Source organism: Lactuca sativa, chromosome 1, assembly GCF_002870075.4.
Source record: "Lactuca sativa cultivar Salinas chromosome 1, Lsat_Salinas_v11, whole genome shotgun sequence".
In the NCBI taxonomy this organism is placed as follows: Eukaryota; Viridiplantae; Streptophyta; class Magnoliopsida; order Asterales; family Asteraceae; genus Lactuca; species Lactuca sativa.
The window spans coordinates 158,280,199-158,352,287 of NC_056623.2; the positions used below are offsets into that span (position 1 = coordinate 158,280,199).

The 72,089-nt window shown below is 35.0% G+C and overlaps 7 protein-coding genes and 1 long non-coding RNA gene across 9 annotated transcripts; 3 read left to right on the forward strand and 5 right to left on the reverse strand.

Moving 5' to 3' along the window:
* The first annotated feature begins 6,545 nt into the window (after window positions 1–6,545).
* Window positions 6,546–12,523, forward strand: LOC111887045 (glutamine--fructose-6-phosphate aminotransferase [isomerizing] 1). The gene is made up of 11 exons (XM_023883269.3): window positions 6,546–6,961; window positions 7,378–7,550; window positions 7,721–7,829; window positions 8,085–8,230; window positions 8,339–8,503; window positions 8,896–9,256; window positions 9,525–9,775; window positions 10,544–10,658; window positions 10,750–11,005; window positions 11,082–11,247; window positions 12,219–12,523. The coding sequence occupies exons 1-11, from the start codon at window positions 6,733–6,735 to the stop codon at window positions 12,300–12,302; spliced, it is 2,055 nt and encodes a 684-aa protein (XP_023739037.1). The 5' UTR covers window positions 6,546–6,732; the 3' UTR covers window positions 12,303–12,523.
* Window positions 12,524–13,474: 951 nt separating this feature from the next.
* Window positions 13,475–15,280, forward strand: LOC111887122 (SUN domain-containing protein 1-like). The gene is made up of 3 exons (XM_023883293.2): window positions 13,475–14,413; window positions 14,502–14,765; window positions 14,945–15,280. The coding sequence occupies exons 1-2, from the start codon at window positions 13,643–13,645 to the stop codon at window positions 14,763–14,765; spliced, it is 1,035 nt and encodes a 344-aa protein (XP_023739061.1). The 5' UTR covers window positions 13,475–13,642; the 3' UTR covers window positions 14,945–15,280.
* Window positions 15,281–24,258: 8,978 nt separating this feature from the next.
* Window positions 24,259–27,238, reverse strand: LOC111920433 (superoxide dismutase [Mn], mitochondrial). Its single transcript, XM_052768037.1, is given in 6 exon segments — window positions 24,259–24,399; window positions 24,467–24,531; window positions 24,620–24,676; window positions 24,764–24,889; window positions 24,986–25,032; window positions 26,953–27,238. Coding segments are annotated over 6 exon segments (687 nt in total). The 3' UTR covers window positions 24,259–24,293.
* On the reverse strand, window positions 25,983–26,744 carry LOC128130181 (bZIP transcription factor 11-like). The gene has a single exon (XM_052768038.1). It carries the CDS (start codon window positions 26,651–26,653, stop codon window positions 26,156–26,158), a length of 498 nt encoding a protein of 165 aa, XP_052623998.1. The 5' UTR covers window positions 26,654–26,744; the 3' UTR covers window positions 25,983–26,155.
* Window positions 27,239–33,099: 5,861 nt separating the features above from the next.
* Window positions 33,100–39,304, reverse strand: LOC111887028 (probable receptor-like protein kinase At5g59700). The gene is made up of 6 exons (XM_023883256.3): window positions 38,305–39,304; window positions 34,934–35,021; window positions 33,826–33,896; window positions 33,653–33,734; window positions 33,452–33,567; window positions 33,100–33,365 (listed from the first exon to the last, which is right to left on the reverse strand). The coding sequence occupies exons 1-6, from the start codon at window positions 39,229–39,231 to the stop codon at window positions 33,297–33,299; spliced, it is 1,353 nt and encodes a 450-aa protein (XP_023739024.1). The 5' UTR covers window positions 39,232–39,304; the 3' UTR covers window positions 33,100–33,296.
* Window positions 39,305–39,868: 564 nt separating this feature from the next.
* On the forward strand, window positions 39,869–41,763 carry LOC111887034 (SUN domain-containing protein 1). The gene is made up of 3 exons (XM_023883260.3): window positions 39,869–40,926; window positions 41,013–41,276; window positions 41,434–41,763. The coding sequence occupies exons 1-3, from the start codon at window positions 40,162–40,164 to the stop codon at window positions 41,443–41,445; spliced, it is 1,041 nt and encodes a 346-aa protein (XP_023739028.1). The 5' UTR covers window positions 39,869–40,161; the 3' UTR covers window positions 41,446–41,763.
* Window positions 41,764–43,943: 2,180 nt separating this feature from the next.
* On the reverse strand, window positions 43,944–49,746 carry LOC111887016 (probable pre-mRNA-splicing factor ATP-dependent RNA helicase DEAH2). Of its 2 annotated transcripts, XM_052764374.1 has the most exons (8): window positions 49,284–49,746; window positions 48,860–49,062; window positions 47,697–48,781; window positions 47,492–47,617; window positions 47,171–47,409; window positions 46,915–47,033; window positions 44,274–44,442; window positions 43,944–44,208 (listed from the first exon to the last, which is right to left on the reverse strand). In XM_052764374.1, the coding sequence occupies exons 1-7, from the start codon at window positions 49,575–49,577 to the stop codon at window positions 44,325–44,327; spliced, it is 2,184 nt and encodes a 727-aa protein (XP_052620334.1). In that variant the 5' UTR covers window positions 49,578–49,746; the 3' UTR covers window positions 43,944–44,208; window positions 44,274–44,324. The 2 variants fall into 2 exon arrangements, with proteins under 2 accessions (XP_052620334.1, XP_052620332.1); XM_052764372.1 differs by lacking the exons at window positions 43,944–44,208; window positions 44,274–44,442; window positions 46,915–47,033; window positions 47,171–47,409 and having other exon boundaries at window positions 47,496–47,597.
* A 4,052-nt stretch (window positions 49,747–53,798) lies between these two features.
* On the reverse strand, window positions 53,799–54,574 carry LOC122196539 (uncharacterized). Its single transcript, XR_006188530.2, has 3 exons — window positions 54,238–54,574; window positions 54,055–54,128; window positions 53,799–53,920 (listed from the first exon to the last, which is right to left on the reverse strand). It is a non-coding gene; the product is annotated as an uncharacterized LOC122196539 (long non-coding RNA).
* Between the last annotated feature and the right edge of the window lie 17,515 nt (window positions 54,575–72,089).

Genomic DNA, 72,089 nt, shown 5'->3' on the forward strand with positions numbered 1-72,089 from the left:
CTGCAATCAGCCTTGCGAGGTGTTTCTCCAGTAGGAACGGGCCTAAGGCACCAATGTCGGACCGTCTGTGTGTATGTTAGTGTAGACCGGATTTAGATCCGATGCCGGGGGTTAGCCCGAAGCAGTTTATATGTTCCGAATTTTGGTCCGATGTCGGGTGGTACCCGAGGCAGTAGTGATTGTTTAGTTATACTTGTTTTCTTTGTGATACTTGTATGTGCCTGGTAGAGAGATGAGTATGGGCGGGAGCCCGTATCTCATCACTAGCTGAGTGTGGACGGGGTTCCACATTTCATTAGTATCAGAGCAGGGGCGGGGCCCAAGATAGGTGGGGCCTTGAGACTAGCAATTATAGTATAGTGATTGTTTATTATATATTAGCATGGATATGTGATAATGTTTGTATGTGTATAGCAGGAGGGGCCCGGAGACAGTCGAGGCCTAGTAGATATAGATATGTATAGTGGGGGGCCTGGAGACGGGCGGGGCTCGATGTAGCGGGCTAGTCCCAATGTTTGCAGTACGTGATTATGTGTGGTATGTGGTAGATTGGGGAACTCACTAAGTTTTGTGCTTATAGTTTTTAGTTTTGGTTTCAGGTACTTCTGGTAGTGGAGGGAACAGCTCGGGATGACTGCATGACACACACCAAGAATTTTTAGCGTGGGAGGTTTACTCTGATAGAATGAACATGTTTGGAAATGATACTGATTGATATAACTATTTTTGTTATGAATGAAATGGTTGAAAATTATGGTTTTTATTAATGATTTAAAACGAAATTTTTGGACTGTATTTTCTGGGATGTTTCAGCGGAGATTGATAATCGGACGTTTGCGGAAGCTATGAGTGATTTGGAGAAGACAAATTGGGCTCAAAGTGAAGAAATCTTGAAGAAAAATGGGCTAGGAACTGATCGGGCTCGAGCTGGGCAAATGGGCTAAGTTGTGAAGTCCCAACACTTGAAGAAGGCCAAAACCCCATCCACTTACGCGAGACACATAAGGTTTCCATGTGGCCCATGTGGATTCCTGCATGGGCATTTTCGGGATTTTGTTTGGAGCTCTATATTGGGAAGGTTGGTGTGCCACTTTAGCCTTATCTTGGACATCCGATTTTGGAGCATTTTCTCTGGAGTTTGGAAGACTTTTGAAGGCCAATAACACCTCAAGAACATCATCTTTTCACCTCTTGATTCTCGTTAAATGTTTGGTACAATCTTCTCTAACTTTGTTTTCTTGTGTTTAGCCATGTTAGGCTAAGCCAAAATTGGTTGACTTTGGTGAAATCTTTTGACTAGTTGTTGAATGTTGAAGAATCCATAAACTTGTTCTTGAATCTTTATGGAATATTTTGTGTTTTAAGATATTATCACTACTTATATGTTCTTATTCATGAGTTTAAATGTGTTTGTGGTGATAAGTTGGCTGATCTCTTGATTAAGTAAAAGATCATCAAATTAGCAAGCAACATATGACTTTTGTGTTAGTTTTGCTTCACACAATCATAAAAACATTTCCTCCAACATAGCAGTGAAAGCATTTGACTCCTTTTGGATTTGGTGACTTTTTAGTTCTTAATGCTAGTTGACTTTCACTAATTACATGCTTAATGGAAATTGTGACTTTGACTACGGAAATTGTCATGAGCTTCTCTAACCATTTCAAAAACTAAGAAATGTCTAGGTAATCTCAAGCTTCTTGGATTACTATAGCTAAATTAAAGATTTAAAACAAGTATTACACCATTGGATTCTAATGATATGTTAATCAAAAAGTCAAAGTGAGGAAACCTTAAGTCAACCATCTTTCTCTTATTGATTTTATATCAATCTCTTGTTTTTGTTGAAATTGTCCATTTAAATCTTAGTTTAATTCTAGTTTATTTCAAGTATTTGAAAAGATCAAAACCCCCATTTTTACTTTTATTGTCATTTTACAAGTATTTTTACAAAGAGATTTTCCATAGAGTTATAAAATTGAACCAGTCTCCGTGGATTCGACCCCTTTACCACTATACACTATTTTAGTGTAAAAGATTTAGGGTTATTAATTTTGTTGGCCTCGACAACCACCATATTTCATGAATAGAAAACTATATTGAAGGTCATTACTTATATTATAGTCAATTTAGCTATAAACTAATGGTTGTAAATGATGATTAGTTCAAAGTAAGTTGAATAAGTGAATAATCTCAGCTAGGGTATTGTGTAAGATTCAAACGGAGTGTTGTAGTTATCATCTTTCTAGACAGTTAGGAATGGTGGGTAAGTATCAAACAAACGGTATGTATGTCTGAGTCATCTCCCAGAGTAGGATGACAACACTTGATTATTCTAGAGGGTCTTGTGAATTTCGTTGCTAGTGTGGACTTATAACCCACATACGTAGATAAAATGAGATATCATATTTATCAAATACTCTAAACATTGTTGCCTTTAAATGGCTTACATTAACTAATGAATACCCTAGCTGTGTAGTCACACAGTTCATTATTGACAAATCTCCCATCGTGATAGTGCGGATTTGATTATCAAGTTCCAGGACTTTTACGTGTTTACTCGAAATAGGTTTTATATGTTGATCTAAAATCATGGGTGGAGGTGTCCTTTTTGAGTGTCATTTGAAAAAGCAACATAAATATAATTTCACAGATTCGTAGTTTAACTATGAAGTCAACTTTCTTTCATTCATGATTGGTAGGCTTTGAAGTCGGTTCGTCATAGGTTTCGTTAATGTGATTGACAATGTCAAATTGGATGCAATGGGTGGAGAAGAGCTCCCTCCACGCATCACAATTTAGCCCTTCGAGGTCGAGAAGCAACAATATGTAAGATTTGATATTGGCAATGTTAAAATATTTATTTGGTGGTGGTGGGACAACCATGGCAGAGGTGATGAGGAAGACCAAAAAAGCGAGAGAGTGTTGGCGTTGCTGATAGAGGGGAGAAAGGAAAGAGAGAATTTAGTGAAGATAAATAAAATCTCTGAAACCATCGATGTTTTGAATCGGTTGCCTCATTGTTAATTCTATTTGAAGCCTGATTGTTAGGTGGTGTGATTTTGATTACCCTTTTCTTAATATATTTGTGAATGTTGCTTATTGAAAGACATAATCAAGCTAAATGCGGTTTAAAGGAAAATCTTTGATGCCCATTATCATGTCTCCAAGTTCTTTGAAATTTCAAAACAACACTTACTTGAAACGGTTAAGTCTACAAAAATGGAGATCTTAATAAGGGCCTTTTACTAGTATCTTTGGATTTTGTAATAAGAGAAAAAGTATTAAGTTATATTTGGATTGGTAAGTTGCACGATGAGGTGATTTTTCCAAGGAGGCTTATGATTCTTCCACTGTTCCACGTAAACAAATAAGAGATTGACACTTATACCCCTATTTCAATTAAAAAAAACTAAGAAAGCGAAATCTTACTTTTTTGTTTCAAAAAACTCACCCCCAAAATTTTTGACCGGTGGATTTCAACTTTGACTCAAAATTAAGCCCTCTATTTTCTATACGCTTGTTTTCTCAAAAAAGATGGCAATACTACTACAACCAAAAACCCTAATCCAACACTAAAAACCTTGATCAAAATTCAAAATCCCTATGTTCCAGCATTACAGAATCAGAATCAAAGTTATCTATATGGGATTGGGAACCGAGAAGAAATGGATTTTTCACTCTGTTCGACGCTGCAATAATCTTTTTTCTACTCTTCATCTTCTCGATCTTCGGTTTCAGTGCTTCATACGCCTCCTACAAATCCTTCTCCTCCACTGTCCATCGTGAGACTCATTACCCTTCATTGTTTCGTACTGCATATCTGGCGGCACTGGCGGAGACGCCGACAGGATTTTCCAGTTTTTGTTGGCGGTGTACCATACAGGAATCGGTATTTGTTGCACATTGGGACAAAGGTTTCTGTGGATGAAAGGAAGAGGTTGCTGCCTGTGCGAATTTGAGGATCCCATCTACTGTTGTAAGCATACTCGACGTCGACGACATACATTCTAATGTTGTAGTTCGAGTATTTCAAAGCAACGTGTACGACGGGATACTCTACCCAACTGGTCAAATCATTTTTGATATGTAGTAGCATGTAATACGGGAGAATCGATGGAGGAAATTGCAAGCAAACATGCTTCCGGACTAAGGGGGTGTTTGGATAGGGAAAAAATAGACTGCTTATTGCTTATTGCTTAATCCCACCGCAATAAGCAAATTTAAGTGTTTGGATAGGAGTCTTTAAAAATCAGCTAATTGCGGTAGGAATAAGCTAAATAAGCTAATTTTAATAAGCAAGGGGGGAATGCTTATTGCTTATTGATCATTTTACTCATATAATCTGTTTTATTATTGCCAAACACTTCAAATGTTTATTGTTTATTGCTTATTGTTTATTCCCGCCGCAATAAGCTAATCCAAACACATTTTAAAAAAATGTTTATTCCCACCACAATAAGTAAATAAGCAATAAGCTAACAAGCTAAAAACTATTTATCAAAACACCCCTAACTGTGAGACACCGTGACGAACTTGGACCGTGAGTTGGAGAGGGAGGGAGCCGGGTGGCGGATTGAAGAAACATAATAAAAGTATATGTTTTTACCATCTTTTGGTAAATAGTTTTAAAAAATAGACAAAATTGTAAAAATGGTCCATGTGGTATGCATTTTTTTGGGGTTTTAGTCCAAACCCCGACTTTTTTGGATTGATGGTCATTTTGGACTAGTTTGTACGTAAAAATGGCCCCTGTGAAAATCGAAATGACTAAATTGCCCTCTAGATATATTTTTTTTTAATATTTTTTTCTATTTAATTTAATGTTTTATTAATAATAAAATGGGTCTCTCTCTCTCTCTCTCTCTCTCTCTCTCTGGTTTTGTTTTGATAACACTTAAGAACATCATCATAGAGCACTCAAGAATATCTTCATGAACTCAAGAACATATTCCGCCACCACCACCATTCGACCACTGTCCGCCATCACCACCATCCGCAACTACCACTCACCTCCATCTCCACCTAAAAGTCATCCCTGAAACAAAAAAAACTATACACAACGTATGGGTTTGTTCTTGGGTTCTCCCCTAAAAATCATTGCTAGATCTAAAGCCTCATCAAGATCTCCAGAACACATACACTTACATTCAAGAACACATTCATGAACCCCATATCTAATGAACATAAACACACACGAAATCAGATCTGATGAACAAACACACACACACGAAATCTAATCCAATGTACACACACATGAAATCAGATACACTATCACACACTTACGAAATCAAATCTGATAAACACACACACACACACACGAAATCAGATCGGATGAACACACTCACACATACACACATGAAATCAAATCTGATGAATACAGACACATGAAAAAAAATCTGATGAACACACACATGATCAGATCTGATGAAGGGTTTTCAGATCGAGTTAAAGGGTTCTCGGGTTCATGTCTCTGATATCCTCGTCAGACGATGAGCTCCTCCTCAAATGAGTTGCCTTCAAGTCACACACGATAGAGTCAGAGTCGTCTGTTAAAGCAAGCCCTAGCGTTGCCGGAGAAATGTTTGTCTTCAAAATTGGGTCACGTCTCCAATCTCGTCCCTGAAAATGAAGAATTTTTTATGTGTTTTTGTGTGTTTGGAGGGGACAAAGAAGAAAAAAAGGAGAAATGCTTGTCTCGAATGTTGATTTTTTTTTTTTTGAGAGAGAGAGAGAGGTCCTTTATTATTTTTTAATTGTTAAAATAATTAAATAAATAGTATTAGATTTTAAAATAATGAAAGAAAATGAAAAATAAATATCTCAAGGGTATTATAGTCATTTCAATTTTCACAGAGACTATTTTCACATACAAACTAGTCAAAAAGGACCACTAATCCAAAAAGTCGAGGTTTTGACTAAAACCCCAAAAAAATACATACCAGGGACCATTTTTGCAGTTTTGTCTAAAAAATAAAATCGTTTGTAAAATACTATTTTTTCAGTTACTAATATAGTTAAAAACTCAAGTTTTGTATATTCAGTGAGAGAATACATGCAATATAGGTTAATTTGGAAACAAATGTGTAATTTGAAGAAATTAAACGAAGGACATAATAGTCAATATATTAGTATTTCAGTGGAAGAATAAAAAGTCTATGTGGAAGAATAAAAAGTCTGAAAGTCTATGTGGAAGAATAAAAAGTCTGAGGTAGTAGTCTTTTGTGCGAGATAGGTATAGGAATAAAAATTCTATGTGGAAAAATCAGCTCCCTTCTAATTTACCTATCTCCCTATTATATTTTTTATTAATTTAATTGAAAAGAAAAAGAAACCACCTGTTTTTCCTTATTATTTCCATGTGAAAAACCCAAATAAAGTAACTTTTTTCTTTCATTAGTCATTACCACCTACAAAAATTTCGACAAGACACGAATTACACAATATCAAAATATCAAGTTATTACCAAATCAAGGCAAACAATATTGAATATTATCTTATCTTCATGCTTTTTATTTTCCGCGTATAAAATAATTCCACTTCGCCAACCGCAACTGACCTGCGAAAGTTGGACCAATCTGTAAATACAAAAATCAAAGAAATTTCAAAAGCCCGATTACACCGGCGCCATCTCACTATCTCCAGCTCCATTTCGGTGTTTTTCTCCGATCTCTGAATTCACTTCAATCGGGAACAACAACTGATTGTTTATCACCAATTCAATTCACCAAAATGTGTGGGATTTTCGCCTACTTGAATTACGATGTCAGTAGAGAGAGACGCTACATCCTCGAAGTACTCTTCAATGGACTCCGCCGTTTGGAATACAGAGGTTACGATTCCGCCGGGATCTCTATCGATTCTTGCTCCGTCGCCGGTCCCGTTCAAGCACCATGCGATTCCCCTCTCGTGTTTCGTCAAGAGGGAAACATCGAATCCCTAGTCAAATCTGTCTACCAAGGTATATCTATATGTGTTGAAGGGTTTTTTATATAAATGTCATTTGAATTTACCCTAATTTTTCTCAATATCGCACTTCTATGTCATAGAAATGTTAGTTGATCGCTACTAGGGCATAATTGTAGTAACTCCACCTGTTACGATCCTAAATTTTTTGAATTTCAAGTCGGAAAAACCCTGTATAACTACAATTGTAAACTCTTTGAGAGTTTATGTTATCCTAAACCTATACTACAATTCTTCTGGAGTTTTGACTAAAGAGGTACTTCTTAAGTACAAAGTGTTTTTTAATAATCTTGTAATATCCTACCTCCTACCTAAATATGATCATGTTTTCCCTTGCAATTTGCAAAAGTATTATCGCATTATTGTGTACTAGAATCATAATCCTTATCAGCTTTCTAAATTGTGTTTCAGAGGTCTCTGTTACTGACCTAAATCTGGAAGAATCCTTTTCTATTCATGCTGGAATAGCACACACCAGATGGGCGACCCATGGAGAACCATCTCCAAGGAATAGTCATCCTCAATCATCTGGTGCTGGAAATGATTTCTTGGTTGTTCACAATGGAGTTATTACCAATTATGAGGTCTGTTTCCAATTTTGTATGAATTATTGCATATTGTTTCCACTTCTGCATGTATATATTTGTTCCTTTCTTTCATAGATACATCAATTTCTGTATCATTTCTCTATTTTATTTGTTGTAGTTACTTTTTTTTTGGGAATATGAGGTTTTATCTTCTTAACATACTGCAGGTGTTAAAGCAATCACTTCTTCGACATGGGTTTACTTTTGAATCTGAGACAGATACTGAAGTGATCCCAAAGCTTGCAAAATTTGTTTTTGACAAAGCAAATGAAGAAGGTACTTGAAGTCTTTAAAGATACACATTTTCTCACATAATTCATTATTCTTTTAGACTTTAATATTATGCCTGCCATCTTTATTTCCATAGTGGCGTAGAACAAAGATATGACACCCTTTTACAAGTTTAGAACAAGATATATGATGAGATTTCAGACAGTTTTTCTAGACTTGTTATTAGTTAAATGGAAAATACCAAAACTACCCTTATGGACCAACTTAATATAGAATTGAATGAATCTTTTACTGCTGTAGGTGAACAAACTGTCACGTTTAGTGAAGTTGTACTTGAGGTTATGCGACATCTTGAAGGAGCCTATGCACTTATTTTCAAAAGCAGACATTATCCAAATGAATTGGTTGCTTGCAAACGTGGTAGTCCACTTCTTCTTGGTGTGAAAGTAGGTTATGCTTCTTATTTGCTATTTGTCAATAATATTATAATATTACTTTATTTCATTTCTCACCTTCTTCTGAACTGGTATTGAGAAAGGAATTTCTTTTTGCAGGAATTTGCTGAACAACAAAACAAAGGAACATCATATAATGATTTGAAGTTTATTTCAACAAATGGTCACCCAAAAGAACTTTTCCTATCTAGTGATCCTCATGCCCTTGTTGAACACACAAAAAAGGTCTTGGTGATTGAGGATAGTGAAGTTGTTCATATTAAGGTGCATACCCTGCATTCATTGTTCAGTTTATAATTTCTTTTTAGTGTATTGTTTCATGTTTTCAAAAACCCTTTACACCTTTTTTCTCTTTCATGCCTGCCTACTTGAAATATTGTAATATTACACATTGATGTGCTAAAATAGTTTCCAAATCTATTTTAGTTTCCATGTTTTAGGAGGTTTAGTTTGTCTTTATATTTTAATTTCCATATTTTAAAGATAGGTTAATGTTCTTTAAGGTACATAACTATCCAAAAAGTTCACTTTAGTCCCTCACAAGTTCTATACGGGTTATTTCTGCTCTACTTATTGGCTTCAACTCTTGTTATCGACTTATTTCATTCATGTTGAGTTTTTTTTTTCTTTTCTTTTCTATTTGTTGTTTGTTACAGGATGGAGGAGTGACTATTCTCAAGTTTGAGCAAGGCAAGGGTAAAGATGGAAAAAACATTTCAAGACCAGCTTCTGTCCAAAGGGCACTGTCTATTCTTGAGATGGAGGTAGAGCAAATAAACAAGGGCAAATATGAACATTATATGCAGAAAGAGATTCATGAGCAGCCGGAATCTTTAACAACCACCATGAGGGGCCGCCTTATACGTGGTGGTTCCAGTAACAGGAAGAGTGTTCTTTTGGGTGGATTGAAGGATCATTTGAAAACTATTAGGAGGAGTAGAAGGATTGTTTTTATTGGATGTGGAACTAGCTATAATGCTGCTTTAGCTGCTAGACCTATCTTGGAAGAACTTTCTGGTAAGTCATTGTTAATAACTTAATAATATATCATCAAATAATCATATGAAGGTATTACGCATTTACCCTTTAAAAATCTTCTCAATTATAACAAAGAAAGTTGCTTTGTAATCGGATGTTATAGCTATAAAGACTTAAAAGCAAGAATCAACATAGTTTCATTGATATGTTTATTATTAAATCATCTTACTTTCATTTGTTTCATTGACATGAAATTAGGCCTAATTAGTATGTAGTTTTGTATTGAATTAGCTTCTTGTATTGATAGGTATACCTGTAACAATGGAGATTGCAAGTGATTTATTGGATAGACAGGCACCTGTGTATAGAGATGATACAATAATCTTTGTTAGTCAATCTGGTGAAACAGCTGATACCTTAAATGCCCTTGAGTATGCATTGGGGAATGGTGCTTTATGTGTTGGAATTACAAACACTGTTGGTAGTGCTATTGCCCGAAACACACATTGTGGTGTTCATATTAATGCTGGTAGTGAGATTGGTGTCGCAAGTACCAAGGTATGTAAATTTCTTTCAGAAAATATCCCCAAAATACCCTCGAAAAAATATGCTCACTAGTGCCACTCTCTGTTCTATATCCACATCTTTGCTTTTGTCCCGAAAATACCCCGATGAAACCACATCTTTGCTTTTCTCTTTCAAGTCTTAAACTGTCTGTTGGAGGTGTGTGTGTGTGGGGGGGGGGGGGGGGGGGGGGTTCCGAGGGGCATTTTCGTCATAACAACAAAGAGATGGTGTGGTAGATTTTAGAAAGCTACTTCAAAGTGAATTTGAAGAATTATGCTCAAGAAATATCTTCTCTTGAAAAAATATGCCAACTCATGACTTTCTTTGAAACATATCATTATCTTTGCTTTTGTGCCAAAAACGCCTCTTCCAAGCTTGTTTGAGGGGCATTTTTGTCAAGAAAACAAAGAGATTGTTGTGGCAAGTAGCCAAAAAAATCCTTTCAGAAGTGAAATTTAAGAAAAGTATGCATGATAACACCCTCTCACTAATGTCCCTCTCTGCAAAATATATCCCCATTTTTTGTTTTTATGCCTAAAATGCCCCTCCGAAATCCCCATACCCTTCACTTCATTTTCAACTGCCCCCAATTGAACTCTATGTGTTGGTGTTTCCGAGGGGCATATTTGGCACAAAAGCAAATAAATGGATATACTTCAGGGAGGATCATTATTCTCTTCACAAGTCTCAGGGTGTTATTGGACATGTTTTTTTTCAAAATTAATTTTTACAAGAATTGTTTTGGGTGTTGATATTTAGGCATACACAAGTCAAATAGTGGTGATGGCTATGGTGGCTCTAGCAATTGGAGCTGACACAATCTCTTCTAAACCACGAAGAGAAGCAATCATAGAAAGCCTTCTACATTTACCAAGTATGATCCATTTTCATTTCCATATTTCTAAATAAAAAACAGGGTCTCTAATTGATTAAAAAAATCAAATTTTTTTTTTTAAAAAAAAAAGGCAAAGTGAAGGAAGTGTTGAAACTTGATGAAGAGATGAAAGATCTTGCAAAATCCTTAATCTCAGAGCAATCACTTCTGATGTTTGGAAGAGGATATAACTATGCAACAGCTCTTGAGGGTGCATTGAAGGTCAAAGAGGTGGCACTCATGCACAGTGAAGGAATACTTGCTGGTGAAATGAAACATGGTCCTTTGGCTTTAGTTGATGAAAACCTTCCAATTGTTGTCATTGCTACTCGTGATCAGTGCTTCAGGTTTGTTTATTTATTTATTTATTTTTTTAAATTTGTTTTGGTTTTATTAATATTTAGAATTGTTTTTTTTTTACAGCAAACAGCAATCAGTTATTCAACAACTGAAGGCTAGAAAAGGGAGGTTGATAGTGATGTGTACAGAAGGAGATGCAGCAGCTGTTTGTGGGCCATCTTGCAGAGTAATTCAAGTTCCTCTTGTTGTTGACTGCTTACAGCCTGTTGTCAACATAGTTCCATTGCAGGTATTTAAAAAAAAAAAACAAAACTATACTTTTTATTTATTTTATTTTATTTTTTGTATAAAATCACCTATCATGTGTTACATGTTTGACTGATAAAAAGAGCAGTGTTAAATGCAAGAAAATATTATAGCTCTCTACGAAAATTTTACTATGAAAAATCTACATATAAAGACTATGTTTGGCGTACTAGCTGAAAAGCTAGCTGTTAGCGGAAAAACTAGCTGATAAAAAATGACGTTTGGTAAAATTAGCTGAAAAGCTAGCTGAAATATATAAAATTACGTAAAAGGACATTTAAGAGAATGTGTCTCTATAATTAATTACGGGGTATATTTGGAAATTTTTTAAAAAGCTCCTAAAAAACTAGTCTAAGTAGTTTTTCAAAAAGCTAGCATATAAGCTATTTTTTGGCTTGCCAAACACGACAACATAAAAAAGCTTGAAAAATAAGCTAACTTATCAGCTAGCTGTGGCGCGCCAAACACAGCCAAAGAGTTAATGTGACTATTACTCTATTAGAAATCTTTGGAGTAAATTACACGAATGATCCCTATGGTTTGGGGTAATTTGCGCGTTTGGTCCCTAACTTATTTTTTTAACTCGGAAAGTCTCTGCTGTTTGTTTTTATTACGTGTTTGCTCCCTACTGTTTGTTTTTGTTACGCACTTGGTCCCAGTCTTACCTAAAAAGACTATTATTTAAATAGGAAAAAATGGTGGAGTAGGTAAGGTAAGGTGAGGGGGTTGGGGTTGGGGTTTATTTAAATAAATTGAAAAGTCAAGGGCAAAATAGTTTTTTTAGATAAGACAAGGACCAAGCGCGTAATTTACTCAAATCTTTGTAAATGAGTGTCATTGCAAAGTAAAAGTAGATTGGTAATTTCTTCATGCTAACCAATTTTTGATTTATATATTTTTGATGTTATTATATACATGTAAATTGATGTTTTTATTTATTTATTTTAAATGCAGTTGTTGGCTTATCATTTAACGGTTCTACGAGGTTACAATGTTGATCAACCAAGGAATCTTGCAAAGAGTGTTACAACCGAATAGAAAATATATAGATTATTGGCAATTGAAGCTAACATAGGTCACTTTGCATTTAGAGTTCCAATTAATTGGTGTGTTTCAATATATACAATTCTAAGACTGGCTTAACAAAGACATACTATCTCGATATAGAAATTTACATCTTAAGATTTTTTTGATTTTTTTTTTTAAATCATGTATATCATAATCTTTTCTAATGATTGTTCTCTTTTTGTTGTTTTTCATTAACATTTAAATTCTCATTTTTGTTTGGACATAAGATTTGGATTATATACTAAACGATTACCCACCAAGGCTGAATACATGTTAGGCCCATCTTTCATTCTAGGTAGTTTAATTTTGTACCAAGATAACAAAATGGTTCAAGTTTTGTCTATCTTATAGAATTGATTTGATCAACTTATATGCTATACTACAAGTAAAACTTAGAAACTCATTATTAGTATAATTCTACAATCGGATAAAAATTTGGTTATAGAATTGATTTTTTTAATGGATTTATGAATATGGCTGAGTTAACTAAAATTTCAAGTCTATGAATATTCATGATCAATGTATTTGATTATAACTTTTTAAGTCTATAAAAAACAATTTCATTTCCTTTCATACGGTGGTATAAACTAAATAAGTACATAAATAATAAAATAAAGGGAAATTTTGTCAAATAACCAAAAATTAGGTGGGGTTGAAAAATATAACCAAGAAAACCTGATTTTCATAAAATGGCCAAGGTTTCTATAGAGACGAGCTCTACAGAAGCCTAAAAGTGATGTGGTAGGATTAAAATCATAAAACCATATAAATAAAATACTATTACTGCAGAGGCCGTACTATTTCTACAGAAACTGTAGAAATGTCATACGTAAAAAATGCTTATTTAGCTACCATTTACGCAGAACATTAATATTTTCTGCAGCTCTACGAAATCGTCCCGTCAGACGTCAGATTTTGTCTTTTTTGCACAAGTGTCTAGTTCCTCGGAAGCTTTTTTTGCAAAGTTTGTCTATGTGGAAATCTTGGTATTTTATGAAAATACAATTTTTTGTCATATTTTTCAACCCCATCTCATTAAAAAAAAAAAAAAAAGAAAGAAATTTTTCCTAAAATAAATTACAATTAAAAAAATGAAAATCCGCCAAGATTTTATACAACTTATAATTCCCGTTAAGGGTAGTTCGTTCCCGCCCTAATGCCACAAAATGTTCAATTAGGAATTCCGATTTTCAACGTAGTTGCAATTCTCAAACAAATTTGGTTTCAATCTCTACACTTTCATCTGCAATCGAAGATCGGTGGTGACTGTTAGAGATACAATCGTTTCTGCTTCTCCTGTTGACGACGCGATGGTGAAGGAATCAACACCGCCTAATTCAAGAGCTAATCTGAAGAAGCCTCCATGGCAGACTGTTCTCACTTTTTTCACCAAAAACTACGCCCTTTTATTGGTAGTACTGCTTTTGTCTGAGACGATTCTGCGGTTGCTATTTGGGAACAATGACGTTTATCCTTTAGGGCTCGATAGACGGACTGCTGAGGAAACCAAGTCCCTGTTACATACGACTACCAAGATGATGCAGGTTCAGATTGAAGCTGTGGACAGAAAAATCGAGAAAGAGATCGAAGATTTAAGAAACGAATTGAGTGAGAGAATAGACGAGAATGATTTCTTCTATGGGGCCAGATTGCGTGATTTTGGCGAAAGGGTTGATAGTATTGGGCGATCATTGATTAGCGAGGAAAGGTTATGGAAAGATGAATTCAACAAAAGTATAGAGAAATTAAAGTTCAAAAAGGGGAAGGATGAAGGGGATTTTAGGTTGGATGAAATGAAGGGTTATGTGAAGGAGATGATTGAGAAGGCAATCGACAATCATGCTGCTGATGGACTTGGTACTATTGACTATGCGGTTGCTTCTGGTGGAGGAATGGTGGTGAAACTCTCTGAACCCTACAATTTGCAAAATGCGATTCATCTGTCTGCTCTGAAGATTCTGCAACCTAGTTTTGGTGAACCTGGTCAATGTTTGCCTCTCAAAGGGGACAGTGGTTATGTTGAGATCAAATTGAGGCAAACCATCATCCCAGAGGCTATAACTCTTGAACATGTTGCAAAGGTTTGTTCTCTTATCTTGTTTTCTCTGAAGATTCTTGTTGATTTGTTCACTTAATTTGTGCATTTTATGGTGTTATGAACATGAACAGAGTGTGGCATACGACAGATCTATGGCTCCTAAAGAGTGTAGAGTGTTTGGATGGTTGCATCCTGATTCCAAGAAGATGGTTTTGCTAAGAGAGTTCACATATGATCTTGAAAAAAGAAATGTACAAACATTCAATGTTTGGGAGAATGGATATGCTGTGAACATGATGAGATTTGAGTTCAAATCAAACCATGGAGATCCCACTCACACTTGCATATATCGCTTCAGGGTTCATGGTTATGAGCCTGATTCTCTCTCATCATAGGTAACACACTCAAGAAATTATATGCTATCTCTTTATCTTATTAGTTTACATAGATTTCATGCTTAGGTTAAAATTGAAAAATAGTAATTGGTCCATATAATCAAGTTTGTATGTAATTTGATTATGATCCTTGAAGCCTGGTGCTAATGTGGATTATATGCTTATGTTTTTGGTTGCAGATTCTTCAGACTAGTAAAAATGAGTCAGCTTTTTCAAGTGAAGTGATGATGAATCTATTGGAATAACAATGAGAGGTAACTGTAGCAACTTTTGTTGTCATATATTTTGAAAATATACCATAACTTGTAGTAACAGTCTTTTTTTTTTCTTGTGAAAAGTTAAACCATGCTTTTCCATTTCTTTCATAAAATCTTCTTATAAAATTCATCTTTACATGTCAACTCAGTCATTCCATTCCAAATATGACACAGTTATTATTAAAGTTTGTGAAATGGCAAAATGGGGAGAACTTGTAAGCAACACCAAGAGAAATTCAGATTGTCAAATTCTAATCAGATTATGTTGAGCAAGTTATAGAAATGGTTAAAAATGGAAATTTATATTTTTTTGAATGAGAAATATGCATGGAATATCATATGATATGATTGATATCATTCTAGTTGTTTATTAAGCGGGACAAAATGATAAATATGAGAGAATTATTTTAAAAACAAAATTAGCATTTAAAAATCTGTAAAAGATCCTTATTAAGGTTATTGTTAAACATTAGAAAATCAGGCACAAAGTGAAATATCACTTGAAAATGGTTTGGATCACCATATAATATATATTAATTTTATTTTATTTTTTATATTAATGTTATTAATTTAATGTAATTAGTATGTGAAATTTAAAATTTAAAATTTGAAATGAAAAATCAATTATTAGTTTAATGTAATTAGAATGAGAAATTTAACATTTAAAATTTGAAATGAATAATTAATAGGTTGACATGTGGCATTATAGGTGACATAATATTAATGAGAATTTCTAATATTATGACACTTGTCAATCTATTCTAATAAATGAAGGTTTTTTTGCCACATGTCATCTTCTTATTTATTTGGACACATGACATTTTATAGAATTTTTAAATTTTATATTTTTCACTTGTCATTTTATTGTATTTTTCATTTTATTAAATTAAAATTTCACATTTAATATGTAAGGTATTTATTAAAAATGATGTATATATGTAATGTATTCAATACATTAAAGCCTCATTAATTTTAATAATTCAAAAAATTTCTTATTTTTCTTACAAATTCAAAATTTTCAAATTGTTAAAACTTCATATTTATTTTTTTTAAATAAACTCATGTAATACATGGGTCTCACACCTGGTATGAGAATAAACTTATTTATTTATTAGAACAGAGAGAAAAGAGATATGGGTTATATAATACATATAATCTACTAGGTGTGAGACCCGTGTATTACATGAGTTTATTAAAAATAAAAATTTAATATAAAAATTTAAACATTAAATATTTTATAAAATAATACTTTTATATAACATAATGTAATTTTTTTTGGAACATTTATAAAAGAAATCAAATATTCTTTAGAACATTTATGAGACTTTATTATCAAATTAATAGAATGATTCTTTTTCATTATATGAAATTTTATTTTAAAAAAATAGAAATTCTCAAAAAATGACAAACGGAAAATAATAATTCTAAAACTCCCACAAAATTACATGTGGCAAAACTCTTGAGAATTTGACAAGTGACAAAAAAAACCTTCATTTATTAAAAAAGATGAATCGACTTTTAATTAAGATTTGCAAATTGAGAAACAAAACGACAAAATTGCAAGTTTGGTCCCTGTGGTATGTCAAAAATTGGATGTTTGGTCCAAAAAGTTTTGGGATTACACCGGTGGTCCAAAAGGTTTGATTTGTTGTGGAATTAATCCAAAGACTTAACAGCCGTTTGTGCCCTCCGTTTGTGTAAGGGTATTTCTGTCCAAAAGGATTGATCTTGTAAATTATTTGTCAAATAAGGGTAACTTTTGAATAAATTAAATTAAAGTTTGATTCCATTTTGACTTTTGACTGGTCAAAATAGGAACCCGATTAGAAAGTGGTCAAGGGATTTTTTTTGTTCGTCATTTGATCGTGTCAAGGGGAACGCAAAGGAAACGAATACAGAACACGAAGGGAAGAACGAAGGCATAATCGATTGGAAGGAAGAGGAGATTGGAACGGGAATGAACCGAAGGCAGTCAAGAAGAAGGTACACAAAGTTAGCGAAGGTTCGATCGTTCTTCTGGCTGAAGGAAGGGGGTCCGATGGCTTCTGATTTTTCGTCGATTGATTCGCAATCGGTGATGGCCTCCAGGGTTCAACTTAGGCCTAAGAAGAGGAAGGGAAATGAGGAGGCATCGAGGGGTGTTAGGAGGCGGTAGTCGACGACTCATTCTTCTTCTACTCCTGTCGTGTAGTGTGATGGGTAAAAACGAAAGGCATGATAGTGGCGACTGGCTGATCCGTTGAGCTACCTCCGATCTACCTTCCTTCTATTCGAGTTTCACCGTCGGACAGAAGAGAGAAAACCGAGCCTATAAGATCAGCCCCCGCAGGAAAAGAAATCGGTCAAGGAGGCCGCCAGAGCAACCCCCTCGCCATCACTTTTGTTGACAATAGTCACCACCGAACCACTCTTCTACTTTCGTTATCCTTTTCCTTGTACAAACAAGCACAGGTGGTGTCCTCCATAGGATCGACAACTGCTGCTGCTTTCATTCCCTTTTCTTCTCCGATCAGACACGAAGGTGAAGAACCACTCTTCCATTGTTTGTGTTACAGGACCAAAACAATCATTCCCTTTAAGATGATGACCGTGTTGGTCCCTTTACCCAGATTTTATATCAGATTGGCAAAATCAGTCCCTCTAGTTGTAGCTTTAAATTAAAATTAGCCACTTGGCATAAATTTTTTCAAAGCATGTCCGAATTTAATAAGATATTAAAAGAAGATGTGTGAATTGATAGAAATACCCTCACACATACAGAGGGCACAAACTCTTGTTAAGCCTTTGGACCAATTCCACAACAAATCAAACATTTTGGACCACCGGTGCAACCCAATAACTTTTTGGACCAAACATCAAATTTTTGACATACCACAGGGACCAAACTTGCAATTTTGTCGAAACAAAACATAATATCTATCGGTCGACTTTTAATTAAGATGTCCAAATTGAGAAGCAAAAAAAAATGAAGTTAAAGTATTTGAAATCTAGAAGCACAAGAATGTTCATGTAGATAGAAGTGTACCACATCTCCTTCATTATGATAAATTAGAAGTTAATTTGGAATTAATTGCCAATTAGTGAATTTGGCCTTAAATTTAGGAGTTTTGAAATTAAAAGAAAGATATGCATTTTTAAAAAAGATTTGTCATTTATTATCACATTTATTATATTCCCATCTATGATGTATAAAAAGAATGACGATACGTGACAATAAAAAAACATCACCAGCTTCGCAATGATTTGGCAGAGCATGTATATCAAGTTAATGAAATTGATTTAAATGAGCCAACAATGATATCAACGAATATTTGGACCGGAAGATTTTATGTTATTTTGATTAGCATTTCTATGTTATTAAGCTAGTTAATTTAAATTTCGTTTCATGTTTGTTAAATCAAACGTAATGTTTTTAAATTTTAACGAAATATGATGTTATTTTAATTAGTATTTATTTTTTGTTTTATGTGATTTTTATACTTTTGAATTAAAAAAAAAGGAAAAAGTTGATAGGTAAAAACATCACCACACCCTACTTATAGATAAATTGTTGTAAAAATGGTAACAACTTACATGGCGCCCATCGACACACCTTTTTCATAGGTAAAAACTTTACAACACCCTTTAGCCTAAGAAATAATGGATTAACTATTTCCGATATGTAAATCTTTCGTTAATTTCAAGTTTGTAAAACAAATGAACAATAGTTGATACTCAACAAACTTGGAATTTTCTAATTATATTACACCATTGAATACATTCCGAATTACCAAATCAATGCAAAGAGAAGAATTTAACTTGATTCCTTAAATAATATATTATCAAAGTTGAAATGCAACTGTAAGCATATTAAGCAAACACAAATCGTAAAATCATATTCAACTTACCTACTTGAAATTGAGATGTGTAATCTTCCGTACAGAAATAAAAGTAAAAAAATCTCCTTTTCATGTGATCACTTTAAAGAAATAAGAATCAACGGATTAACTATTTCCAATTTGTAAATCTTTAGTTTCATGTTTTTAAACAAATGAACAATAGTTGATAATCAACAAACTTCGAATCAGTAAAAGTATGATGCTAGTAATTAATTTGTATATAAAAGAACAATATAGCAGTGCACTTTCATCTAATCTTTATTATAGTATCCTACTTACACACACGTATACAATAACATACATAGTAACATATAAAGTCAAACATACACAATCACATACACACATAGACTCAATGGAATACAATCACATACCAGGTGATTGTTACCTAGCTATGTAATAAAATTATAAGTCCTCCTTTTCCCATGGCCTCGACTCTCCCCTTCTCTTAGACCATCTTTATTTCTCTTGTCTGCATAATAGGACACACAAACACAAAAAGGGGAAAAGGTTAACCCGAGCTTGGTTCCCTTGGCCTACTCAATCCATCGATTAATATGTCTTCTTAACCATTGAGCTTGGTTTCCGGTTCTATAAAATCCCGTTAACCGGTTTCAGGTTTTCCGGGTCCGGGTCCATCCGGTCCGGCTTTGGACCCACTTTCATCCCTAGTCAGCCTGGTCCACTCTCCGAGCCTCGGCACGTCTGGTCCGCCCTCTTGGGTCCTATAGCCTATCCAGACCGCTCGCTGGGCCTTCGGGATAACCGGTCCGCCCTGGGTATGTTGGCCTACAGCACAAAGCAGGACCCGCCTCAACCCAACCCCAGTCCAACAACCATGTGCACATAAACATTCAAACATATAACAATTCGCATTCAATCAAACCGATCTAGCGGATCACATAGCATACCCTCATCCTATCCAAGATACCGACCTAACCGGTCACTAACATAGCATCATCCTATATACCAGGATACCGACCTTAACTAGGTCTATAACATATACCATCCTGACTACCAGATGCAACACAACAAAGCAATAACATAACAACGATACCCGGATCTCAATCCGATAAAGGGTCGGCCTTGGTACCGTAGACCCTGTCGATATAGTGAGGATAACTCACCTCGCAACTGCCGACTGAACAGATAAACCCAAACTGCTCTGACCACTGATACGATCTCTACCACTGGCCAACACCAAAACACTAAACTCAAAATAAATGCCAACAATTACCAAAATGCCCCTGGAAAATCAACTAGTCAACCCTTGGTCAAAGTCAAAGTCAAAGTCATTCTCCTGACTGACTCTACTCGTCGAGTCAACCCGACGACTCGCCGAGTTCCCATGCTCAGAACTTTCCCAATCCGCGACTCAACTCTCCGAGTCACCCCGAGACTCGCCGAGTCCAACAACTCTGAGTCCTTTCCCACTCAACTCACCGAGTCATCCCTCGACTCACCGATTCACGGCTCAACCAGAAGAGAGTTAGGACCTTACGACCAGACTCGACGAGTCCAAGGCTATCTTCAACAGGCTCGCCGAGTCCCTGCCTATCTTCATCCAACTCGTCGAGTTCCAGCCTATCTTCAAGCAACTCGCCGAGTACACCCTTCACTACTAGAAAAAAGGCCTTTTACGACGCTCATTGCGCGTCGTAAAACGCTCAGACGACGCGCAAATGCGTCTCAAGGAAGGCCCTGTCATAAAGAGAGACGACGCGCATTTACGACGCGCGGTTACGACACGCAATGCGTATCAAGGAAGGCCCTGTCATAAAGGAAGACGACACGCATTCGCGTGTCGTAACCTTACGACGCGCGTGTTAATGACACGCAATGCGTATCAAGAAAGCCCCTGTCAAGAAAGGTCATGTCATAAATGAAGATGACATACATTTTTGCGTATCGTAAATTTAAATGTTTAAAAAAAATAAATTTATATATTTATTAATTTTTAAATTAAATTTTCATTTAATTTCTTATAATAGAAATAAAATACCATATACAAAAAATACAATCAATTGCATAATATAAAATAAATTGCACAAATTATAATGTCATACAAAGAATCATTCAAATGTTAAACAAAAATAATACATTGCTAATATGTGTTATACATACCTATAAAACTAACAAATAATCATACAACTCTGTTTCTTACTGGAAAGGAATGCCAAACATGATTAAAAATATCACTTAATCTTTGATTAATCACCTGCTTAAGTAGAATGATGTTGTTGAGAAGGTTACCTAGCAACAGAGAAAAACAAAACACCTCTCCCACAATCACAACATCATTTACAGAAAAAGGGTTGTCAATTACTTTCATTAATACTTTCATTCAATCACAAAAATATTAAGTAAAAGGGTGAAAAAAATAACTTACTTTTGATAAGTTGATCTCCCTTAGAGCAAACACAGCTAAACCATTGAACAAGACCCTCGGGCCTTCTTCTAATGTAAACACAATGCTCGTCTGCAAAATTGAGGCGATAAAATAAAATTTGAATATTGTTTGGGTAGTTTATATATGATTTGATAATTTGATTTAAAATACAATAAAATAAATTATCTTTTTTGTTACCTTATGGGGCTTGTCAATTCCTTGGATTATAGGTTCTCTTGCTAGTATTAGAAAACGAGTTATGTTATCTAAATCATCTTGAACATTCAATATAAAAATTGTAAGACAAAAGGAGAAATGTATATTTGAAAATACTATGAGATGTGATTTTTTTTAATGTTATCAATCCATAAATTAAGCGCAACAAATAGTTACCTATCTTTTTTATAAACTTTTATGGGGGTATAATGACCAAAATGCCCTTGTATTTATATACATGTTTACAAATATAACTTTAATAACTAGGTGACACCTGGATTGTTTGTGCTAGAATATCAAGCCCAATTTCAGCAGCCCGAGAACTTGCAACTGCTCCAGTGTCTCGTATGGATTCCGAGGCTACAATCTATTAAAAAAACACTTAACAAATTTTAAACAAAGAAAAAAACACAATATTAAAAGTTTAAACGCAAGAATTAGCAACTAGTTTCATTTACCTATCCATAGTTTCAGTTTATAGTTTATTTCTTTTCATTCTCCTTTTGTTACGAATCTTCTTCTCCTTCTACTACTTTTTTTTTTAAGATTTGAGTTTCATATATCATCTTACTTTCATTATGTATACATAGTATCTGTTTTCTATGGTATCTATTTCGTGAGAAGGAGATAGCATACAACAGAAGTGTGGTATCTATTTTTTGTTTCATTTGTTTTTGTTTTTTCATAAAGTATAAAGAAAAAGGCATATTTGTCCTTTTCCCTTTAAAGAAATAATGTTAGGTATCCTTGAATTTTTTATCATAATTGATGTAATGGTGATTTTATAAATCTAAATCATACTTTTCGGTTGTAACAATTTTTTTTAAAACTTTTTGAACATAATGTTTAAATGAAAAACTTAAAGTTTCTGTTAAAACTGTATTGAATGTAATCAACATTACAACAATTATTATAAAAAATGCAAAAAAAAAAAAAAATCACTGTGATTACTTCTTTAGACTTTGATTTATACAAAGGGACCAAATTTCATTAAATTTTATTAACACATGGGCCATTATGTAATTTTTTTAAAACAAATGTACTACTTTGAAAATTTAGTTACACAGGGGCTGTTATGTCAATTGAATAACATAAGGATCAGATTTCAATTAATTTATTAAGACATGAGTTGTTTTGTAAATTGGTTAACAGAGGGAGCATTTATGTAATTTTTAGCAAAAATTATATTACTTTCAATCATAAGGATTAGATTTCAATTAATTTAATTACTTTTCTATCTTTAAATAATTATCAAAAATTATATTACTTTGAATCATAAATACTTTTACAACCTTTTTTTAACACGATAAATTATTATTATTAAATTTTAGTTTACAAAATTTATGTTTCATCGTATAATCATTTTAACACCCTCCTCCCTCCCCCTATGTGCTATTTAGTGTACAAATTCTTTGACAAAAAAATGATTAAAATGGCCGGATCGGGAAAAATGAAAAAAACAGAATTTTTTTTATCTGGGCAAAAAGTAATTTTGAAGTTTTATTCAAAACAAACACAAAATAAGGTATCTTTTAGATTAACCCTATAATTTAATTAACATTAGTTTTAAATTTTTTTGTGGTGTCCACACGTTATAACCTAGTATAATAATAAAGAAAAAAAGTTGAGAAGAACTTACAGCTTCTACCATCAAACAATGAGTCAGCACTAGCTTCAATTACTTGATATGTTCCAGCAATAATGTCCATAATAAGTGTAGCCATTTGGGACATGAGGACCATAGGGTAAACTCCCAATTCCCTCAGTTCTCTGGCTCTTTTCACAGTTTCAGCTGTGTTTGATAACATTGCTAACTCCAGAACAAAAAACAATAATTATCCTTTTAAAACTTATAAATTATAAAACATCATATAAAAGTCAAGTGTTTTTTTTATATAAATAGAAACGATATTATAAGTTATAACAATAATAATGTAAGCTTATGGATTGGTTTGTAGCCCATCTTTTATAATAATGAGTGTATCTTTCTAAAGAGTTTTTGTCCAATTCTCTTCGTTTCTCTGCGTCATCATACTGCAGACAACAAAATACACAATATTTATTATTTAATAACTTCAAATGTGTAAAAGATTTATTAAATAATATAAATAAATCTTAATTTATCACTGCTCCCTCTTTTTATGAAAAACATATTTCACAAGATTTTTATGAAAAATACATTGGAAAATACATAAATAAATAAATAAATAATAAACTTACCAGCAGAATCCAAATTTGCAAGGCGGAGTACATGTAATATGCATACAGTTGGTAAGCCATCCAAATACTGGGGTGCATGATGCAAGGCCTGGCTTATGGGTCCCAAAACCTGTGACAAATGAGGGTATGTAAGTGTAAATATGGATGTGGGATCTGATGCAAGACTATGACCCTTTTCTTTGCATATAACAAGTACCTTTAAAGATGAACGTTCACCAGAAAGTAAAGCAAGATTTGCGAGACCCATCATAAATTCTGGAAGCTGCACAAAAAATCGTGTTTTAAGTACAATTCTTCACAAAGTTATTAGAGAGAGAGAGAGAGAGAGAGAGAGAGAGAGAGAGAGAATGTATAGGTAGTATTTGAACAGCTCTTAAACAGAAATCATAAGCTTCATCTGCACAAAGGAATGTTAGTTATTGACTGAAACTCAATGATTCAATGGATTCTAATCAGAAAAAATCCAATGTGTAACAGGAAAACTGGTTTCATACACAGTATGTTCTTATCCCAAGGGTAAAATATGGTTTCTTTATTGCATCCTTTAAATCTTAACAAACCTGAAACTCTTTTAAGGGCACTCTTTCTCATATACCTCACTTGCATATTTCCAGTTGATCACCTTCCAGATGTTCTTTAAGTAATCGGGCCTAACATTTTTATACTGCAAATTGTACAAAAACACATATATAAGTTGAAATGTGTACAATTTGTATACCATACAAAAATGAAATTTGTTTAAATGCATGCTCCGAAATATCTATGCCAAGCAGAGGAACCAAACTTGGACCTTTTGTAACCAGTGGGTCCTACAACAGAGATTCATATTTCAATAATTTGAATTCTGAAGTTTAATAGGGATACTAATTTGTTTGAATAAAACTAGTGATAACTTACCTGGTTTGATGTGGTTTCAACCACAAGCCTCTTCAACTCTATGTCAACAGCAAGCCACTGCCAAAATATATCATAAGTTTAAAATAACAAAAAAAAAGTTGAAAGAAAAAACCAAAATGACAAAATAAAGATTAAGGAACATACCACCCATCCAGAACCTTGCACAGCAGCGCCTTTTGCGTTCTTTTTAGCAATCAGTTTTTCCACAGAACTAAAGCTCTGGTTGATAGTCGAGCCCAAAGAACCATGTGGTGGCTCGCCACCTCCTTCCTACAATAAGGTTTTAGGGTTTCAGTTTTGGTCAAATTATAGTGCTCGGAAGTCAGAATTATCATCTAAATCAGAAGAAGAAGTCAAGAAACTAACACTGGTGGGAGTGAGATTCTTCCAGAAAATTGAGTGATTTACATGACCTGCTCAGAGACATAAGGGTAGATTAGATATCTGTGGTTGTATGTGTTGGATTAATGTCTAAGTCCATAACTATATTTGGTAAGACTTGACCCGACCCGGCATGGTCCATTTGGGTTGCATGGCATCATGCACTTGGATAGACTATAATGAGAGAAATAAGACACTTATGGTTATTAATATATTATAAGTTCTAGTATATTAGTAATAAGAATAATAAGATTATTTAATTAGTATTGATCAAGAATTAATCTAGGATTAATTAAGTGATCAAAAGAAGACTAATTAAATATATGGGTTGATTGTGTAAATCATCCATACTTGTATAGTGGGCTAATGCTCCATGGATAATCAAGTTGGGCTAAAACCCATAGGATGGTCCATGGATGCTCCATGGTGTATTTGTACCCATGGATCCAAGGAAATGGAAAGTCATGACAATTAGGGTTTGCCCCAATTGTAACACTATATAAGCATCATATTATTCACCAAAATCGGCACTAGTGGGTATACTAGAAGGGCTAGCCGATTTCATGAAGTGTGGGTTTTCTCTCAAGTCATTCCATGTGTATTTGGTGTTGTGTGAACCATTTGAGGTGTCACACTTGGGGCACTAGGCACTCTAGCTTCATGAAGACTTTCTTCTCCAAAGAGGTATGTATTCTATCTTGCTATAGTCATTGTTTTGTATGCTAGATTAGGATAATACCTTGGAAGTTCTTATTTGCATGTATAATAGAGAAAACATAGATCCAAGGTATTTAGGGTTGCATGTACACTTAGGAGTGTTAGAATGCTCAAAACCCAACAGTATGAATATTATTATCCTCCTAGCATCAAATTTGTCCTAAATGTGTTGTTCAGTTGTTTCATTTTAACCTATTTAGGACTTGAAGAGGAAGTTTCCAATCGAATTATAGTGTTTAACCTTGCAAGAAAGACCCATTACAAGAAAGACCCATTACAATCATAGCTCTTTGTACCCATAAATCATCACATAAATCTTCATCTTCCTTTGTTCACAAATCTTTATTCCACCCACCCCACCCCACCCCACCCTAACACACCCAAGCTATCACCAAATCTGAATTTTTTTTCAATACTTTTAGGAGATTTACATCTGACTCAGTACTGAATCATGTCTGCTGAAGCCATAATAGGCTGGTTTGCATAAAGGTAACTCGGTGAGTTATTCATGAACTCGTCGACAAACTCAGTGCCACCTCCGCTGCCGTATTGCTCGTCCTCAAACCTACAACCGGTGTCGACAGGTTGGTACATAAAAGCGATCATCTCATTCAGAGACTGTAGCCGGTGGCTCAGCTCCGCCACCTGAGCTCTTAGAACAGAGTTCTCCGCCTCCACGCTTATGTAATGCTGGGTGGTGATACTGACGCTTGATATGATCTGGTTGTTCTCATTTCTGAGTTGATTCAGCTGACTCTTGAGATCATCCAGATGCTTTTGCTTCCTCTTTCTAGATCTCCTTGCAGATTCACGATTCGAAATCATTCTCTTCTTCCTCCTCTGATCCATCAATTGCTGAAGATCTTCATCAGACCCCGAGTTCTGAATTGGGTATGAACCACCTGATGATGTTGTCGTACCACTAGAGGAAACCATTAGAATACCTTCAAGTTTGAAATTGCAGATTCGAAGAGAGAAAATGAAGATTTTAAACAGAACCCAGATGGTAATAGAGCTTCAAATTGATTATTATTATTACTATTTAGATTTATCTATCTATTAAATATATATATATATATATATATATATATATATATATATATATATATATATATATATATATATATATATATATATATATAAAAGATATAGATGTAAATTCGTACATAACGCTTCTAGCAAGTATTCAACCAAAAACACTGAAATCGACAAGATAGGAAATTATAGTGTTTAACCTTCGCCATTGAACTTAATAGTGCTCTGAAATTTGACAACAGTTGAAGCATCTCCCTTGGTAATAGCATCATCGAGCTGCTCGATAGCTTTATTGTAGTTGGTTATGTAAGTCCGGTGGTGTTTCTGGTGATGGAGCTGCATAATCTCTCCGCTAATCGCCGACTCCAGTGCGCCATAATCGTAGGAAAGATCGGGAAGCGTGAACGTCTGCAATCCACACACATGTTGCTAAAACTTTGATATCGCACCTAGGGTTTTAGCAGTCGCGAGGGTTTGTAGAGCCATGTGTTCCAAAAACAGATGAAGAAGAAGGGAATAATCTTTGTACCTGATTTAGGGAATAAAAGAATATTTAGAGATTGAATGTAAGAGAAAGAAATCCAGGGCATATACATGAAGAAGAAGAGAACAATCTTCGAACCTGATGCCTCCTCCGCTTTTGCTTTCCTTCTCTTGATGTTTCCGATTGTACCTTGAACCTCTGACTTTCGATCCCAAATCTGACTTGTAACCATCGATTTCTGATCTTCAACCTCTAATTCGAGTCATATAGTTTCGAATCTCAGAAAATTTACCTTGCTACCTCTTATTTTTGATGAAAGAGGAGACTCAAATCTGAGAGAAAAATGAGGAATCGATAATTAGGGCAAGAGGGAAAAAAGAAAAAAAAGGAAGGCGGGGTTTTTAATGTTTTAGGATTTCATTTTTTCATTTCCCCCCCTGATTATTAAAGGATGGAATGCGTTCCCCCTGATTATTAAAGGATAGAACGCGCGTTCAAATTAAATTTATAAAGCGGCATCCTTAGACGACACGCATCTTATTATAGGTGCCCTCCGTGTTTTTTTGTTTTTGTTTTTTGGACACTAATTTAAGGGCACGCAATAATGCGCGACCTAAATTCTTAAATTTTTTGAAGAGATGACTCTTTTTTAATGTCGCTCTCTAATGCGTAACATAAATCAAAGAGCGTCGTGTTTTGCGCGTCGTAAAAGGCTGTTTTTCTAGTAGTGCTTGTGACTCGCCGAGTACCCCTAGATCTGAAACCATACAGAGGCTTTCCAAGCCATGCAGAAGCTCTAAACCATAGATCTACCCTTCTACAAGCCATCCATAACGTAAAGTGGCAAACTTTACGTGAATCCAAGTAGATCTAAGCATGTTACACTCTAGGGTTTGGGTTTGGGACAAAAGAACTTCACCAACAACTCTTAAGCATAGACTTTATGGCTTTCTGGATCATTAGCAACCTAGATCTGAGGTAGCAACCTCAGATCTTACACCAAACTTGAGATGGACCTCATTTATGCCCCAACCCCCCCCCCCCCACAAATGATAGATCTAGATGCACAAAAGCTCAAACAGAAGATTATTACCTCAAATAAAGGCTCCCACTGATAAATGAACCAATTCTCTGCAAAGCCCCTTGCTCCAAACTTCTTGCTCTTCAATTTCCTTCCAAGATTACCTCCTCCAAGGCTCTAATCTCTCACCAAGGAAAGCTCACACGAATTTAGGGTTTCTGGAACTCAAAGGGAAGGTAAAGAGGCCGGGGAAGAAGTGTTATGTTCTTTATATAGGGCTCAACCCCCGAAATTAGGGTTTTCTCTACTCAGCACCAAATCGTCGAGTCCACTTATGGACTCGCCGAGTTGCCCTTTCACACTTACACTTTTAGCCCTTCAACTCTACTTCTGATATTCTGGGATGTTACATCCAAGATCTAGGGTGGAAAGCAATAATGCTCGAAAGCTGTTAACTTAAAGTGTAGTATTTTCATATATAAATGAGTGTATTTGGGACAAAAATCATGTTAAAGTGATTAACAAGTATATATGTGCAATAAGTTTTGTGATACTAAAAAATGTACAAAGATACTAGAAGATATCTTAGTGATTTTAACAATGTAAACAAATGAATAATTGAATAAAGTAGAGAAATAGGTTGTTGTCGATTAAACAACAGCAAATAAGTAAAGTAAATGCCATAACACAAAGAGTTAAGAGGAAATTCCTTAATCCTTTTTTTATCTCTGACATAAAACCTTAGGAGGTGATGAAATCACCTATCTTAGAACTTATATTATATAGAAATAAAATTACACGTGCTAGATGATCTTAGTATTAGTGTGAATGTTCTCAAATGTCGAGAGAATCAGAGAAGAAGTAGTAGTGGTAGAGTCTGTGTGTATCGATCAACTAGTATTTATATTCATAACAATAATAACTATAATTTTGACATTCTTGGGATCTTCCTTGATCCTTGCTTGACCTGGCTTTTATGAGGGCCTGCAAAGTTCATTGCAAAGTTCATGAGGCATTGACCATGTGAGGTTTGACTTGGTCCATTACTTTTTTATTGAGCCTTAAGTACGTGCATATGATTTCATAAAAAAACACGATGGCAGTCCAAGATCTTAGGCTTGCCTGGGATGTTAGTATAGGTTAAAGATATAGAAATAGTAAGTGTAATGTCCCAAAATTCAAGACTAAAAATTTCTTTTAATAAAACATCACATTAAGCAAATTCATCTTTTCAAAACATAAACTGAGTAATAGTTTCCAAAATACATGATCGTTATCAGAGTAAACATTCCCAGGCTGACTAATTTATGGTGTGTGCCATGCGATCACCCCGAGCTCCATCATCCGCCAATGGAAGTACCTGAAACCAAAACTGAAAACTGTAAGCACAAAGCTTAGTGAGTTCCCCACCCTACCACATACTGCACATACGGGGCCACGCCCGCTATCCTGGGCCTCGCCTACCCCTACCTCGGACCTCGCCCGCTACAATGGCCCCGCTACTCCAGGCCCCGCCTGGCTTCGAGCCCCGCTCGGATACAGATCTGTTTCATTTAGGCCTCGCCTGTCACAGGGCATCGCCCACTAACATACAATAGCACATAAACATATCACATCACATCGCGTAAGCTTAACACATTCTAACGGATCTTGTCCTGAGGCCTCGCCTATCTATGGGCCCCGCCCTTGTCCCGCTACCGATGAGTCATGGAACCCCGTCCATACTCCTGCTGATAGTGAGGTACGGGCCCAGCCCACCCTCACTCCTTCCCTACTTGGGCCTCGCCCCTGATCTGCTGCTACTGAGATGTGGAACACCATCCACACTCTGTTATTGGTGAGATACGGGACCTCGCCCACACTCACCTCCCTACCAGGCACATACAAGTATCACACAAACAACAAGTATAAACTATCACATAAACCATTCCTTGGGCACCCGCCCTCTATCATTGGACCTCGTCCCGAATATCATACTAGCATACTGTGCCTAGGGCTAACCCCCGGGTCTTCTACTCATAACTACATGGGCCGGCATTGTGGCCGTAGACCCATTCATACAAAGGGAAACTCACCTGCACTGGCTGAACTCGCTGATGATCCCACTGGCTGCTGACCGGTAACTCTCTGAACTCCTGCTCCACTAGCTTCTCGAGCTACCAAAATCAATGCAACACTTAGCCTAGCTGACCCCCGACAGTCAACCAAGTCAACTCCGGTCAAAGACAAAGTCCTGGTCAAAGTCAACCTTCCAAGTCAACCCTACTCGCCGAGTCATCCTATTGACTCGCCGAGTTCATATGTTCAGAGTTCTTCCATTCGCATCTCGACTTGCCGAGTCAGTCCATGACTCGCCGAGTCTACCGATTTCCGAGTCCTGACCTGTCCAAATCACCGAGTCTCCACTCGACTCACTGATTCGAGTCTCAACTCGAAGGGTTTGGGGTTTCGCGACCTGACTCGCCGAGTCCAAGAACAGACTCGCCGAGTCCAAGACAACCTTCAACAGACTCGCCGAGTTGTTCATCCAACTCGCCGAGTTCCTACCCAACTTCATCTGACTCGACGAGCTGTTCATCCCACTCATCGAGTTCCTCCTCATCTTCATGCTACTAGCCGAGTCCACTCAAAGGACTCGCCGAGTCCATTCAGATCTCTATACATGCAGAGGACTTTTGAGTCATGCATGGACTCCAAACCGTAGATCTACCCTTCCCAAGCCTATTCCTCACGTAAAGTTGCAAACTTTACGTGTAGAGAAGGAGATCTAGGCAAAATACACCATAAACTAGGGTTTAAGGCAAGGAGGCTCCATAATCAACTCAAGGGCTAAAACTTTATGCTTCTCAAGACCATAGTATGCTTGGATCTGAAGTAGCAACTCCAGATCCGGCTTCTAACTCAAACGGATGACTATCCATGGCTTAAAAAGCCCCAAATCTCACAACCAAAGAAGATCTAAAGGAAAGAAACGACTTATTACCTTCAATAACTCAGAAAGGTTCCACAAACTCCAGATCTAAGGCCAATCCTTGAGACTTCAATGATTTCCCCCTTTCTTCTTCCTTCAATTCACCCAAAAATGACTTGGAAGCTTGAATGCACAACAATGGGGGCTTAGGGTTCGTTTTATGTATGAGGGAGACTCTAAGGAACCCTAATGGAGAGAATAAGGAGTTTAAATAGAGCCCAAAGTCCCGGATTTAGGGTTTTCCTCGAACAGACCTGACTCGCCGAGTCTCCTTGGCCGACTCGCCGAGTCGGTCACTTACTCCTCGACCCGGATCCCGCTTGGACTCGCCGAGTCCCCCCCTTAAAGTTAGGGTTTTCTTTCCTTTCTTGGCCTTCAAAACTTTGGGTGTTACAGTAAGTCTAAATTTCTACCCACAACACCTTGAATTGTTGTCATATGATTGCCAACTCCTTAAGATCCCAACAAGTTGCATTGAGTCAGTAATGTCATGTACCGTCCCAAGTTGTCTCGGTCACTCTTTCTTGTACTATCACGCCATAATCATCATATTACAATTTCATAAATATGTCAATGGCTCACCTTCTAGTGTCGTCAATCACATCAGAGTATTTCTTTCATCTAAGCATGAAGTTCGTGATTCCATTCCATTCTTTACTCAACCAACTTACTTGTAATTTAAAGTTCTCATCCCTATGTAGTAACATAAGCTTGTCCTAAATAGACAACTTCAACTAGTTTTTTAATCATAAATATGGAGTTCCAATTCTTGTCCTATTTTAGACATTTACCAAAAGTCAATTATGTCCCCTTTTAGCCAATGGAATCCTAATAAATTAAATAGCTTAATTTGCTTCATTCTTTGGTGTTTCTAACTCACTAATAATTGTACTTAAAGGGTACAATTCAATTTTGAACATATATCAAATGTATACCAATAATTTTAAATTCTTATACTAGTTGTTTGACTTTGACAGAAAATTCAAAGCTGTAAAAATTTTCCATTATTCATTAGCATGCTTTAAACTCCTTTATGCCTCTTCTTTGTCACAAGTTGTGTGTTCAGTAAGTTCCTAACTCACCCGAATCCCTACCACATTTATGGTTCGATCGAATTCGAGTATTTTCATGTGTTTATAATACTACAAGCCCTATATTATTATACTCATATCATACATAACCAACCTTGACTTTGCCACTTAGGAGATTTTGATCCATTGCTTTAGACTATCTATACACTAGTATTACTTTGAATACTCACTTTAGAGGCACTACATGTAGCATTCTACAAGTCCATTTAACTTATCTTGCGTTGCACAAACATCCAGCATGACAATTCCTTTGTATCACTTGTTGGACAAGAGTCTACCTAAATTAAGGCATTATAATCCTATAACTCATTCATACTTTCCATAACCAAAGTCTAAGCCTAGGAGTGGAATCATTCAATCTGAATTCTCTTAAACTATGGTTTTGATACCAAACTATAACATCCCAAATTATTCAATACTTAAAATGCAATGGTTATAAAATAGTTTTCAGAATTAACTAGCAATTACTAAAAACTCGGTCCCACAAATATATTCATAATTAAATCATTGGGTATTAGCAATAAGCATCAATATAACCATATCAAGTAAATACAAATTACATAAAAACCATTAATAATGAACTTGACAAGATCCACTCCATTCCCTATCTCTTAACTTCTAACTTTCATCTCTCACCTTTTATCCTTAAGTACAACACAGGATACATGACATTAAAAAGAGATACGTAAGACAATAATGTTTTGTGAGATACACGGGTTTGTGATCCGAAACATTTCAAAACATTTTCAAGGAAATTCATTTCATATATAACATAAGTGGTGTATTACATTAGCTATTTTCCAGTTGTGGATGGATAGCAAAGAAAGACTTGGGATCTATCAAAGTAGGTTTAATTAACCGAACAAAAACCGGTTTCAACAAAATGGAAAAAGAGAACAAAAATCCTAAAAAAATCAGGCCATGAAGAATTATGGCTTCCATCTTTCTCCCATTGGGGAAGAAAAGTCTTAAGATTCTTATGAAACATGAATGTATATAGCTCTCAATGTAAACTCCTCAACAACCTTGTTCTCTTCCTTATCGAACTGCAAAAGAAAACACATATATTTTTCAAGCTATGATCCACCATATATTGTTTCACTATAAAAAAGTTATTGTATAAATAAATCACCATGCGGTTAGTTATGTTATTTGTAGTTGCCCCATTAGGTGCTACAACGGCTTTAACTTTAAACTTAGATTTGCACATCATGCCAGGTGGTGCCTCCTTTACTGCTCTCTTTATAACTACATAAGTTGCATACAAAAATATATTATTGTTGTGCTAGATAAGTAGAGAATTAGAATTTTGATCACCTGCTGCTACATTTACCTGTGATATTACAAACTGATCTTGGTAATATAATTCCATTGTTTGGACGAACATTGCATTCCAATGGGGTCGTTGTTTGAATCTAAAACCAAAAAAATAAAAGCTTCTCAAATTTTATAAAAGAACAATAACTCAACCACCAGAAAAAAAAAATTTATATACAAATATGGTACCTTAAAGGCAATAAATTGGTCGGTCTTGTTGGTCAAATGTAAGGAACATAAACTATGCTTCTTCAGTTCCACTAAAAAAATGACTCTAAATTTATTATTACCCATAATAGCAGATACAACCATACAAAGAAGGGAAAATACCGTAAATAGTCAAAAAAAAAAAATGGGGGTATTTTCAAAAAATAGACATAAAAATGGACTTTTCTGGATATAGACATGCATTCCGCGGAGGTAGCTCCGCGGAATCTACTGTAGCTCCGCAGAATGGCAAAATCGCAAATAAATCAATGTATTAAAAAAAAACACTAAAGATCCACACCTCCGCGGAATGGATCTTTAGTTTTTTTTTTTTTTTCACATCTATTCTTCTTGGTTTATATTCATTTCCCAAACTAATTATTTTTAAGAAAAGATTATCATACTATTATAATCTTTACTTGAAAATAATTAGTTGGAGAATTAATATAAACCCCGAAGAATCGATGTGAAAAAAAAAAAAAAAAAAAAACCCTCAAGATCCATTCCGCGGAGGTCCGCGGAGCGTCCTCCGCGAAATGTATGTCTATAGCCGGAAAAATCAAATTTTATGACTAAATTTAGAAATTCACCCTATTTTTTTTGTCTATTTGTGGTATTTTCCCTACAAAGAAAATAGATAAAAGTATTTGTAAAAAAAGGATGCAAGCACCAAAACCTAAATTATTTGGTTGATTTATCTTTAAGACCACACCAAAAATGCATTATTTAAAAGAAAACTAATGCTTTTATAAAACTTCATTTAAAAGTCCATACCTTTTTCATTTTATTAATTACAATAGAAATCTATTTTTATTGCTCCATTAATGTAATCTTCCTTACGGATTCATCTCTTGATTATGAAGTATAAAAACATGTAAATTACCACTTATTGATAAAACAATCAAACAAACGATTAGTCAAACACACTAAAAGGAACCCATAATGAAATCCGATGTAAATTGATCAAACTAAAACACATAGTTCACTCTCGGATAGAACTTAAGAGTACATTAAACAATTGGTATATAAAAAAGTTCAAAGTTACAATAAAAGAACTCTAATAATTATAAAATCAATAGTAGAAACTTACATGGAAATTTGAGTTTTGAAGGATGAAGAATGAGAAAATCCCCGACACACATGTCTGTAATGGTAAGAACGTCTGATCCGGGTAACCCCTAATTTTAACAATTTTTGTGTAAAGCATGGCAAAAATGGGTGAGGAGTTCTTGATTTTAACGTATTAACTTATAAAGAGATATAATATAAATGAAAACAAAAAACTAAAAAAATCCAAAGAACTTAACGAAAATCAATATACGCCAAAATAAAAATCGTTTGTAAAATGGAACTTGCTATTGGAAGGAGAGAACACAACGCTTTGATCTCAAACATAATATATATATATATATATATATATATATATATATATATATATATATATATATATATATATATATATATATATATATATATATATATAGCTAGCATTTTTTCTTGAACCTCATGTATTTGAAACTCTCATGACTTTTCAATTTCTTTCTAATAATAATTATAAGTTGGTTAATAATGTTAAATAAATATAAAACCTAAAGTGTAATCATATATAAACTAAATTTCAATATTAAAATAATATATTTTTATAAAGTTATATTTTTTAATTTTTAACATATTATATTTAATTTATTAGTTTTTATATATTGTTGGATGTAAACCATTATCATTTTAAAGATACATTTTGGAACAATTTGTATAAAATACTTAAATTATTAATTTAAATATAACATTATAGGGTCAACTTTAATATAAATTTTAGTTGAACTTAAACAATCCAAAAAATATTTTGTAAATAGTTAAAAGTGATAAATTGTAGTATCTTTCTAATAATGATTATAAGTTGGTTAATAAGGTTATATAAATATCAAACTTAAAGTGTAATCATAACTAAACTAAATTTCAATTTTAAAATAATATTTTTACTTTTACATATAAAGTTATATCTTTAACTTTTAACATATTATACTTAATTTATTAGAATTAAAATGTTGTTGTATGTAAACCATTATCCGTTTAAAGCTACAACTTTTGAACAGTTTGGACGAAATACTTAAATTGTTAATTTAAATATAACATTACAGTGTCAACTTAAATAAAAATTTCAGTTCCACTTAAAAAAACCAAATAATATTTTGTAAATAGTTAAAATTGATAAATTGTAGTGATAAATGCAAAAACTAAACTGTAATCTTGGTTTAACTAAAATATTTCCTAAATATGTTTTTATAATCGTTAAAAATTTTCAAATAAATAACTTAAAATAACTTACAATAACAAAAATTAAAAATAAATTTATATAAATAATTATATTGTTACCTTTAAAATCAAAAAACAATGTTTGATGTTTAAAATAATTATAATGATAGAAATTAAAATATTAAGCAAATAAATTCTTAAAAAAATAATTAACAATAACAACAACTATAAATAACATTAAACCATATATTATATTTAATTTTATTCATATGTAACTCGCATGTAGAAATCATTTAAACGATTGAAATTATGTAGTTATAATAGATTATATATTATCATATAATTCAAAATAATCAATATATTATATCAATATAGTATACAGATTATTATATTAAATTTAACAACAACGTTATTGTTATATTAAAAAAAACATATATTTGTAAATACTTCAACTATATAGATATTTATACGCAACGCGCGAGCATTCACCTAGTATATATATATATATATATATATATATATATATATATATATATATATATATATATATATATATATATATTTCCTAATAAATGAAAATAATTTTTTCACTTGTCATCCTCTTATGCATTATGCCATATGTCATTTTATGGTAAATTTAGATTAAATTATATCCATGTGTCATTTTGTGGTTTTTTCCATTTTAATAAATTTCATATAATACTTAAATGTAATAAATATAATAATAAATGTATATCTAATACATTAATGCAACTTTCCTTATAATTTCTGAATTTCTAAATTGAATCAAATTATTTTATTTATTTAAATTATTAGTTTAAATTTAAAAGACAACTATGCACTTCAATTTTAATAATTAATATTTTACTTTTTTTCTTATAAATTTAAATTGTTAGATCTTCATGTTTGTTTATTTTTTTAAATAAACTCATGTAATACATGAGTTTATATATATATATATATATATATATATATATATATATATATATGTATATATGTATATATATATATATATATATATATATAGAGAGAGAGAGAGAGAGAGAGTGAGTGAGTGAGTGAGAGAGAGAGAGAGATTCATATTCATTTGAGACCATGTTAATTTTGTGAGACCGTAAGAACAAATCTAAAAATAATTTTAAAATGCAAAATAAAAAGAAAATTCCAAAAAAAAAATTAATTATTATTTTCATCACTTTAATTACCTAAAGAAATAAAAAAAAATACCGTGAAATATTCTAATATAATATAACACTGTAAATATTCTAATGTGATTTTTAGAATGTTAGAATATTCTACTAGATTTGTCAGATATGTAAAATATTCTAATATTCTACAAGAATATGTAAAAAAATGGTTTTTTTTGGAAAATATAAATGACGAAAATAATATTTGAAAAGAAGAATTTCGAAAATTTTTAATTATTTTGTATTTTAAAAATATTTTTTTATCTACAGAATGAGTAACTAGGATTGCGTCTCACGATCTCACAAAATTAGGTCGTCTCACATGAACATATATATATATATATATATATATATATATATATATATATATATATATATATATATATATATATATATATATATAGGTTTAGATTCTATGGAAAACAAAACATTAAAAATCATAAAAATGCATAAAAAAATACTTAGAGATCACTAAATTTTTTTTTTAAAAAAATCGCACCTTTTAACACAAAATCGCTAATTTTTTTTTTGAAAAACAAAACTTTTTTTTATAAAAAAAAAATTGATTTTTTTTCAGCGAATTTTTAAAAAAAGTTGTGCTTTTTTGATATGTAAAGTCAAAAAATAGTTTTGTGATGTCTAGGTATATTTTTTTTATGTATTTTTATCATTTTTAGGGTTTTTTTTGTTGGTTTTCTTGTTTTCCATATAACTCTTCCCTATATATATATATATATATATATATATATATATATATATATATATATACACACACACACACACACACACACACACACACACACACACACACACACGAATATATATGAATAATTGTATTCATATATGAATACGTATATTCATATACGAATAAGTATAGAACAAATGATTATTCTAATATTAATATGGGGACGGTGGTTGGTGGCTGGTGGGTAGGTTAATTCATTGTGGTTTATCATCCATGATGATTATGCTTGCATTTTAAACTATAGTTCTTTCAGAATAAGTAAATGTAAAGACTTACTTGAATATCCAACGCATGTTCGATCTTCCCAATGACTATGGCCATACTAGGGCGTTCCTTTAAATTTAAACTAATGCACTGATATGCAACTTCTTTAATAATAAAGAAAGAAGGACTGCTAATCTGATGTCTTATATGGGGATCAACTAACTCATGTACTTTCTTTTCATCAGATTGTCGAACCAAAGTCATTAGAAACGCTGCCTTATTTCCAAGGCTTCTTTCACTGTAAACAAGCATCCCACTCAACATTTCGAATAGTACCACACCAAATGAGTACACGTCTGATTCTTTTCGGAGGATATGGCTTTCATGGTAAGCGGGATCCAAGTAAAATTGGGTACCCGCAACCTTTGTATTAAGATGGGTAATTGGCCGATTCTTTGGACCCCATTTTGACAGGCCAAAATCACATATTTTTGCCACCAAATTTTCGTCTAACAATATGTTAGCACTCTTAAAGTCTCTATGTATCACTCTGGTGTGCTCCCCAAGACCCGAGTGAAGGTAATCGAGTCCTTTTGCTGCCCCTAAACAAATCTTGAGGCGTTGTGTCCATGCTATGTCACACATCTTATTTGCGTATTGGAGATGATGGTCGAGGCTTCCATTGGTAGCATACTCATAAACTATAATCATCTCATCGGCTTCATCACAGTAGCCAATAAAGGAGATGATGTTTTCATGCTTGAATTTTAAAATCATGTGAAGCTCATTACGGAACTCGTCCTCTCCTTGATAACTATCGGGTGCTCGGCGTTTGATAGCAGCTGTGCGGTTTTGCCAACGTTCAGAGAGTTCTCCTACGTAGACCTTGCCAAATCCACCGCCTCCAATGAATCTTTCCAGGCTGAAGTTTTTGGTTGCAAGGTTGATCTCCTCTAGTGGTATTAGATAATTTTCAAGGTTTCCCTTTGAAGAAGACATTGTCTTTTGATATTGATGATGATTTATGGTTTAGGTAGAAGCACTAAATTGGCTTTCAATAAATACAGAGAACGAAGTTTGCTAAGGTTACCCACCTCATTTGACCATGGCTTAAAAGAAATTTCAAGTCATCGATAAATTGTTAAAAAAAACTCTCATATGCAAGTTGTTGGGTAATGTATTTTAAAGGTATTCGATGACTTGACTTCAATTTATAAGATATATGGTTAATTTATAGTAGTATGATTACAAGTTTAGTGTTCATACGCTGTTGTGATAAAAGTATTGGGCTGCAAAAAAGAAACTCTTAATGGGCTGGGAATACTCTATGTTTTTTTTTTTCCATTTTATATCATTTTTTTTGTTGTAGAACTTTCTCAATGAAACTTCAAACAAAAAAAAAATCATTTTTATATCATTTAAAGTTTTTTTTATTATTATTATAAAAATGTTCTTTTGAAGACTTTTACTACAAAAAAACACCAGAACGTTTTTTACAGGTTATATTTAAGAAATTAAACTTTTACGGAGCAAATCTACAAACTTTTTTGATGTTTTTTTACATATTTGAAAGTCAAAAATACAATACAAAGTTGTTTTTTTTTTTTACTTTTTTTTTTAAATAATCTTTTAAGATTTTATCACATAAACTGATAAAAGTTTAAAAAAAATAGTTATTTTATTTTGCTTTTATCCAAATAAAAATCAATGTCAAGTTAATTGTTTACAAATTGTATTGCCGGGTAGTTCCTTCCCGCCCAATAAAGTCACAAAATGTTTCAATTAATTCATTTCGGTTGCAATTCTCCAACAAATTCGATGTCAACCCCTGCACATTCAGCTACAATCGAAGATCGCCGGTGATTGCCGACGGAGAAACCACCGGCTTAAATTCTTCTATTAGGGTACAAACGTTTCATTGACCACGCGATGGAGAAGGAATCAACAACGCCTAATCCAAGAGCTCATCTGAAGAAGCCTCCATGGCAGATCGCTCTCACCTTTTTCACCAAGAACTTGGTACTTCTACTGCTACTACTGCTTTTGTCTGAGACGATTCTGCGATTGCTATTTGGGAACAAAGGCATTTACTCTATAGGGCTCGATAGCCGGACTGCTGAGGAAACCAAGTCCTTCTTCCAGACGACTACCAAGATGATGCAGGTTCAGATTGAAGCTGCGGACAGAAAAATCGAGAAAGAGATTGTAGATTTAAGAAACGAATTGAACGAGAGAGTAGATGATTTTGATTTCGTATACAGGACCAAATTGCGTGATTTGGGAGAAAATGTTCAAAGTAAGATACGATCATTGATTGGTAAGGAGTGGATATGGAATAATAAATCTAACAATGTTTTAGATGGATTTAACTTCAAGAAGAGGAAAGATGAAGGGTTTGATGGCGATATGAAGGGTTATGTGAAGGAGATGATTGAGAAGGCAATTGAAAAGCATGCTGCTGATGGACTTGCTACTATTGACTATGCGGTTGCTTCTGGTGGAGGAATGGTGGTGAAACACTCTGAACCCTACAATTTACAAGATGAGATTCATCTGTTTGCTCTGAAGATTCTGCAACCTAGTTTTGGTGAACCTGGTCAATGTTTTCCTCTAAAAGGTAACAATGGTTATGTTGAGATCAAGTTGAGTCACACCATTATACCAGAGGCTATAACTCTTGAACATGTTGCAAAGGTTTGTTCTCTTATCTTGTTCTCTGAAGATTCTTGTTGATTTAATCACTTAATTTGTGCATTTTATGGTGTTATGAACATGAACAGAGTGTGGCATACGACAGATCTATGGCTCCTAAAGAGTGTAAAGTGTTTGGATGGCTGCATCCTGATTCCAAGAAGATGGTTTTGCTAAGAGAGTTCACATATGATCTTGAAAAAAGAAATGTACAAAGTTTCAATGTTTGGGAGAAGGGATATGCTGTGAACATGATGAGATTTGAGTTCAAATCAAACCATGGAGATCCCACTCACACTTGCATATATCGCTTCAGGGTTCATGGCTATGAGCCCCATTCTCTCTCATCCTTGGTAACACACTCATCACATTTTATGCAATCTCTTTATCTTATGATCAAGTTTTTTTTTTTTTGTTTTGAAAAGAAAGAAGAAGTTTGTATGCAATCAGATTATGATCCTTGAAGTCTTGTTGCTAATTTGTATTGTATTCTTGTGTTCTTGATTGCAGATGCCTCAATAAGTCAACTGATTCAAATGGAGCAGCGATTATATTGCTATAAGATAATATACCATTGGTTGTTGTAAGATAGTCTTTTTTTTTTCTATAAAAAGATGAACATTTGCAATAAAGTTCTCAGATTATTACCAAATATGCTTATCATCTAAGGATTTCTACTTATAAAAAATGATATATCCATGGATTTGGTCTTTTATGAAAAAACTTGAGATTAAACTTCAGGATTTTGTAAAATCTTATTGTTAGTAGAGGATATAATTATACATATTGTATGTTTTGTTTGATGGAATGGAATATAACTATTTTTGAAGGAATATGATGTCTTCCAATTTTATAAATTTTTTTTTTTGTTTCTTAAGACGATCAATATTTTTTTGGTTTCATTAAATCACGGAATGGTATGAAAAGTTACAACATAACAACTTTTAATGATGCGAATATTTTACAAAAGTCACAATTTTAATTAAATTGTAAATGTTATTTTCTAATAGTAGCTAGAAAATATATTTTTTAATCATAGTCTTGTTTGGCTTGTAATGAGTTTTTGTTATGATGAATTTTTTATTATTGTAAATAAAACATTCACTAATTATAAATTAATAATTTAATAATGTACGGAGTAAGGTTAAAAATTATACATTGACTTTGCTTATGGTAAAAAAAGTTAACATGAAAACTCATTTTAATTACCTTTGCATATTTTATATTTACTTTCCATCTTCTAAAATGAGTTTTCTATTTCTTTCATCCCACAATCAGTTTAGTTTTGTTAATTAATATAGAAATGAAGTGCTTCCCACATTTTCAATTTCACATATTTATACTCCAGAACAATTATATTTTCAAGTTTTAACATAGTAATCAATCTTTACTTTGAAACCAAAAGAATTCTAACCAATATTGAACTTAAAAATAAATGATGAGAAATTTGTAAAAAGGTTTAAGACTTAATGGGGAAAACTTCATTTATTGTAGGTATTTTTGGCTCCTTACATGCCTTTCAGGCATACGTTTTCTATGATAGGATATCATTTCATAGCCTATTTTATTATAATTAACACAAACAGTGTTTTAATATAAACGATTTGGATTTTTCACAAATTTTATGCCGTGGGTGCTCATAATTTTCTTGATCTATGATAAATAAAGGAATAGATGCAAAATATAGCATTATAATTGCATTTAACCTTAAAATAAAAGACTAAATGCAAATAATAGCATTATATTTTTCTTTGTCTTGCTGTATAAGGTGTTTGAAAAGGTGTTCATCCACTAAGGGGTTGAGAGTTCAAGTCTCATGATTGACAACAAGATTAGTTTATTTGTTGATTATAGTCTCGAACTTTTATGTATTTCTATTAGTGCTTTTAGTTATTATTATTTTGCTTATTAAAACATTGTACTTGGAAAAATGAACTCAATTATAGTAGAGAATAATGTTTTGTATTTTGATGACATTTGCTATAATCGGATAGATTTTTCAAATACAATGTTTTAATAGGGAGAAATGAGAGTGAGATGATATGATAAAACAAACAAATAAAGCTACGTTGATATTTCTTGCATAAATTAAATAACATGCTAAACATAACCTTTAAATTTTGAAAATAATTGGATATAATAAGGTCTAAATGGAAGAAATAGTAAATTAATTTCATATATTTGTGTGTGTGTGTGTTTTGAATGCAGGGTTAATAGTTAGCAGTTTCTATCACAAAAACAGTTTGTATCATGAAACCGTCAACGCCTAGAATAGAACTCGAAACCTCCAATTTAAGAGGCAAAGCCTCTACCAAGTGGGCTAGTCTCACATTGGCATATATTTGTGTATTATAGAATCATACTTTCATTTTCTTTCTAATACCACATTGTACTTTCAGTTTTTTCTTTAGCAAAGCATTGTACTTAGAAAATCTACTCAATTATAGGATTATACCTTCAATGTTGTTTCATTATAGTAGTAAAAGTTGTTTTGTATTTGGATGACATTGCTATAACTAGGTAGATTTGTGAAAGTATAATGTTATAATAGAAAATTTGAAACTAACATGCTATAATAAACAAATCAATAAAAGTACATTGTTGTTTCTTACATTTAACCCATTTGATTAAAGCATATAACATTTTGTATAGATATATGCAATTTGTAACAACATACCTTTGTTTCTTAAATTTATGTATAATAAATTTATAGCAAACTAATAATGACCTCTATACTTTGAATACAAATGAATAAAATAAAGGTTGTGGGGAGAGAGAGAGAGAGAGAGATTGTGGGGAGTGAAAAGGTTGTGCTAATATTGTACCATTTTTTTTCCTTACTATATTAGTGAAAATTGCATTGGATGACATTGTAATAAATGGATACATTTTTCAAAAAAAATATTGTTGTACTAAGATTGTACTTTTTTTTTCTTGCTATATTAGTGAAATTGTTTTGTATTTGGTAGACATTGATACAATTAGATAAATGTTTCAAAGTACATGAAAATAGAAGACGCTAAAACAAAAACAAATCAATAAAATTAGATTGTTATTGTTATTTCTTACATTTGATCCTTCAACTTAGTAAAAACCATAAACAACTCCATGTCTTGATTTTATATCTTTTCGTTTACGTTCTTTATGTTATAACTTATATACTTTCTAAATGCCATTGTTGGCTATCATTGAATCCTTTGCAAAAAGGGTGAAATATCATTAGGCTTAAAGAATGTTCTAACTTCTAAGAAGGTGTGTCTCACTAAGGCATATAATTTGATGAGTACAAACGATGAGCACTTACTACTTACAAGTGATTTAGAATTTAGATCATAATCAGTCACTCACTCACACTCCGTTAAATTTGATTTGTAGAATTAATGACAAGTAAGAGTTGCTTTCTACCTTGTCTTGTTTCTAGTCTCTTCCTTTTTCTTGTATATCTTCTTAAGAAGTTGTTTTGCTTCACATTGTGGGAAGTTGTCAAGATCATAGTAGTGAGGTGCAATCTCAACCAACCTGAATGAATGAATCAAGTTTAATAAATAACAGTGAAAACAAACTAATCGAAACAAATTAAATACAGATTTATACTTGAGATCCAATTCGGATTCCACCCAATAAAAGTGATGGATTATGAAAAGTGTAACATCTTCTACATTCTTCTCTATAACCATCAATGGAGATCTCTACTTTTATTTCAAAGGCAAGAAGGGTTTGAGATAGGGAAGTTGTCTTCGTATCTATAATTGGTGATTTTAGTGTCACATGGTCATTTTGGTGTTTTTTAGAATTTACACTTGTGACAAAAAGGATGTGATCCAAAAGACTACAAATGCCGAGGTCAAGGGGAGATTAGCATAGAGTGAAGAAACTGGCCTCCAAATTTTCAACTTCCTTAGTTTGGTTTGTTGGAAATATGTTCATGGTCACAACAAGTTAATGACTTTCCATAATTAAAAGTCATTTTGGGTTACACGCCAAACATGATTTAAGCATTAAAAAAAAGGGAATTTAAAGGGGTTAGTTTATTAACTTGTCATCTTATAGGTGAGTTAATTAGAAACTAATGAATCTTAAGGGTCTAGATGTAATTATCCTTAAAGCATCCACAATTGTGAGTTCAATGAGAGAGTTGAATGAGGTGGCAACTAGCAACTCTAGTTGTTATTCAATGGATGAAACTCTACCATAGTGAGATGTCACCTTGGCATTCAATGGATATGGAGTTCAATGACAAATTAAACTCTTCAATGGGAAAAAGGAAAGTTTTCTAATCTTAAATACATACTATAAATTAGCTTTTGTAACTTCCTATTGAACTTTGTAGAGTTGAATGCATTGTAGAAAAAAATTGATTGAGTTGTATGGAATGTAAAAACATGATGTGGCAATCCATTGAATTCTATGGAGTTCAGTGTATTGTGTATGCCCTTAGTTTGAATTGGTATGGATTTATCCCTTCCTTAATTAAAGGGATAAATCATACGAATTTAAAGAGAATAATCATATCAAATATATGTGAGATGATACTCTTTACTAGGGTATGAATTTTGAATTCCCTCCTCCCTCCCCTCTGGGCCTACAGAACTCACGGCATCCCTACCTAGTCTAGGGTTCGAGTTTATCAAGTAAAGAACATAAGAGATTGATCATTTTTGGTGCTAGATCACTTGTCTTGGGTGCGACTTCATTAGAGGAGTTCTCCTTTGGGCTCTAAATCTTCCAAAATAAAGAAAAAATCCGACTCTTCTAGTACATCAAGAAGGTATGATTCGATCTGTCTACTTAGTTATTATTATTGCTAAAAAGTCGCTAGAACAAGATCCATGGTGGGATATGATGATCAAGTTCTAATTTTTATGCTTGGTTGCTTTGTGCTCTTGAGATATTATCATAAACCAACATGGTCTACTTAAGGTTGGAAACTAACTTGGTCAGTTTTGGTTAGTTAAGTTCAAACTGATTTGTTAGTTTGACGAACAAACGTAATCCCTTCTAATATCTGAAAAACACTATTTTCATCATCCTATCCCTTCTAATAAGAATAATTACTAGATCTTGAGTGTAAGTGATTTAAAAGGTTTAAGACATGTCAACATGTAATACACTTCCATGTGTATGATGAGATAATTCCATTAGTTAATTAAAGCATTAGACTTACATAATGTATCGGGCATATTTAGTGTCTTAGGCCTACGACTATCTAATGCATTGGGCTTATCTATTATATGAGCATCTCTATCATATTGGGCCTATATAAATATAATGTATTGGGCTCATCAAAATAATGAAATTATCTAAGATGTTGGTCTTACTTTAAGGTTAGGGTCTTAAGCATAGGACCTTAGTGTTATTTAAAAATGCAAAATGGAGTTTATGGAAGCTATATTCCAAATTCTTCACTACTTAAAGAAGAAACCAGGATATGGACTATACTTCAGAGACTAATAAAAGGGGAGTTAAAGTTTACACAGATGCAAACTAGAGAGGATATGATGTGTATGAAAGATCAACCACTAGATATTGCACATTTGTGTGGTGAAGCAAGATGCAATCTGTAGTTGATAGAAGTAGTGTGTAAGCTGATCTTAGGGCGATGTGTCAAGGGATCTGTAAAGAAATTTGGCTTGGAAGGATATTGAAGGAACTTAACATTCTGAATAGCAGAAAAGCGACTCTCTTCTGTGATAATAAAGCAGACACTGAATAAGCAAGAAATCCAACACATCATGATAGAATTCAGATTGTTGACAACCTTACCAAAGCCATTCCAAATAACAAATTTGAAGGTATGAAGAGCAAGTCACATATGATTAAGAGGGAGTGAAGATTTCGATTTATGTTATTTTGATTTTATTCTTTTTCTGTCTTTAAGGGTAGAATTGTCATACTGGGGTTTGTTAGGTTGCGAGTGAAAAATAATAACCCATTCATGGACATAAGTGAAAAAAACTAGAGAAAATTTTCTCAGTAAAGATGAGTACTAACCATTGCCCACGAACATCAGTAACTGTTTGGATGAATAGCTTGCTTGTTAAGACACACTCGTTGTAAATAACCCACTCTGGCTTGTGGTCTAAACAATTTGATGGATGCAAATGAACTACCTACAAACACCAAACCAAAGTATACATCAAATGCAAGTCTAATTTTACCAACATATATATATATATATATATATATATATATATATATATATATATATACACATAACAAAACAAGTTAAAAGAAAGATGAAACAAACAAGATTATCTTTCATAGTCAAATAATGTCCTTTGCTTTCCAAATGGGCAACTTGCATAAAGTATCCTGCTAACAAAGCCTTTCTTATGTTGGTATAGTAGTCACGATTGTTAAAATCGGTGCTGCATAACTTGAGGTTGAGCCTAATCATTATACAAGCTAGCTGATGCCTGACATTATCTGCAAACTTGAGAGCCCTATAATTGACAAAGTTCTCAGAACACCATGATTCATCCTCATCTGAAAGCCACAAAAGATTGTATCCTTAACAACCTCCTAACTTTGCTAATAATGTGATAGGCAATACAGTTACAGTACTTACTATTTCGCTTGTAAGCATGATAAACATTCAAAAGTGTAAGGTGGTCCCCATCAATGTGTCTGAATCGCGCTTTTGCTTCTACAGAAGCTTTCTGAGCCTTCCTAGGCTGGACAAAGCAATTGGGAATTACAGAAAACATTGGTTTATCATAGAAAAGGCTAATTGGCATGCTTAAAAGGAAAAAAAAGATGATAGTGTAGTTTACCTGAGAGCATTGCTGATATAGAAAGAATTTCATTTGAACAGTTGAACTTAGAGCTTGCCACAAGCATTTTTCCTATATGTGGATCAAGGGGAAATTCACTCAGGATTTCACCCAATTTGGTCAGGTTTCCATTGTCATCTAATGCTCCCAAGTAATTCAAAACCTCCAATGCCCGCATCAATGCTTCTGGAGCAGGAGGATCCATAAAATCAAAATGGATCAGATCATCTATACCAAGTTTCTTAAGAGTAAGAACTGTATGTGCAATGTTTGATCGAAGGATCTCTGGGTAGGTTTTAGGTTGAAGATCATTTTTGAAACTTTTCTCTGTGTAGAGTCTGAAACATTTACCCCGTTGTGTTCTTCCAACACAACCTGATCTCAGGTGAGCACTTGCTTTGGATATTGGGGAAACAAAGGAAAAGTCAACATGCACTCGTGGATTGTAGACTTTTTGCTTTGCAAATCCAGGGTCTATGACATAGACTATGTCATCTATGGAGAACGAAGTTTCTGCAATGTTTGTTGAAACTACAATCTTTCTTCCAGCAAGACCATCCTTAGTTAATGGAGATGGAGGAGGTTCATATATCTTGTTCAGCATCAATGGAGTGAGTGTAGAAAACAGAGGTACAACCTTCACTGGCCCTAATTGATCTCCCATTTCGGAAACTAATTCTGTTATCTTGTGACATGCATCTTCTATCTCTTGCTCGCCAGCGAGGAAGACAAGTATGCCACCTGGAGGTTCACACATATGTATTTGCACCACTGTTCGGATTGCTGCTTCAAGGTAGTCCCTTTCAGGTTCTTGGGTGTAGAAAATTTCAACAGGATGAAGTCTACCAGGAACTTTGATCAAAGGTGCACCAAAGAAATAACTCTGAAACTTTTTAGCCTTGTGAGTTTCACTGATTACAACCAGCTTAAGATCGGGTCTTTTCTTCAACACTCCCTTTAGAACCCCAAGCAACACATCTGTAGCTAATGATCTTTCATTGGCCTCATCAAGAATTATCACTTTGTACCTCCATAGAAGTGGATCATTAATGGCTTCTCTCAAAAGTATACCATCAGTCAAATACCTACAAGATAGACAAGAAGATGAATGCAAGTGTAATCATTAAGAAATGTGATTTGGATTCTAACATGTATAAGCTTACTTCAAAACAGTTTTATCACTGATCGAGTCCTCAAGACGAACACTGTAACCTACTTCTTCTCCAATGGTTACATCCATCTCTTCTGCAACCCGACGAGAAACAGACATTGCAGCCAGCCTATGAGGCTGAGTGCATCCAACCATGAATCTCTTGTGTTTATAAGCACTTTCTACATCAATGGTTTCCAGAACAAATTGAGAAATCTGCCATTTTCAAAACTTAACAGTTTAAGATTTCTAGTTCAACAAGGCATCTACCTAGCAAAAAAACAGTTTAAAATACGTTTCTCATGTATAAATCAAAAAGACATATCAGATTTTATCTAGTTGGAACGAACAAGCAGTATAACTGATGATCATCGCTGCAATGTGACGAATTCGGCAACAAAGAGAGATTTGTATAAATAATAAAGGTTAGGAGTGACCTGTGTGGTTTTACCGCTGCCAGGTTCACCGGCTATGATAAGAACTTGATTATCCTCGAATGCTTTCAAAAATTCCCTTTTCTGACGCCAGACTGGTAAACTCGTCCTCTTCTCCAACATGTCGTAATAACGCTGTGAGTATGGGCGTCCATTCCACCGGTTGACCACCGACATGTTACTAATATAGACGCCGTGAGCGGTGGTTCCGCCGTCGTCTATGTTAAGCTTGGTGGTGAATGTGGCTTCATCCACCACAGCGAACAGGCTTACCTTCGACTTCCTCTTCGGATCCATCTAATACTCTCCAAATCTAATACTTTCTGCAATCACCACCAAAGTATGTCTATAGAGACTTTGAAGGAGAAACCCTAATGCCAGTTCGTTACACGGAGGCGACGTGGAACTTTTTGGGGGTGTACGGAATTGCGTATGTGATGCGTTTTGAAAAATGGGATAGCTGATAGACTGCAATCATCTTTCGCGCGTTTAACATTATTATTTACTATTTTTTTATTTTATTTGTGAATTTTAACCAAAATATATAATTTTTTATTTTTTAGTTAATGCTTCTTACTCTATTATATTTAGAGACTAGGTTATAATCCGTAGAAACCACGGAATAAACTTATAAAATTTTATCCTTATTTTTATACCAACATACATGTTTAAATTGCATAATTTTTTTTTTAAATGAAGACGATACTCACAATTAATGACGTAGCAAAACAAAAAACAAAATAAATCTAAACAATGAAGCAATTAACACTTGAATTAGAAAATATAAATGGTGCATTATAAAACAACTTGTTGGGTCTTATAATTTGTTAAACATAAAATCTACATTACAATTAGAGATATACTCACAAATACAGATAACTATAGAATTTTTAAATTTCCATATAACCAAAAACATAAGACCTTTTAATAAAGTATTTCATTTTGCAAAATTTGATTACTAAAAGGAATGAAATTTTAGTGCAAAAATACGATGTTTTATCATAAATTGTACACTTCTTTGTAAGTGTAAACATAAATTTGTAAATTATTCTTTATATAGGTTTTTCTAAGTGAAGCTTTACGGTTAATGGTGTATTTCTATAAATAAAAAATTATAGTTTGCTTTTCATTCCATTAGAGATCTACCACAATACAACATAAATACGTTTGTTTTTTTTTCCGTTTGCACACTTATGAGTTATGACCAACAAAATTCATATTAAGTATACACCAAAAACCACCTAAGCACTCAAAAAGAGCATGTTATTTTCAAATTTACCCTAAAAAAATCAAATTCGTTTTTCTATATGATGACAAAATCACAACATAAAAGAACCGCCCCAAACAAATTTGTATTTAAATGATTTGTAAAATAATATATTGCAATTGTTACGACCATAATGAAAAATAAATAGGTATAAAAGTTGTTACAAAACTTATTAAAAAATTCAAGTCGTTTGAAAGGAGGTACAATAGATGGAATAAGCAGAAATATTAGATAGTTGAGAAAACAATCATTTCCATATACATTACGCAAATCTTATGATCGAGTTATTATAGATGTTCACCCTTCATATACATTTTTGTTAAATAATTAGTATATTTATACAAATAAGAAAGATGTAATAAATATTTACAATTTATAATATTTACTCACAAGCTAAAGTACAATGTTACACGGATAACATAATGGAAGTATATTACTAATATGGGCAAAAAACAAAGTAAAAGTACATTGCTAATATTCATATATAAACATATAATACCAATGGCTAAGTAGTTTTCAAAATAAGAGAAACAATCCAAAGGTTTCAAGATGTTACTAAGATAAACAACAAAAAATATGCAGCTACAACAGTCAACATAATTATGTTCAAATTATATTGTTTAAATCGGTTCCCACGCAAATAAACTACTTAGAGACATAACAGACCAGGTAAACATAGTTATTGGACAACTAACAGCAAAAGTGTGAGCTTTTTAGGAAATAACCATGAGAGATAAGTAAAAGTTGCAGTTGTCAATTATATTGTCTAAATTGAACTTTCAGGTTATTGAATGAATCAAAGCACAATCAAATTTCACAAACCTCCGGCTCCAATCGGGAAGAAATACTTTTAGCGGATAATACAAAACAGAAAGAGTAAAGTTAACAAAACCGGAATGATTCCTGTTTTTATTGCATAAATTAGTAACTCTTACCCTTGCATCAAAAAGGAGGGGGAAAAATACAAAAAAATGAGTTCCACTTTAAGCCACATTCCACATAAATCAATGTTCAAAGCTATTATGCCCGAAAAAATTAGATCTATCAAAAAATATATATATCTTCACCTAAACTCGTGTCTTAAATCTTACAAATATAGTTAGAAATCATGGAACGTAGATCCAATTTTCACAAATATAGACCCATATAACGAATAGATTTCAAATGTTAATATTGGTTGGCAACATCAAGGAAGAAGATGATCACAAGGAAAAACACATGTTAGGTAAGGGCAATATGGGAAAGTAAAAAAAAACATACATTCTTATAAACAACTTCTTAGACAGAAAAACATATATAGGGCCCAAATGCATTAATAATAATAATAATAATAATAATAATAATAATAATAATAATAATAATAATAATAATAATTGATTATTATAAAGTAGATTGGTATTTGTTGTATTTGCCCAATACATGGCTTAAATGCATTAAATAATGTTGGAGTTTCTATTTACCCTCTTACCTAACACACACAAAAGTTAAGTTTAAAAAAAAAACAAAATTTCATACAAAATAATTTGCAATCTTATAAAGTGGGTTGTTATTTATCGCATTAAATATAATTATGTTGTTGAGCCGATATGGAAGATTTTGATTTTAGGCACATCTTACGCAAGGCTATTATAGGAAATTCATTAATTTAAAGAGCATGATTGACAATGGAAGGGTATTTTTGGCAAATTTGATCATGTGTGTAAAAGTATATTGGTATTTATCGCATTTGGCGGATTCATGCTTTAAATGCACTAAATAGCAATATACTTTATTGAATTAATCAAAATGAAAGTAATTATTAGTGAAAACGACCATAATTTATGGTCACTTTGGCCATTTTTGCTAATTACAAATTCTTAAATTTTGTCCATACATACTAAAGAACAACTTATTATATTAAGATACTTTTAACAAATTACTTGTTTTAGTTTTCCAACAGTAGTGTTTTTTGGAACAGAAGTGTTTTTTAGAAAACTAAATATTTTGTAATTAACAAATTACTTTTTATAACAATAATACTTTGTTAATATTAAATAAAAGCAATTTGGAAAACAAATTACTTGTTTTATTTATTTATTCTAAATAGAAGTTGTTAAAATTCACACAAAATCATTTTTTACATTAAATAACAGAAGGACATCATCAAGCCCACCATTAAGCACTTCACTACCCTTAAAAACATAAAACCTCCTTCTTATTTATGGTTTCCTTGCATCTAGGGGCTCAGTAAACAACAATGTCACACCTATCCGAAAAAAGTGTCAATTAAACCATTATTTATCATATTAATTTAGTTTCTTGAAAATCTATTTCTATTATCTATAAGAAATAGAGAGGGAAGAAGTGAACAAAAGACTCGCTCACCCTTGACTCGATTGGTGTCAGCTGCAAGCTTTCCAGACAACTCAAAAGAAGGTTATTGCTGCAACAAAGCTGCAATAGTTATCAAGAAATAGATAATGAGGATAAGCAGATAAATAGGGAATATGGAAGGGACAAAAAAGTCAAAAACATATATGGTGCTTCTTTTGTTCCCAAAAACTTCCCATATGTACACCTTTCTAATAAAGAAAAGGAAGAAAAAATTTGTACTCATCTGTGTAGGTCCTTATTATCTAAAGTGAAAGAAAATATGAACCACTACAAAGTGAAACTAACAACTAAAAATCAAAGGCATCTTCATCCCAAATATGTGTCCTATCACCAAGTATTATTGCATATTAATGTCACTTTATCGACAAATTTCACAAAAAGATTCAAGAGAAGAATTATAAAGTGAAACAAATTTGTTAAAACCGATTTCATCACTATAAACCAAAAACTCTAGAAACAATATATGCAATGATGGATAAGTAATAGCGTTCTAGCTGATAGAATTTGATTGCCCTTATTCAAACTTCTTTTCATTCATTTTCTGTTGATCTTCATGTAGTTATGAAAACTGTTTTTTAAACCTAAAAGAAAACATAGATGCGATTTTGAAAGAAAACTAAATTCCAAGGTTTGCTTGATTGTAAAAAGAAAGGAATTGTCCTGAATCCGGAAAATACCATGTACTTTATGAGCACCTCATCAGTAACTGCCTCGTTAGCCAATCCAAGTATGTTTGTCAAAGTAGCAAACCCCAAACTTGCATTTTTAGGGCTAATCAACATTTCTCGTTCAATCTGAAGACGCAACAGACAACATTAATGGAATCAAATTCATTCCCATTCATTTTGCAACTAAAAAAAATACAAGGGAAAACATACAGATTACAACACAACTTCTTTGTGATATTTTCTAGATCATCAGTTCCACCATCACTGAAATCCTTTCAGAGACAATCATCATGAGGCACCACCATTTGTATTGGTTCCTTCTCCATTTCTATCTGCAAAAATGGAATCCAACAAATCAAAAGTATAAAAACCGAGTATAAGGAAGAGATTTAATCAATGTCCATCTAAATGGATAAAATGAGAAGTTGATTGAGCCAACTTTTGTGTAATCAGATGAAAAAAATACCTTCTTTTTTCAGGCATCCTGAAGTTCTCCGATCTGAAATAACTCCATCCCTTAATCTTATATTACGATTTAATCTAAAACAAAGGAAACAGAAAAATCAAGAATGGGTAAATTCACCTAAATCACGAATATGCTCAAAACCTATTTCGTCTTAAGTGTGTATGTATCTATGAGAGCTCTGACCTTCACACAACCTCCGATCGATTTAACTAATTTTCGATGGATCCATCTGAATCGAGATTTTACGTAAGACTATGTAAGGTTGATAATTAAAATAATGATGGAAAGAGAATGATATACAGACGAAATAAAAAATGATATATAGATTTTACGTCTCCGATTTAAGGAGAGGTTGAAGAAAAAGTGACGATCCAACTGAAATTGGGGATGAAAATTGAGTATGAATAATTGATATCGAAGAACAGAGGAAAAAGTAACTTGCGAAATTCATTTGGAAATACAACCAGGTTCCTAAATTAAAGGCATTTGAGATGATCGGGTCAATTAGAAATCCGCGAGCTCTAAGGAGATCAACAATTGGGATTACAGAAATTCAAAACCATATTCAAAACCATATGCGTATTCAAGAGCAAGGGCATAGACGGAAATTCACTTGCATGAAATAGGCGGGATAATTCGGGAGGGCTAATTGACTGCCACGTGGCGAAAATGCTTTTATTTATTAGATTAGGGGATAGGAGACTACAATCACTACTAATAATATTTTTTAAACATTTTTTTCTAATGGAAATATAAATACTTGTATATAATTGATCGAAATATTAATATTTCTAATGTATATTAAGATTAATATTCTTATTTTGGGTGCTTTATTAGATCGACTGCTTATTACGAGCAATCTCGGTATTGACATCCCTTCAATGTTGTGACCGGTTTATGAATAGAAGGTGGAGGATATTTCCCATTTAATTTTCTTGGCGCTCTTTAGCTTTTGAGGTATGGAGACTATTTGGACGGATTTGGTGATTCTAACGTTTCATTCTATATTCGATGTGTTTTTGTGGGTTGATGACAAGCATGTTGTGATATTGGAGCGAGCGATTCTTGATGCAATTTTTATGACTACGATTTGAGTTCTTTGAACATATTAGAATATGGTGATGTTTCGTGATTCCAAGGAGTTTATTTTTTACAACATTGTTTGTTATTAGTTCAATTGCTTTTCGGTTCGAAAAGCTAAAGCCTTAAAGAATTGGAACGTGTGGTTGCAAAATCCAATTTTTCCTTAATTGTTTTTTTTTGGTAGTTTTCAGCAAGTTTTCATAGTTTCATATATATTGTTGTCGTTCAAAATAACTTTATTATCTCGGTTTTATCTAACTGTTGGTTGAGAAATGACCATAATAACTAATCTCCTAAATCACTACAAGAAAATCTACTTTAATAAATGAATGTTTTTTTGCATCAAACTCTCATTCAATTTGTCAAATGTCATTTTGTGATTATTTTGAATTAATTTCTTTTCCACATGTCATTTTATGAGTTTTTCTATTTTAATAAATTTCATATAATACTTTAATGTAATAATTACAATAAATTTGTAATAAATGAATATCAATTTCATTAATGGACTTACATTTTTATTTCACAATTCCCAAATTAAAGCTCATTAATTTATTTTGTTTATTTATTTAAAATTTAAATTTAAAAGATAAAAAAATTAATTTTAATAATTTATTATTTTTCTTATTTTCTTATAAATCCAAATCTACCCTAATAAGTAAGAATGATTTTGCCACATGTCATTCTCTCATTCAATTGACCACATGTCATTTTGTCATAATTTTGAAATATATTTATTTTCTACTTGTCATTTACTTTATTTTTTATTTCCAATTATTTCCAATATATCATTAATTTAGTTTCCATAAATTAAACCTATCATAATGACTATTAATTTCAAATTTTAAATTTGAATTTCAATTTCAAATAAATTTATAGTTTACACTTTTGTGTTTAACATTTTGTGATAATTTACCCGTTTAGTACATGGATCTAATAACTAAACACATAATTATAATTTATTTATTTTTTGCATTTTTTTCTTCCATTTTCAGTTATTTCATAATTTTAATTCAGATAAATTTCTCATTTAATCTTTTTTATTTAACATTTTGTTTTAATCAACTCATATAATATACGAGTTTCACAACTAGTCTACTCTAATAAATGAAATTTTTTTTGTCACTTGTCACACTCTCATTCAATTTGTCAAATGTCATTTTATGGTTATTTTGAATTAATTTCTTTTCCACATGTCATTTTATAGATTCTCCTATTTTAATAAATTTCATATAATACTTTAATGTAATAATTACAATAAATTTGTAATAAATGAATATCAATTTCATTAATAGACTTACATTTTTATTTCAAAATTTCCAAATTAAAGCTCATTAATTTATTTTGTTTATTTATTTAAAATTTAAATTTAAAAGATAAAAAAATGAATTTTAATAATTTATTATTTTTCTTATTTTCTTATAAATCCAAAGTTCTTAAATATTTAAACATTTATATTTAATTTTTTTAATTAACTCATGTAATACATGGGTCTTACACCTAGTTGTTGAATTACTACGAAAAATTGTTACGTAATCAAATTTCATAGTTAATTTAATACCCAAATTGCTACAAAATTAAATTTCGTAGCTAAAGTTTGAATTTGCTATAGAATCAACTTCCATAGATATTCAGCTACGGAATTGGCTACAAAATCAAATTACGTAGCTATCTAACTATGGAATTAACTACGAAATCAAATCTTATAGCTATTGTAACATCTTGTTATTAAGGTATTCCATTTATTTCCTTGGTACGTAATTTGATTGCATTTTGGTCCCTTGTAGTATTTTTAAATGAAGCGTGTTTTCATCATGTACGTTGGGCATACGTGGCCTGTACCAAAACCTTAATATTTAGGGTTTGTGCATTATTTCTTCTCCAAACTTTCATCATTCTTCCAATGTTTTAAAAACCGGTTTGAACTGGCCGGTCGAACCGGTTGGACCGGGAACCGGGAGAGGAAGCGGTTCAACTATCACCGGTTTTATATTTATTTCTGAACCAGATTGAACCGGCCGGTTTTTAGAAAAAATCCGGTTGAACCGGTCAAAATAAACCGGTTGAACCGGCTGGTTTTTAGAAAAAACCCGGTTGAACCGGTCAAAATAAACCGGTTAAACCTAATAAAACCACATGAAAAAGAACCATTTATATAATAAACTTCGGTGATTTTTTTCAAATCTATTTAGTTTTTTCTAAATAAAAACATATGGTAAATTTTATAAATTTTTTTGATGTGTTTGTATTCATCTAAAACTCTCTTTTGTTTTGGTATTATATTTTATTTTCATTTTGACGTATATGGGTTGATGTAAAACACTAAAACTTATGGTTATGTGTTATTTTAATGTATTTGAATTTATCTACAAATTATTTTTATATGTATATTTAATGTTTGAACTTTTAAAATCAAATTCATAATTTATATATGTATGTATGTGTAGGAAAATAGAAAAAAACATGAAAAATATAGAATCCGGTTCACCCGGCGGTCGAACCAGTTGAACCGGGAACCAATCACCATACCGGTTCAACTAAAAAACCGGTTTTTAAAACATTGCATTCTTCTTATCTCTATCCTTGAACTTAGAGTAGTTGTTCTGAAGATTTGAAAAGTTTGACTTCCTATAGAACTTCTTTGTAGAATTTGCAACCAAAGCAAGATCTTCATCATTAGAGTCCTCATCACTTTCATTATCCTTATCGGACATTATTCCTTTTTCAATATCAATTTTCAAGACGAGCGCCAAAGATAAAGGCCCACCTAAACCTTTCTCTTTCAAACTTTCCAAAACATCTCCCTTGTGAGATTTTGAGACACCATATAGTTTATTTAGAGAATCTGAATCAATGTTCTCATGACCCTTAATAATAATAGTAAATTATTTCCATTCTTTACATATGACTGAATGAAACTGATATTGCTTTCATGTTGACTACGAACAACTTCATCTTTCTTAAGTTTGTAACTAAGTAAACAATACCTCTAGTAGACCTCATCCAATGATTCTTTACCATTTTGTTTGTCACCGTACTCCTCTTCTTATCGGTTCCTTCATACGTCTCTTTCAGTGCATTCCACATCCCTTTAGTAGTTTTGTTCTTCCTTACATGAACCAGAATGTACAGAGGAATGCCACATAGTAATTCCCTTAAAAAACTTCTTGTTATTTTGGATCATCTTCTTGTTCACCAGAGTTGTGTTGTTTCATCTGGAGTACCTCCACCAAAACGACTTAGGAATGTTTGGATCAAACAGACCATTCTTGATTGAAGGACAAATATTCTCATCAATTCCATATAGATAATCTCCCATTCTTTCACATTAATCATCATATTAATCTGGAACGAGAAGAGAAGCTCGAGAATTTGAACCAGAAAAATTTGCATAATTCAAAATTACTTGAGTGTTTTTCGACATGATGATAAACAAAACTTGATTGACAGATTCAAATGAAATGTGAACAAACACAAAACCGATTTGATCTATGAATTGATATAGATAAAAAAAATAAATATATAAACAAATGAAAAACAACAACAACAACGAACACGATCAAATTCCAATTGATTGTTACAACACATGCTCAGGTACCAATTGCTGAGTTAAGATATGTCGAACATAAAGTGGAGTATCAAGCAAAATAGATTGAACAAAGCATCCCAGTTTTCATTGATTTAGATCATTGATTCGATTACAAGGGGTGGCACAAGCTCTAGCAGAAATCTAAGCTTTTATACTCTCAGTTATACTAACATGGATATCATCATTAAGAACGTTGTCTGATCAATGATCCGAAGATACAAAGTCCAGAACCAAAATAACAAGAACTAGGGAATATATAATCTATGGAGATAAGAATTGATCGCAACAAAATCCAAAGCCCAACAAGCTTGCTATTTAGCATTTTAGAAGGGATGTTCTTTGTTTATTGTTGTATTGAGTTCAATTACAAGTCAATAACATTTAAATTTTGTTCAAGAGGCTAACATCATATACAAGTACTAAGCAATTAACTACCAAAAATTAGAGACACTGATACTAGCTATTTCTCATTTTAGATATTGTAAATTTGTAAGCAATACAAATGTGCTAAGAGAGTTATTACGATTGGTTACTATCAAATTTTGATTGTATTATGATACAAGTAAATTTTAGAAAATCACTACCACATTAGATGAAAATTTATGTTTTACACATATTGGACGTAAACAAGGTTTTAAAATAGATAGAGTTAGCCAAAGGCCAAATGATTAGTCATTTAATACAGCATATTGATAGAGTAGTCCTTGAAACAACACAAATTTACTTCTTTTTAGGGTGCAACCAATGATAATGTCTTCGACTTATGTACTAACTATTCTTGTTTAAACTTGATTTTATTTAACCAAGTCACACAAATAAATATTTTTAAAGGATAATCACACAACTTTTTTTTTACCAACAGAGTAAAATGACTATCAACTTAGACCCAACATAATATTCCATGTCTTTCTATTATATCTACAAAACCAGACAAAACCAACTTGATATAGCCTCTGTGGCTTTCTTTCAAAACAGGGTACGTGATAAACATGGACTGATTTGCCAGTTGGAGTTTTAAAACAAAAACCATGAGCACATGGAAATGATTTAGAAATTTCGATCATAATCACTCACACTCACTAAGGTTGTGTTTGTTTTTTTTAAAAAAGCTCTTCTAACCTCTTAGTGCTGTGCGGCGCAGCACACGCGCAACACTTTTAAGCTCGCAGCAGTTTGTGGTGCCCTCGTAGCAGTTTGTTTTTCTAAAAAAAGCTCTTCTAACCTCTTAGACTCCGTCGGCTAATTCTCGACCGATCTTAAATTTAACAGTAGGAAGAGATTAGACTCTTAAATGACCGCGAAGAATTCGTAACTCCTTCATACGGACTCCGTTTTCGTCTGTCTTTCTATCGTTGAGTTCCTATTAATGAGATCTTCAACTCTCATTTAAGTTATGTCGGCCAAAAACCGCTCGAACTAAAATTCGAGTTTCGGGCCGTGCACTGCTATGCCAAATCTTAGAAAAATCATAACTTCTTTATACGAAGTCAGATTTGGGCGTTCTTTTTTTATATGTTCTCGGTTTAACGTATACTAAAACTTTTGTTTAGATCACTAAGGCTAAAAATTTCTCTATCTTAAATTCACTATTTATGTCTCCCGATGTCGTGCCAGTTTTGCCGAAAAACTTCGACGGGCCATAACTTCTTCGTTATAACTCGGATTTCGGCGTTCTTTATATGTACGGAACCCTTGAGACATATTCTACAACTTGGTTAAGATTATTTATTCTAAGTAATCTTTTGTCGAAAAGTCGTTTTCGACCCCTATTATCTCTAAATTGACTAGCTCGGATCTACGGGCGTTACACCAGGATCCGGGAGATCCTGCATGATGAGATTGCTGCTGCGTTTTGAGCACAACTACCAGAGATGTTTGGGTCGATCTAGACCGCTATGGTCGAGTACTTTGATGAGCGTTATGCAACCTTAGCAGAGACGGCTGCCTTTGCAGCCACGTTGGCTGTAACATCGGCAGGGGGTGGAGGAGGAGCCAGCCGGGCTTTCTGGTACCGGGACTTCGATAACACGAAGCACCCGAAGTTTGATGGTACACAGGATACAATCAGGGCTATGAGGTGGTTATCTGACGTGGAGAGATGTTTCTTCACGTACTCGTGTCCTACTGACCAGAAGGTCAGGTGTGCCCTGCACCTGCTGAGGCTTGGGGCCAAGGACTGGTGGAGACTGACGACTGGGTCATACACCGATGATCAGAGAGCTGCTATTATTTGGGAGTAGTTCAGGGATATGTTCGACACTCGCTACGTTCCACGCGTGGAGCGGGAGCGGCTTGTTCAGAAGTTTTTGACGTTGAGGCAGGATGGAGAGTCGGTGATGGAGATCACCTGCATGTTCATGGAGAGGGCTATGTTTTGCCCGAAGTTTGCTTCCGAGCAGTCTCAGATGCACCGTTATCTGAGTATGCTCAAGACAGATATTCGTCAGTTTGTTGCTACGCAACGTTGTGATACTCTTCTGGATCTTCAGGAAGCCGCGAGGCGGCGTGAGTTGGAGATAGAGCTACACTTGAAGGAGCAGCGTCAAGTTCCTGCACAGTCTCAACCGGCACCTAAGTGGTCTAAGACCACTGATACTAGGACCGGAGGTCAGCAGAGCCGCACTTGTGGAAAGTGTCGCAGGGGTCATTTTGGGGTTTGTCGAGCAGGAGGTGGGTGCCACAAATGTGGCAAGGATGGGCACTACGCCAGGGATTGTTGCCAGTCCGCCCCTCCAGTAGATATGAGGATATGTTATCACTGTCATCAGGTTGGTCATGTGAAGACCAACTGTCCGCAGCTCGCCGCCAAGCCATCGCAGATTCCCGTACCAGTTGCGTTGAGGATTGCATATGGGAGGCCAGTCAAGACGGAACCTCCGAAGGCTCAGGGGCGTGCCTTCCAGCTCACGACCGAGGAGGCCATGGCAACACCGGATGTGGTTGCTGGTATGTTTCTATTCTTTATTTTAGTTATCATATTTGTGTGTATGCTTATCTATTGTACCTATGTTTAGGTACGTTCTTAGTAAACTTTTTGCTTGCATTGGTTTTATTCGACTCGGGGGCGAGTCGGTCGTTTGTATCTCAGACTTTCAGTAGGGGGTTCAGTGTGCCGGTAGATGAGCTTGAGTGTCCGTTGCGAGTTTCTATCGCCAACGAACACGAGATTTCTGCTTCTTCGGTCTACCAGGGGGTGTGAGTTGGAGATTTTCGGGGTATCCTTCCTGATAGATTTGATTCCTATTCCCATGGGGGAAGTATGTGTGATTGTGGGGATGGATTGGCTCATTCGATTTGGCGTCATGATCGATTGTGAGGGACAATGAGTAGTAGTTCGACCCCCAAGTGGGGGAGAACTGGTGGTATATGGTGAGGGCACCACAGTTGGATCAGGGTTTTGTTCGTCAGCCAGGGCTCGGTAGTATATTCAGCATGGGTGTGCCGGTTATTTAGCGTACGTGGTGGATACACGGGTTGGAGACTAGACTTCAGTTTCAGAGGTTCCAGTGGTCAAGGATTTTGCTGACGTGTTTCCAGAGGAGTTGTCAGGGATACCTCCGGAGAGGCAGGTCGAGTTCAGGATTGATCTAGTGCCGGGTGCAGCCCCTATCGCTAAGGCGCCGTAGCGTTTGACACCGCCAGAGATGCAAGAGTTATCGTCTCAGTTGCAGGAGCTGCTGGGTAAGCAGTTTATTCGTCCTAGCAGTTCTCTATGGGGAGTACTGATCCTCTTCGTCAGGAAGAAGGATGGATCGCACCGGATGTGCATTGACTATAGGGAGTTGAACAAGTTGACAGTGAAAAACCGTTATCCACTCCCGAGGATAGATGATCTTTTCGATCAGTTGCAGGGTGCATCTTGGTTTTCCAAGATCAATTTGAGATACGGATATCACCAAGTCAGGGTGATAGAGGAAGACGTGGAGAAGACCGCATTTCGGAATCGTTATGGTGATTACGAGTTCGTCGACGAGTAAGGGTCAACATGGACTGTTGACCTTGACTGTTGATTGTTGACTTTGACCAGGGGTTGACTAGTTGACTTATGGGGTACCTTGAAAGGTTGAAGAACTTACGAGTATGGTTTTTATATGATAATAGGTGGTGGAGTTTGTGGCCGTGATCTGAGAGTTGGAGTTTAGTTACCGAGCCAACTTTTGCAAGGTGAGTTATCCTCACTATATCAGTAGGGTCTAAGGCACCAAGGCCAACCCTTTTAGTTGTTATCTTGGTTACAATATGCTACATGTGGTTATGATCTGTTAGATCGGTATCAGGATAGACAATATGTTGTTATGCTCTTATGATCTGTTAGGATTGGTATGTTAGTGACCTGGTTAGGTCGGTGCTCTGGTTAGGAGAGATTGCTATGATCTATGATATGTGAGATAGTTATATCTGATATCTGTATATGTTAGCATATGTTAGTCTTGTGCACATGGTTATTTTCTTGATGTTTGGGTGAGGCGGTCCTGCTTTGTGCTGAAGGCCAATATACCCTACGAGTGGTTCGGGTAGACTGTTGGCCCATATGGCGGTCCAGTCATACTGAAGGCTTGGGATAGATCCAGATAGACTGTAGGCCCAGTCGGCGGTCCAGTCCGGTCGAAGGCCCAGTATGCATGTTGTTGATTATCTGTTATTGATATGGTATTATCGGTGTAGTATTGGTATTTTGGGGGTAGCTCACTAAGCCCTCGGGCTTACAGTTTTAGTTTATTGTTTTAGGTACTTCAGGAGATCATGGCAAGGCGAAGGCATGACCGTACCGCTCCGCATCCTTATTATTTCGTTATTGGGACACTCTGATGAATAATATTTTGAAAACATTTTTGTAAAACATTATTTGGTTTTATGGTTGAAAAAGTTTAAATTTGGCTTAAATTTTTTGGGATGTTACATCTTAATTATATACGGCCTGTATGCACGAGGTGACGACAGAGGGACTAGGTATAAGTCCTACCATGAACTTCGGGAGAAGGCTACCCAAGAGTGCGAGTGGACGTTCTACCATTTGAATTAGTCTAGTCATGTAAACTGAACCCATACGTTCCCAACCGATCTAAACAGCAGACGAGATGGTGAAAATCTGCTGGAACGACAAATGAGAATCATAAATCACTTAGAGAGAGAAGCAAGAAACCGCCCTCCAAACACTAAAGTAGGCCCTATGCAGCACTCCGAGGAGAAGTCATTACTTATGCCCCAAGACGACTAAAGACGTACGGGGTCGGCTAGGTCATTCATGACCTCGAACTAGGAGCAGTAGTAATCGCCCTAGAGATCTAGATGCACTATATCTACGACACGAAACTTACAATCATCACCAATCATAAGAACCTAGAAGGAAAGATCGGCGGGACACGTTACCCTGGATCTGGATGCCGAAGTTGGTGGATTTAGAGACGTTGTCACGAACGAAAAACACAAAACTCGCTACTCCATTCATCCAGGCTCAGACGTGATATATCTGGACCTCAAAACATGATATCGGTGGCCGAAATAGGAAAGCTGACATCGCTACATATGTAGGCAAGTATCTGACTTGTGCCAAGGTCAAGGTAGAATAACAAAAGCCTTCGAGTTTCCTACAACAACCAGTGATACCTGAAAGGAAGTGGGAGAGGATAACCATGGACTTCATGAACAAGTTACCCGAGATGACGGGTAGTCTTGATACCATTTGGGTAATCGTTGATAGATCGACCAAATCCGCTCACTTCCCACCAATCAAAGGAACTGACAAGATGGAGAAATTGACAAGAACGTACATCAAAGAAATTGTACGACTGCATGGTGTGTCAATATCCATTATCTCTGACAGAAATAGTAGATTCATCTCGCGATTCTGGCAGCCCTTACAGGGACTAGGCTAGACATGAGTACGAACTACCACCTACAAACCGACAGACAGAGCGAAAGAACTGTCCAAACCTTGGAAGATATGATAAGAGCTTGAGTGATTGACTTCGGTAAAGTATGGGATACCCACTTACCGCTCATTGAATTTTCATACAACAACAACTGTCACCCTAACATCAAGGTCGCTCCATTCGAAGCTCTCTATAGCCGCAAGTGCAGATCACGGCTGCGCTGGGGTGAAATGGGAGATACGTAACTAGCAAAAGGGGAAAGTCCCTAACAACACTCTCATTGGCCTTGAAATCATAAGGGAGACTACGAAGAAGATCATACAAGACTGAGAAAGACTGAAAGAATCTCGAGATCAAGAAAAGAGTTACACAGATAAGCGACACAAACCCTCGAAATTCCGGGATTTGGTGACCGAGTTCTACTAAAGGTCTCACCATGGAAAGGAATGATACGTTGCGGTAAATGTAGGAAACTAAATCCAAGGTACATCGGGCCATTCGAAATCCTTGCCAGGATTGGCCCAGTAGCATACAAACTTCGACTACCACAAGAACCTAATAATGCATATCCGACCTTCCATGTGTCAAATTAAAGAAGTGTCTATCTGACTAGACTCTTGTGATACCACTCGACGAAATCAAAATCAACGATAGTCTCCACTTCGTAGAAGAACCGGTTGAAATCATGGATCGAGAGATCAAAAGAACGAAACAAAGTCGCATTCCCATCGTGAAGGTCCGTTGGAACGTTAAACGAGGACCTGAGTAAACCTGGGAAAGCAAAGAGCAGATAAAACAAAAAAAATAAAATACCCACATCTTGTCCGCAACGCATGAAGTCCCAGTCGAAAATGCTAATTTCGGGACAAAATTCTTTCTAACGGAGGGTTGATGTGCCAACCGTCAATTTTTGGTCAAGACAAAGTCAAATAAAGTCAATGAGTCAAATCGGATAACTCATCTAACCCTTTTATATTAGGATTTACAATATGTTTTCTATTGTACAACGCATCATCTTAATACAAAGTATCGCTTAGAGGTTTCATGTATTCAGGAAATCTAAGCCCCAATCTGAATAAGTGATGTAATGATTCGATAAAACACAACTACATACCTTACGGGAGCGCATAACACTCATAACGAGGCTTAACGGGGTTTACAAACCATACATTTCAAAGCTAAACACTCACGAAGGTCACAAACATGGTCTCTCTCAATCTCTCTCACTCTATCTAAATCTCTCCCAAATCTCTCTCAAAATCTCTTTCAACTTTTTATAATCACCCAGGGCATCCCGACTCTTAACTTAGTCAAAAATCACTTGAAACGAGAAGTTTATTTGAAAATCAGCCATATAGAACCGAAACTAGCTTTAAGGACTGAAGCCCTAATGAAACCGAACCTCCCTTAAAGAACCGAAGCCTCCTAGACCCGAAACCTCTTAGAACCAAACTCCCCTTTGAGGACCGAACTCACTTTCGGTTCGGATCAAGTCCCTTCGGATCGAAGCTCCGCTTGCTCTGGGTCCAATTTGCTTTCGGTCCATTTCGCTTCCAATCCGCCTTTGGTTCCCACTCGAGCAATTTCGCACGTGAGACTTCTCGGACCGAGCCTACCTTCGGTTCTAAGCTCCAAGGACCGAACCCTCACCTCAGACCTCGAAAGTTCGCCTCATTTTCTCGGTTTTCGACCATTGTCACGTTTTAAGCCCGTTTTTGGTAATTTCAACGCAGGGTTTTCATATAAATCAATATTTTATCATTTTCAACCCTCTAAGATCATAAAATATCCTTATCCTAGTGATTTCTAGGATATAATCCATAAAAATTGATTAGGATAAAAGTGCAAAGTACAAGAAGGTACTTTTACTTTTCCCATAAAGCTATGACAACAAGCCATCTCCCATACCCACCCTATGACAACCTCCAGTCACTATTCACATCAACCTTAGTCAACTATTTGTACCTTCACACCCTTCTCCAACAAGTTACATTAATCAAGTCTTGGAAAACCTTATCTCTCCTCCAAGACTTCACTTCTCACCAAAAACAAACCCATTTCTCTCTCACTTATCTCTCTAAACTCGAGATTTCAAGGGTTGATCTCAAGCTTTTCATCCACTTTTGGTAAGTTTCTTCATCCTACACTTGAATACTCTACACTCCTTCACTCAAATCGTGGATCTCTTATACAAATATCGTCATATTTGTTCTTAGATCTTCAAATCTTCGAGCATCACCCAAGTGTTCTTGACTTGGAAACTCCTTTTCTTCATCATCCATCTCAGAAAATCACTCAAGTTGAGTTCATACCCCTACATTTTCATGTTTTCTTCCATTTTTAGGGGGGAATACAAGTTAATACACCAAAAACTTAACTAAACTCAAACATCAACTTTCATCAGGAAAGTTTAGTTCCATTTACGGACTGTTTTGAACATCTTAAACTTTTTAGTTTTCAAAACTGTACAAGGTCCAAATAGTTCAGGTTTATACCTTTCTAATGACTACTTGCATATGTTCACACGATTTTTCTACAATTTATGGTGATTTTTACAAAACTGCCTATCATTTCAGAAACAACTTCGGATCAGTCTGTGAAGTTGAATATTTTCACACATGTTAGAGACTTCTAAAAATCATAATAAAAATCATGAACAAACTAGATACATTTTCTAAGCTTTCAGAATTTACGGATTCAGTTTTCAACTTCGTATGATTTTTCTGTAATTTTTCTAAAACAGTGCAGAATAGTTAAAAACTAGTTAAACAGATTACAATATTAACAACACTTTGTAACATATTGAGCAAAGTGTATAACAATAAGTTTCTAAATGTTGAATGTATTTCTTGTTAGTTTAACATCATAAACAGAAATTAGACATTCATGATAAGGGATTTCATTCACTTCGAACACATACAATAAACTATAATAGGTATAGTTTGTGGATTTTACATTACAAACATACTACATAAAAGGGGATTTACTTTCACCACAGAAAAGGATTTACATTCAAACCACACGTAAACTCATTAACGTAAGTTGTGAGACAATTCTTCATTGTAATCTTAGAGTACGGGTTAAAATTCATGTAATTTATAACCAGAGTCTCTTGTAGGGAGAGTGTAACACCGAAAATTTTAAAATTTATTTTTCACAATTTATAAAAACATTTCTCTTTAAATTGAATAAAACATCAAGTTTCAAATTCCAATATGTATCATACAAATCCCAAGATCACATAATTATATTGAATTCCTCTACGTGTGTACAGATCAAGCCGGCGCCTTCCCACGGTCATCGCTAGTACCTGAAACAGCAACACTAACACTGTAAGCACAAAGCTTAGTGAGTTCCCCAAAATACTACACATAAAACACATATCAGCCACTCGAGGCCATAACTCTATGGGTCCGTGCACCCAACTCTGTGAACCCTCAGGTTCTAACTCTAGGAACCTACCGGTTCCAACTCTATAAGCATGCACAACATAAATCACATAGACATCATGCAGTACAACACATATCATACACATAACATACACATACTCTATCACATAACTCTGGTTACCTACTCAAGGTAAAGTATAGTGAGAAGACTCACCTCGCGTGTCTCGGTATCTCAAAATCCCTGGAAATCCCTCGTGCTCGATCCTCCGAGCTCTAATCCTCCTATAACATCACAAGACTCTAATTAATACTTTCATCTCTAGGGTTGACTATCCCTAAGAAGTCAACACAGGTCAACGGTCAACGGTCAACGGTCAACTTTGACCGGACTCGGCGAGTGCACACGGCAACTCGGCGAGTCTAGACGTTCTCACCACTCTCTGGGATTCCCTTTCTACACGTCGAGTACTCCCCCTGACTCGACGAGTTCCACCTGGAAGAATCGCGGGGCCACCCCGACTCAACTCGCCGAGTCTCAAGAACGACTCGGCGAGTCCCAGCTCGACTCAGACCACATGACAATCCTTTCCAACTCGCCCTGACTCACTGGGTCAACTCCTGACTCGTCTGGACCACTCACTGACCGGTCCAAGGAAATCTTCAAGCTACTCGCCGAGTCTGCTCATGGACTCGGCGAGTCCATTCCATGCAATCACTCAAACTTGCTTCTAAGGTCAGATCTACTCCAACAATTCATAGATCTGGCCCTCCTAAACTGATTCATCACGTAAAGTCCCAGTCTTGATGCATGAACAACCTCTATATGACTAAATATGAAGAATCTTCTACAAATCTCACTACACAAGGTCATGACCTCCATTGTTCTCTATAAAGCTTTGAAGAATGAGGCTCTCTGGACCTCTATGGATCCAGATCCGAAGTCTCATCACTAGCATGGGACTATTTGGCCATCAAATCAACTCAACAAAGCCACAAGAAACCCTAAAATCGATTATACTTCACAAAACAGGAGATGGGTCGAAATTATACCTTTAAATTGAAGGGTCAAGCTTCCAATCCACCAAATAACAGTCCCCTTTGCCTCATCTTGTCTAGAGCCTCCTTCTTCTTTGCTAAACAACACACAAATGTCAAGAAATGCCTCCTTTCACTCTCAAATCGCTAAAACACTTTTAGGGTTTCTCTCTATGGACTGATGAATGCAAATGACGGCCATAAGGCCATTTAAATAGGTCCCAAACCCGAGAAATTAGGGTTTCATTAAACAGCGTGGACTCGCCGAGTCCATATCCTGGACTCGCCGAGTCCGAACGAATCCCGCGTCCAGAATCGCGACCCTACTCGGCGAGTCTGAGCTCCAACTCGCCGAGTCCCTTCTCAAAACTCAAAATATTAAAACAATAAAATACCTGGAGATCCGGGCTGTTACAATTCTCCCCCACTAGGATTAGACTTCGCGCTCGAAGTCTCGCTCTAAAATAACTCCGGATGTTGAGCCCGCATCTCGCGCTCCGGCTCCCAGGTCATCTCTGATCCCTTCCGGTGTTGCCACTGAACCAACACCAAAGGTACTTCCTTGTTCCTCAGAACCTTGATCTTCCGATCTCTGATGGCTACTGGTCTCTCGGCATAATTCAGGCTCGCATCCACCTGAATATCCTCTAATGGAACTACTGCCGACTCATCGGCAATACATTTCCTCAATTGCGACACATGGAAAGTGTCGTGGATTTGCCCCAACTCTGCTGGCAACTCCAAACGATAGGCTACCCGGCCTACCCTCGCAATCACACGAAATGGCCCAATATACCGGGGCCCCAACTTGCCCCTCTTCCTGAATCGTATCACTCCTTTCCAAGGAGAGACCTTCAGGAGAACAAAGTCGCCGACCTGAAACTCAAGCTCGGACCGGCGTCTGTCTGCATAACTCTTCTGTCGACTCTGGGCGGTCAATAACCTTTGTCTGACCTACTGAATCTGCTATGTCGTCTGAAGCACGATCTCGGTACTGCCCATCACTCTTTGCCCGACCTCTCCCCAGCAAATGGGGGTCCGACACCTCCTACCATACAACAGTTCAAAGGGTGGCATACCAATGCTCGAATGATGGCTGTTGTTGTAGGAAAACTCTGCCAAGGGTAGATACGCATCCCAGCTACCCCCAAAATCCAACACACATGCTCGAAGCATGTCCTCAAGCGTCTGAATCGTCCGCTCACTCTGACCGTCTGTCTGGGGATGATATGCTGTACTAAAATGCACTTTAGTACCCAACTCCTCATGAAATTTCTTCCAGAATCTGGAAGTAAAGCGCACATCACGGTCTGAAACAATCGAGATCGGCACCCCATGCCGAGATACCACTTCTCTCACATATAACTCTGCCAACTTCTCTGCTGAAGAACTCTCACTGATGGCAAGGAAGTGAGCGCTCTTCGTCAACCTATCCACAATCACCCAAATTGCATCAACTCCCCTGGCAGTTTTCGGCAATTTGGTGATGAAATCCATAGTGATCTGTTCCCATTTCCATTCGGGAACCTCCAATGGCTGCAACTTGCCATGCGGTCTCTGGTGCTCGGCCTTAACTCTACGGCAGGTCAAGCACCTCTCAACGAACCATGCGACGTCCCTCTTCATACAGGGCCACCAATACTCTCTCCTCAAATCCAAATACATCTTCGTAGCCCCCGGATGGATCGAAAATTTCGACCGATGAGCCTCCTCCATCAAGGAAGTGCGCGTACCACCCACGAACGGTACCCAAATCCGACCCTGAAAAGTCATAAGCCCTCGCCCATCCGTAACGAACTCTGAAACCAAACCAACGACCCGTTCCCTCTTCTGCATCTCCGGCTGTACAGCCTCGGCCTGTGCCCCACGAATGGCATCCAATACCGGAGCTATCATGGTCAATCTCAAACATACATCTCGCAATGGAGTGCTCTCCGCCCTGCGGCTCAACGCGTCGGCCACCACGTTGGCCTTGCCCGGGTGGTACAGGATCTCACAATCATAATCCTTGACCACATCTAACCACCTCCTCTGACGCATGTTTAGATTGGGCTGATCCATCAAGTACTTCAAGCTCTTATGGTCCGTGTATATCGTACATCGAACCCCATACAAATAGTGGCGCCAAATCTTGAGGGCGAACACTACTGCCCCCAACTCTAGATCATGCGTGGGATATCTCGTCTCATGAGGCTTCAGCTGCCTCGATGCATATGCTATCACATGACCCCTCTGCATCAACACCGCACCCAACCCCAAAATCGATGCATCACAATATACTACAAAATCCTCCATCCCTTCTGGGAGAGCTAATACCGGGGCTTCGCACAACCTCTGGCGAAGTGTCTCAAAGGAGGTCTGCTGCTCGGGACCCCATGAGAATGCAACACCCTTCCGGGTCAACCTGGTGAGCGGCACTGCGATCTTGGAGAAATCCTTGATAAATCTCCGATAATACCCTGCTAACCCAAGGAAGCTCCTGATCTCAGAAGGTGATTTTGGCACCTCCCAACCCATCACCGCCTCAACCTTGGCCGGATCGACCAGAATCCCTTCCTGGTTAATGAGATGTCCAAGGAACTGGACCTCCCGTAACCAGAAATCACACTTGGAGAACTTTGCATAAAGCTTCTCCGATCTCAGTACCCCAAGGACCTCCCTCAAATGTTCCTCATGCTGCTCCCTAGATCTCGAATACACCAGAATATCATCGATAAATACAATCACCGACCGATCCAACATCGGCCTACATACCCTGTTCATGAGATCCATGAACACCGCCGGGGCATTGGTGAGCCCAAAAGGCATCACCACAAACTCATAATGCCCATAACGCGTCCTGAAAGCTGTCTTCTGGATGTCCTCATCTCGCACCCTCACCTGATGATATCCCGACCTCAAATCGATCTTGGAAAACCAAGATGCTCCCTGCAACTGATCAAATAAATCGTCGATCCTCGGCAACGGGTAACGGTTCTTGACCGTCAGCTTGTTCAACTCCCGGTAGTCAATACACATCCGGTGTGAACCATCCTTCTTCTTGACAAACAGAATGGGTGCTCCCCA

Coding starts and splice junctions, on each gene's coding strand:
- LOC111887045 (XM_023883269.3), top strand. CDS start 6,733: ATGTGTGGGATTTTCGCCTACTTGAATTACGATGTCAGTAGAGAGAGA. Junction 6,962..7,377: donor AGTCAAATCTGTCTACCAAG/GTATATCTATAT, acceptor ATTGTGTTTCAG/AGGTCTCTGTTACTGACCTA. Junction 9,776..10,543: donor TTGGTGTCGCAAGTACCAAG/GTATGTAAATTT, acceptor GTTGATATTTAG/GCATACACAAGTCAAATAGT.
- LOC111887122 (XM_023883293.2), top strand. CDS start 13,643: ATGGTGAAGGAATCAACACCGCCTAATTCAAGAGCTAATCTGAAGAAG. Junction 14,414..14,501: donor CTCTTGAACATGTTGCAAAG/GTTTGTTCTCTT, acceptor GAACATGAACAG/AGTGTGGCATACGACAGATC.
- LOC128130181 (XM_052768038.1), bottom strand. CDS start 26,653: ATGGTTTCCTCTAGTGGTACGACAACATCATCAGGTGGTTCATACCCA.
- LOC111887028 (XM_023883256.3), bottom strand. CDS start 39,231: ATGTCTTCTTCAAAGGGAAACCTTGAAAATTATCTAATACCACTAGAG. Junction 33,897..34,933: donor TTCAAAACTCAAATTTCCAT/GTAAGTTTCTAC, acceptor TCATTTTTTTAG/TGGAACTGAAGAAGCATAGT. Junction 33,366..33,451: donor ATAACATAACTAACCGCATG/GTGATTTATTTA, acceptor TTTCTTTTGCAG/TTCGATAAGGAAGAGAACAA.
- LOC111887034 (XM_023883260.3), top strand. CDS start 40,162: ATGGAGAAGGAATCAACAACGCCTAATCCAAGAGCTCATCTGAAGAAG. Junction 40,927..41,012: donor CTCTTGAACATGTTGCAAAG/GTTTGTTCTCTT, acceptor GAACATGAACAG/AGTGTGGCATACGACAGATC.
- LOC111887016 (XM_052764374.1), bottom strand. CDS start 49,577: ATGGATCCGAAGAGGAAGTCGAAGGTAAGCCTGTTCGCTGTGGTGGAT. Junction 47,618..47,696: donor TATATCAGCAATGCTCTCAG/GTAAACTACACT, acceptor TGTTTTCTGTAA/TTCCCAATTGCTTTGTCCAG. Junction 47,034..47,170: donor TGACTATGAAAGATAATCTT/GTTTGTTTCATC, acceptor TGGTGTTTGTAG/GTAGTTCATTTGCATCCATC.